The sequence below is a fragment of the Cupressus sempervirens genome, chromosome 4 (assembly GCF_028749045.1).
Source record: "Cupressus sempervirens isolate cs-2001-9-10 chromosome 4, ASM2874904v1, whole genome shotgun sequence".
Taxonomy (NCBI): domain Eukaryota; kingdom Viridiplantae; phylum Streptophyta; class Pinopsida; order Cupressales; family Cupressaceae; genus Cupressus; species Cupressus sempervirens.
In genome coordinates this window covers 564,238,810-564,310,898 of record NC_143121.1, presented here as the reverse complement: position 1 = coordinate 564,310,898, position 72,089 = coordinate 564,238,810, and positions in this window count along the sequence as shown.

The window sequence follows — 72,089 nt, the reverse complement described above, 5'->3', positions numbered from 1 at the left end:
TATCATCAACATAATCTTCCATTATTTTATGCATCATGTCATGAAAGATTGTAGTTACAATATGTTCATTCTCTAAAAATTTTCAATCCAAATGACATTATGTTCTAGTAGAAAGAACCCCATGTGAAGGTTATTTTCTCTTGATCTTCAAGGGTAATTTTGATCTAATTATACCCATAAAATCCATCCATTAGTGAGTAAATTTTATGTCTAGTTGTTATGTCCACTATCATGTTTTTTTTGTATAATAGAAATTTTTCCTTCAAACATGCTTTGTTCAAGTCTTTGAAATCACTCCATACTCTCTTAGACTTATCATGCTTGACAATTGGTATAGTGTTAAAAATCTATTCAACATAGTCAATGATAGATAAATCTAACTTTCACTAGTTTCTCAAATTCATCCTTTAGTGGGAGTACCACTTGTGTATGCATTTTCCAGAGCTTATATTTCACAGGTTTTACCCTTAGTACAATGGACATACAATGCATTGTGAGATCAGGTTCCAGCCCTGGCATATTAGAGTATGATCATGCAAAGTTTTTTTTCTTTTCCTAGAAGAAAGTAGTAAACTATTTTTATTTTCTTTAGATGATAGTGATTGTGTAAGATGAATATCCTATGTATATCCTATGTGTTGGCTCTATCAATGCTAATGATCTCTTCTAGAAATGAGTAAGTACATCAAATATCTCATCTTTTTTATAAATAGGGAATATATATTGAGAGGGGGGTGAACTAGTATTCTATAAAATTTTGTCACCAACTAGATATTATTTATTACTTTGAACCATGCATAAGAAAGTAAAAAGTAATGTTGAACAATAATAATAAACATTCATAAAGAGAACTAATAACACCATATTTTGTTAACTAAGGAAACCCTAGCAAAGAGAAAACCTCAGTGGGGATGATACCCACTAGATGATGTGCTAATATAAATGTTCCTTATTAGAGAATGGACCTATTAGGAGTGTATAAAAGAATTCAGTATATAGATGTATAGATATTATAACTTATTCTAGCTTGATCTCTAACCTCAACTTGATCTTTGATCACAAAATCTAGTTCTCAAAAACTTTTCATATATCACTTTACAAAAGTTTGCATATCACTTTTCACCTAAAAATGCACACTTAATCTTGCAAGATATCCTTTATATAAATGTCATGCATGTTAACAAATTTCTACTAGGTCAATTAAGACCACAATATACTTTTCCAACTTAGAGTAAACATCTATGATGTCAGCCCTAATTGGTTAAGTCCTAATTATTTTATTTTGTAAATAAAATAATTCCTTTACCTTTAACTCTGCTATTTTTTTAACTGGTAAATCATGAATATCTCTTTTTTGTAAGATCTATATTGATGTCCAAGGTTATACATATCATCATCAATATGTATATTGTTTCCATCTGACCTCTATCTCTCTTGATAACATCGTATAAACAAGTTATACATCAAAACAACACCCTATTATAAACTAGTTTCATACTTAATCAATTTTCTGAGCACCAAAAGCTAAGTATCTTTATTTCTGAGGTTTTCTACAGCATGTATATCATGTATTTCCATTAATGATAAAAATTACATCACTATATATATCCAATTTTCAACAATCTCCCCCTTTGGCATTGATGGAAAAAAAGTAAGAAAAATTGGCTAAGTGACAAAACTTTATCAAAACTTACAATACTTATCATCTATTACATTACATATACTTCATATTACAAATTCTCCCCCTTTCGATATGATTACTACATACATAACTTACTACACAATTTTCTTCCACAACTTCTCCCCCTTTGACATCAATGACAAATGTCAAAAAATAAAAAAACTATCAAAAAATAATTTCTATCTTGTCGCCTCAAGCTGCTATTATCTTCATACAATCATCAAAATTTTCCTTCAAACTATTCATAATTTTTTCCTATGTGTCATTTTCTACTTTGGCAGTAGAGAATATTGCACATAAGGCATATGATGTAATCTCAACTACATTAGGGTTGGAGTAGGTGAAATTGGCATAAGTGTCCTTTTCTTTGACACATTCTTCAAACTATTTCTCAATGGTTGATATCTTCAAAGTAATAGATTCTTTGAATTCTGACAGTCTTTTCAAAATTTTCTCTTTTTCAAGTTATAGTTTCCTGATGTCTTTGTGAATAGTAGCAACTTGTCCTTTAAACTCATCAACTTTTCAAGAGGCTTGTTGTACCTAACTAGTTAGAGCTTCCAGCTCACTTAGCTTCCTTTGAATCTTACTATCCAAATCTTTGGTCAACTTATGAGATGAAGTACATTTGATGTACAATATGTTACCAACTTGTTAACATCTTCAAAGTTCCTTGATACAAGTATCAAGACTCGGCAAATCATTCTAAATGTTTTGACAAATGGTGTTAAAAATATTAGCATCATGTGAAATTTGAGCCTTAGACTTAGAAATATTCAAGAAATTTGTAAACTCATCATCAAATGATTTCACAACTACTTGAGCTCTCTATTTGGGATCTACTTCTGTACATTTGGTTGTGAGGGTGTTGTGTAATCTTTTAGTCACCTTCATTAATGCTCTCTATAGACTTTTGACTTTTCTGTTCTTCTCAATCATTTTTTTTAAGGATGAGATCAAGTTAGATTGATCATCATCATCACCTGTGAGGTCAACAAGAGATATAGGAGTGGATGAGCTAGATTCTTCCACCTCATCTTCTTCTTGTTTCTTCTTTATTGCCTTCTTTGATTTTATCTCTTCTTCTTCCTTCTCTCTTTATTTTCTTTCTTTTTCTTTCTTTTATTTTTCTTTCTTCTTCTTTCCTCTTATCTTCCTCTTTTTGCTTATTTTCCTCTTCAAGTAATTTCAGCTTGGCTTCTTCAATCTTCTTCTTTTCTCTTCTTCAACTAGTCTCAATTGATCCTAAATATCTTTAGAATGGGATTCAAGTTCATCATAACTTATGAAAGGATTATCATCAATGTTGACTGTAACACTTGTTTGATCAATTTTCATAGTATCACCACTTATTGATACTTCCAAAGTTTTCTCTGTAGTGGTAGGAGCTGCCTCTATTCAATCATCATTTTATTGAATAGTTTCACTTCTTTTTATATTCTTATCACCACCCATAAATAGAATTGGCCTGATTTTGTTCCATAGAGAGGGTGCTAGTTTACCCATCAATTTCTTTACTTCTTCATCTTCAGTCTTCCACATAGTTCTTATCATTGATTTCTAAAGTTCCATATCTTCTTTTTGAACTAGTGGCTTCTTTGCTATAATTCTATTATAGACTTCTTGATTGCCAAAACCTTTACTGTCTTCAAGTTTCAAGTTATCAAGAATCATATATCTCACAATAGAGATAGCAATCTATTTTTTCTCATTATCATTAGACAAATCATAAAACTTATTCATCTTCACAAAGTTTCCTTCATTAATAATGGCTTTGTTAATCTTCTCTATCTTTGGTTTCCAGGGTTTCCTTGTTTTACCTGTTGGCTACTTGGAGAAAATAGCATTTTCTGGTTGTTTGTCTTCTTGCTCCTATTCTTCTTCTTCATCATTAGAACCTTTAATTTTCAACAATGTCTTCTTTATTTTCTCTAGTCTGGTAGCTTGTTTCTTAACTCTTTTTGACTACCTTTGAGATCCACTTGGTTACTCAGTTGATACAACAACATATGGGATGGTCTGTTCTATAGGATTTTTTGCAATCGATATGTTGGATGCTTGGCTAGCTGATAGAGGTGTTATATACATTACACCTTGTTCACCAATTTTTTTCAGTTTGAAGACTATTTGTCTAACTGCCTATGATTCTTCTCCTGACATACTGGCCTCAAATAGTTCTTTCTTCATTATAGTTGCAATCTTCTTATGAGGTTCTTTCTCTAATGGTGCCTGGTAAGTTGAATGGTTATCTCCTCATACATTCTAAATCTGTGTTATGTTTGATCTATTTTGGATTTCAACATTAAATCAATATAACCAATAGATATATCATCACTTGACTCATAACCTAAGGGCTCAAGAAATGTTTCTTAACATTCTACTGCTTCATTATAAGTTAGGTATGTATCCACCATAAAACATATATCATTCTTAAATCTATCAATAATTGCAAGGGCAATTTTGGATCTCTCTTTCATCTCATTTTGAAATGTCCTCATAATCAGATTTTTGTTGTCTAAGATTTTCTTTGTAGGATTCCTTTTGCACACATATGTTATCTTGTCCATAGTGCATCTTTTATTGCTCATAATATCATAAATTGATAAAGACGGAAATCTCTTAAGTATATGAGAGAAAATATGATTAATTAGAGACTGGAATCTTAGTACACCATTCTTAGTTCTCTTAATCTTCTCCAAATTCTCAAGGAGTTGTACTCTTAGAATCTCACTTAAATTTACTTTCTCCTTCTCAATGCAAATCTTATAGGCTACATAGATAAATCTTGCTAAAAACTCATCACTCTTAGAACTTGCACAAATAGAATATGCAATGATTTTTCTCAGGAACCTTGCATCATCTTTTCTAATGGTGTTGATCACCATTTTCTTACCATTATAAACTACATTAGTATAACTTTCAACCTTTTTTAACTAGTTTGTCACCAATAGGTACACTGCCTTGTTTGCTAAGACTAGTGACCTCATGAATAAGCTCGGTAGAGATGTCAACTACATCTTCTCCCATCCAAATCTTTTCATTATGAACTTTTCTTAATATAATCTAAGTCCACTCTTCAATATCAAGTTCATGATTGAAAAAAATATCCATATCTTTGTTCATAAAATCACTTCCAATAGTTTCAAAATTACTATACAAGTAGCTTCCTATGTCTTCCAAGAAAACTACATTGTTCAAAGTAATCCATAAATACTAATTAGGGTTTTCCTCTAGGTTTCTCATAGGAACAACCTTTCTTTTAGGTCTCTCAACATTCTCAATATTCTAAACTATAGACATTTCGATGATTACACCAAATAGAATATTGTCAAAGAATTTATGTGCAAAAAAAGATAAAATACCTTTTTTTGAATTGGGGCTTTTCTCAAAATTAATTTGTCAATTCGCTTCTAGGTGCTCTAAGATTCAGAGATAATTACAATTTGGAAATAATCAAGTGCATACTCTAATTATTTAGCTAGAACTTTCATTAATTACATACTTTGCAAAATAGAAAAAGATCTTAATTGTGCTATGAAATAAAATATCTTTTCAAGAGCTTCTGTCTAATCTTCAAATGCTATCTAAGGTTCACCATAGCTTCCTTTCATCATGGTAATTCTCCACAAAACTTCACTCCATGAAATTTTATGTAGAAACATAGATTTCATCTTCTATCAGGAATAAACTTTCTCTATTGTACTAGTAATTTTTATTTCCTTCGTAACCTATTTCAATAAACTCCAAAGTGAAAGTGAGCTTAGCTACAATACAAACTCATCAAGATACGTCTTCTCTCTAACTCACTACTCATAGCTCAATCTGTAAATGAAGTTTTCAATTTTGGTGTTGTGAGAAAGCTTAATTCAACTTGGTTTGCTAATTTATTTTTTCCTACATCATCATCATCATCTAAATTTTCCTCTAAAATATCTAATTGTTTAACAAATGCCTCATTAAGTTCTTCTCAAAGTTCACTAACAATATTTTTTTGATCTTCATTTTCTTTCTTAGTTCTGGAGTTACTTTCATGTTTCCTTCTATCATTTTTGAAGTTTCTTCCATTGTTGATTTTATTTCCAAAGTTTATTTCTTGAGTCCTTCTATCATTTCTAAAGTTTCTTCCATTTTTGCTTCTTTCCAATCTGCAATATTTTCTTGTATGGTCAAAGTTCTTACATAACTGACATACTGGGGTTGTGATCAATAGGTGCTTGAAAATTCTAGGTTGTGTCCAAAATTGTTACATTTATAACACACAATCTATTTTCTTTCTTCCTAAAGTCTTCTTTCTATTAGTTTCCATTAGATCTTCTTCTATCTCCAGGGTTAGTATTTGTGAACATTCAACCATTTCTTCTATCATTATCATATATAGGTTTCCTACAATTAATTCCATTATGACCAATACCATGACAATTATGATAGTAAAATTTTGTAACATGATTAAATGAATTATTTGTACAATCTCTTTTCATATGACCAATTTCATTACATGAAAAAACTTACATTGAAATTTACACTTGGTTTCCTTAGGAGATTCCACTTGCTTAGGTTCATCCAACTTCTCAATTTCCTTCTCTTGCCCAACTTCTTTGGATTTATTAGAAGAATGGCTGGATTCAATCTTATCATCAGATTTATCTTTCTCTTTCAGATCTAATCTACTTTTAGGTTTCTTTGTAGACATGTTAAATAGATAACCAAGACTAGTCTTATCATGGGTAGGTCTTTGTATTGGCATTGATTCATCAAGATTTTCTCTACTAGTATAAAGCCTTTCAAGTTGTAGCTTGTACTAAGTTAGTTCACCTTTCACAATAGTGTTGTGCTTATGAAGTTCTTCATGATCTTCTTTTATTGTTTCAAATTCAAATGTCTTCTTTGCTAGATTTTCTCTAAGATTTGAATATTCAGTCTTCAAATCATATTCAACTTTGCTAGGATCATTCCTCAAACTCAACTTTAGATTGGTAATCTTCAATTCATGCTTCAAGATGTTGTACTCTATTTTAAGTTTTGAGCATTCATGTAATGCCCTATCAAGGGATCCAAAAGAATTAACCTAAAGTTTTACTAATTTTTCCAAATTATTTTTTCTTAAAGAACAACAAAGAATAATATACACATTAAACATAAAGTAGCAGAAGCAATAACCTATAATCAATATAAGCATACATAATAGGTTACATTCCTTAAGGATCCCAAGATATTGAATCACATTTAAATTTTAATTAATATTAACTCTAATTAAATATCACATCCACATGAGAGAATAACTAAAAGTCCAAAGTCCATTTGAATAATATATATTTGTTTTGAATGCCACTTGGCAATAAAATTTGAAATGCTCAATCATCCACTGTACATGTTACAGGATATGAAAGGCTAAAAGAATATATAGAATTACATCATCCTCCTTGGAACCATGATACAAAGTACAATACAATAAATGCAAACATCCATCATGAAGCTATAACTATCCATCATAAAAGATATAATCATCCATAGAAAGATATAACCTTCCACCATAATGATACAAAGATAGAATGAAAGGAAATGTTGACAAGGAAACTCCAGCCACAGTAGCAACAGACAGATTTGAATGGTAAGAGTAAAATGCATTACCACCCAACTACATGGAATCTAAATGGCCCACTTCCACCACATTGAGGAGATAGTCTCAAGTCCCAAACAAGATATCAAACCAACAATAAAAAGTACTCTCTAAGCCTAGGAATTCCTAAAAGCAATCTAACTCAAAGGTTCCAAAATAGATTGACATCTAGACCCAAAGGCACACAAGACACATAGGAAATCTATACTGCTAGTGGGAAAGTTTCATCATACAAATCAACGCTAGGGTTACCTAGCTAGTCTTTTAATCCTTCAGCCCCCTAGTGACCCCATGTGGCACTAGTATCCTTTCATATTGACAAGGCATACTAATGAGTCAACTCTAAGGTTACCTAGCGAGTCTTTTAATCCTCTGGCCCCTTAGTGACTTTCTATAGTACCATTATCTTGTTAATTCATTTTAAACCCATTTAATTAAATGTTATCACTTATTAAACTACTTACAATGAGTTACCCTAGCAACCACTTTGGGCCCCGACTCCCATTGCAAGCCACTTCCCAACATAACATATAGATTATCTACCCTAGGCTCATAAAAGTACAAATCTAAGAATCATAATATGCATCACCTTTGTCCTATACAAGTGACTAGAAAGAATCCCAAAAATACTGACCAAGGACTCAAAATGGTTAAGTCAAATATCTCATAACATTCACCTTAGCTTCACACAAGAACACTAGAAAGCAATAACAATCAATAGAACAACATGTTATAAAGCATATCAAACACATTACCATGGTTGAGTTTTAAAAGATCGAGATCAAAACATCAACATGACATCATAAACACATAACCCTCGAGCCTCTGGTAACATCCTAAGACTGGTCAAAGCTAGGTCAAACCTAAAAACCCCAAAACATAAACAACACATAGAAACTGAGTAGTCTAATAGTTTGGTTTGATAGAAAATACATTGTTGAGTTAAAAGTAAGGTTTTAGTTTTCATTCAATATATATTCCAGGTAGATGCACTTTCGAGTTTACCCTACAAATTAATCCATTTTAATATTCGAAAAGAAAATAGAATTACCCTTATTAGTTGGAGTAAATTTTTTAAAAAAATCCAAGGGTAATTACTTATTAAAATTATTAAAGTAATAAGTTACTAATTCTAAATAAAATTCTTTTTAATTAAAAAACCAATCTTATTGATAATAATAATAATTTAAATTATTTTATTTTATTTTTATTTATTTTTATTATTTTTGAAATAAAAACTTCATTTTATAATATTCATAATTAATTACATATAGTTAAACTAAATTTAATTTAATTAATTATTAATTTTAAAATAAAAACTATATTAATATTATTTAAATTAATTAATTTCTAAATATTAATAAAATTTATTTATAAAAATTACTAATAAATTATAATTAAAATTTAACAACTTTCATATAATATAATTTAACTTATTAAATAACTAATGTTAAATAATAATATAAATTTATTATTATTATTATTATTATTATTATTATTATTATATATTTAAAAAAATGCCATGTGATTTACAATCGTAGGTGTAGGTCTGCGTACACAACCATCTTGTTGCCATGGACAACAAGCGTACCTACTGCCATAGCAGTAGGCTTGCCATGCAACCTATATAGGCTACGATAGCCTTACTGCCAATGCAGATATGATGGGGGGCGGGGGTGTCATGGCCCCACCTCCCTTTTTTATATTAAATTTTATTTAATTTTTTTAAATATATATTGTTTAATTATTATAAAACATTAATCCCCCCCCATCCTTAAAATTATTTTAAAATATATTTTATACAAAGTTCCAACTTTAATTTGATAGGGGTAACACAACCAATTAGTTGAAACCTCAAATGAAATCTTTGAATTTAATACAAAACCTTTCCCCGTTCAATTTCCATTTTTTTTAAAAATCTATTCAAAGAAGTATAATATTAATTATTTAAACCTTTCCATGTACAAAAGATTTAATAAACATACTAGAAATTCATAAGATGAAACATTCGTCACAAGAACTATTCAGACAAACATTCAACAAACATGATGAAAACAGGAAAGGAAGAGCATATTAAATTGAGCGAATAATCACAAGTGTCTACCTCAACTCTAATGTTATTCACTACACCCAAGATGTTTGTAGAAAAATTCCTCCTCCCAAACCTTCTCTCTTCTGAAATTCTTTCCTCTTCACAAAATTTGTGGTCCTTCGAAAATGAACCCTCAAATTGTGATATGGAGTTCCCTCCTAAAATTGGGGCACTAATTGTACATTCACCCAAGAAAACTCCTTGCTCACTGGACTTCAACTCTTTATTCACTTTCCTTTATCTTTTCTTTATCTTTTCCATGCATGATTATTGAATTATAAAATTTCTTTATTTAATTTTTACTTGACTTCGCTTTTCAATTAATTTATTAAATTTTAATCTCATGCATGTATTATGCAATTTCTATTAAATTCACTTGTTTTATCTTTTTAATTAATTTCTTACATTTTACTCTCATGCATATTTTATGCTATCTTGAAACTTTTAATAAATTAATATCTTTTTGCTTTTAAATTTGTTTTCGAACATTAATTGATAAAATATTTATTAACTTAAATAATATTATTTACCATTTATTTAAAAATGAACTCTAAATATATTATTAGATTAAATAAATATTATGATGCAGGAGCATCCAGAGGTATAAGGGCAATCCTGTGTCACCCAAAAAAAATGTACTTAGACTTAGTTTCTGTTTTATGTCTTTACATTTTTGGATACCCATTTGGCTCAAATAAAGGTTCCAACTCTCATAGTTCAACTATCAGTGCATTTGAAAATCCCGAAAAAATAGGAGCATGCAATTTGACCATCATTTTGGTAACCTAGAAGGTGGGACTTGGCCAGATGAATGTAATTGAGATTTAGAGCATTCCAGAAAAAGAATCAGGTCAAAAGGCCCCACGATTTGAAAGTTATTGCAATTTTTCGAGTTTTGGAGACCTCCTAAGAATGCTTCAAAGTCAGGTTTGGGGCATTAAATGACCTCGAAAGGGGTCAAAAAATGGGTGACGAGCAAAGCTTATCCATAGGGCTATAAAGTGCTTCGAGAGCTTTCCGAAAATGTAAACGGTTCGTCAATCGGAGCTACGGTTCAAAAGTTATGCCTCCCGGAAGTTCGGCTACCATTTCTGGATTCTTCTAGATTTGCACCGACTTCTAACGCGGCTTCTGGAACCTTCTATTTTGTCGGTGGATGCCTACTAGCACTTTCTAGAATGTACTCCTAGTCCTTAACCCTCCGGGGTCTATTTAAGGAGATTTTTGGCACTATAAAAGGCAATTCGGATTGGAGCTTGAGAGGAGGTGCTAAAAGGAGAAATATTCTCCAGATTTATGCGATTGTAAGCCCGCAGGGCATGTTTTGAGTTTATTTTCTCTGCACTATTTGTACCAGCTTATTTTCTCAGTTAATATAATTTCCCCTTTCTATTGTGGCTATTCTGGTTGTTGGGTTGTGTCCCCATCAAGTGGTATCAGAGCGGGTTTTCCTGAGTGTGTAGACAGAGCGCCGACTGTGAGGCAATTTGCACCAGGACTGTGTGGTTGTGGGTTCGAGTTAGAAGATGCCTCCATGAAGAGAGCGTGGTGGAAGGGCCAGAGCTATTGATCCTGAGGAGGTTAGAGCCCTCCAAAGACAGGTACAAGCATTGCAAGAGGAGCTTCGTAGAGGAGCAAATATTTCCGCAGATGACAATAGTGAGGATGACAATGAAGAGGAAGTAATGGAAGTTGATGGGGAAGTTCTAAATCCTGTAGAGGAAAGGCTTTTTAGGGCCATTTCTAGGTTTGGGAAAAGACCTACAATTGAAGTGGGTATATTTTCAGGAAATTTGAAACCAGATGAGTTGATCGATTGGATCAATGAACTGGACGAATACTTTGAGTATGAGGATATAAGGGACCCAGATAGGGTTAAGTTTGCGAAGGCCAAACTAAAAGGCCATGCCAAAATCTGGTGGCAAGAGGTTCAACTGGAAAGACTTAGAAGAGGAAAGGAGAAGATCACAAGATGGGATCGCATGGTGGACAAATTGAAGAAGCAGTTCATTCCTGTGGACTACGAGCTTGATCTATTTAAGAAGATGCATGGGTTAAAGCAAGCAGGAAGATCAGTCCAAGAATATACAGAGGAGTTTTACCGACTCCTGATTAGAGCGGGGCATGCAGAAGCAAATAAATAGAAGGTGGCTCATTATATCAGTGGGTTGCGACCTAGCATCCAGGAGGAATTAAGTCTGGTTAGAATGACCAGCGTTGAAGAAGCATACCAGTTTGCCCTACGAGTTGAAGAGAAGCTGAGTAAAAGGTTTGAAGGAAGACAAAGAGGGCGCAGTCAAGGAGGAAGGGGAAGCGGTAGATCATCTGGAGGCTGCAATGAAACTCAAAAGAAAAATGAAGATGAGGGTACTAGCAGGAACCAGAGGAATGAGGGTTTCAATCGCTCCCGTGATCAAGACTTTGGAAATCAAAGAGGAAGAGGTAGAGGACGTGGACAAGGAAGAGGAGGCTTTCGTGGTACCTATTTCCATTGTAATGAAGAAGGTCATTGTGCCTTTGAATGCCCTCAACGACAAGGAAGGACAGATAGGAGAGCTGAGGGCCAAGCTAGGATTGCTCATGTGGATGAGGATGCACAATCATCACATTCAGAGGATGCAGAAAGAGGAGAGACCTTGGTAAATGAAAGAGTCCTACTAAGTGGTGAAAATGAACTAGGACAACGGAGGAGTTTGTTCCGTACCAGATGCAAGTGTGAGGATAAATGTTGTGATGTGATCATTGATGGTGGTAGCACTGATAACTTGGTATCCGAAGAGATGGTCTCTAAGCTGAAGCTCAAGAGGGAGAAACATCCCCAGCCCTATCGGATTTCTTGGGTAAAAGATGATCATAAGGTCCTGGTAAGTGAACAATGTTTAGTAAAATTCAAAATTGGGAGTTACCATGATGAAGTTCTCTGTGATGTTATTTCGATGGATGTTTGCCATCTATTGTTGGGTAGGCCATGGCAGTTTGATAGACATGCAATACATGATGGACATGCAAACACATACTCTCTGACAAAGGATGGAGTTCGCCACAAATTGAAGCCCATGAAAAAGGAAGGTGAAAAGGTATGTAGCAGTTCTAGGATTTGTCTTGTTGATGGAAGGAAGTTTTTAGATGGCATGAAACATCAGCGTATGTGCTATGCTTTGATTCCTAGGAAAGATAAAGAAGGTAGTAGTGAAATACCATTTGAAGTTTCAGATTTACTAGGAGAATTTGGAGATATTATCTCTGATAATGTTCTAGATGGATTGCCACCGGTAAGGCAAATAAGTCATCAGATAGATCTAATTCCAGGAGCTAGTTTGTCTAACAAGGCTGCTCATAGGATGACTCCTACTGAAACAGAGGAGCTAAATAGACAGGTTCAGGAGCTATTGAGGAAGGGCTTGATTCGAGAGAGCCTGAGTCCATGTGCAGTACCTATAGTACTTGCACCAAAGAAGGATGGAGAGTGGAGGATGTGTACAGATTCTCGAGCTATAAATAGGATAACCATCAAGTACCGGTTTCCTTTACCAAGGATGGATGATCTTATGGACTGCTTGAGTGGAGCTGAGTACTTCACAAAGATAGATCTGAAGAGTGGCTATCATCAGATATGGATTCGAGAAGGAGATGAGTGGAAAACAGCCTTCAAGACCAAGGAGGGTCTTTATGAGTGGTTAGTCATGCCCTTTGGATTGACGAACGCCCCAAGCACCTTCATGCAGCTCATGAATGAGGTACTTAAGAAGTTCTTGGGAAAATTTGTTATTGTCTTTTTGGATGATATTTTAATTTTCAGTAAGACTTTGGAAGAACATTTACTGCATATTCATAGTGTCCTTGAAAGGCTAAGGGAAGAGAAACTGTTAATTAATCTAAAGAAGTGTGTCTTTGCAAAAAGGGAGTTAGTCTCTTTGGGATTTGTTATATCACCTGAAGGTCTCAAAATGGATCCAGAGAAGGTAAAAGCCATCTTGGAATGGCCTACTCCAAGGTCTGCTACTGAGGCAAGATCATTTCATGGTCTGGTTAGTTTTTATAGGAAGTTTATTAAGAATTTCAGTGGCATATGTGCACCTCTAACTGATACAATAAGAGGGGATAGAAAAGAGTTTAAATGGACTGCAGCAGCTGCGAGAAGTTTTGAATTGCTGAAGAAGAAGGTGACTGAACAGCCTGTGTTGGCACTTCCAGATTTTAAAAAAGTATTCCAGGTGGATTGTGATGCTAGTGGTAGTGCTATTGGGGCTGTATTAAGCCAAGAAGGTAAGCCTATTGCATATTTTAGTGAAAAATTGAATGATGCAAAGAAGAAGTATTCTGTTTATGATCAAGAGTTCTATGCAATAGTTCAAGCCTTAAAGAAATGGAGGCATTATTTATTGCCAAAGGAATTTGTTTTGTATACTGATCATCAGGCATTACAGTACCTAAATAGCCAAGGTAAATTGAATCAGAGGCATATGAAGTGGGTAGAATTCTTGCAGAGTTATACATTTGTGTTAAAGCATAGAAGTGGAAAATCTAACAGGGTTGCAGATGCATTAAGTAGGAGACAGTTGTTGCTTACAACAATGCAGGTTGAAGTAGTTGGGTTTGATGAACTCAAGAATTTGTACCCTGAGGATCCTGATTTTGCTGAAGCATGGAAAGCTTGTAAAGAACCTGTTGCTGTAGATAGAACCAAGTGGTTAGACTATTTGATTCAGGATGGCATGTTGTTCAAAGGTAGTCAATTGTGCATTCCAAGGAGTTCCATGAGGGAAAATCTGATTAAGGAGAAACACAGTGGAGGGATGGTAGGACATTTTGGTCGGGATAAGACCATTGCCATTCTTAGAGAACATTATTTTTGGCCTCAAATTACATAGGATGTGAAGAAGTTTGTACAGAGTTGCCAGGTTTGTCAAGTGGCCAAGTGGTTTAGTCAAAATACTGGCCTATATCAGCCATTGCCTGTTCCATCAAGGCCATGGGAGGACATAAGTATGGATTTTGTTCTTGGATTGCCAAGGACCCAAAGGGGTAATGACTTAGTATTCGTGGTGGTTGATAGGTTCTCCAAAATGGCACATTTCATTCCATGCCACAAAACTCATGATGCTGTCCATATTGCGGACTTGTTTTTCAAAGAGGTGGTAAGACTACATGGTCTTCCAAGGAGTATAGTTTCTGACCGAGATACTAAATTTGTGGGGTATTTCTGGAGGACATTGTGGAAGAAGTTGAGAATAGACTTGAAATTCAGTCCCATGCATCACCCACAGACTGATGGCCAAACAAAAGTGGTAAATAGAAGTCTGGGCAATTTGCTGAGATGTTTCGTTGGAGATAAGCCCAAGGGATGGGATTTGATTCTACCATAGGCAGAGTTTTCTTATAATAACTCTATAAATAGGAGTACTGGAAAATCACCATTTCAAATTGTATATGGAAATAGCCCAAGGACTGCACCAGAATTGAGGAAGATAGAACAAGGGGAGAGAACAAGTGCTGAAGCTGAGGAATTTGCTGAACACATCAAGCATCTACATGAGGAGGTTCAAGCACACATTATCAAGATGAATCAAGAGTATAAAGCTAGGGTTGATGCAAGGAGAAGACATAAGGAATTCCAAGTAGGGGATCTTTTCATGGTGCACTTACGAAAAGAAAGATTTCCAGTTGGTACCTACAACAAGCTGAAAATGAAAAAATTTGGCCCCTGCAAAATTTTGAAGAAACATAACTCAGAAAATGCATATGAGGTGGAGCTGCCAGATGGTATTCACATTTCTCCCATTTTCAACATTGCAGATTTGATAGAGTATCATGATGATGGTGCAGACGAGGAGCTGGTTTTCGAGCCGTGTCTAATTCCTACTTCTAAGAAGGAGGAGATAGAAGACATTCTAGATCATCGTGTGGGTAGGAGTACCAGAAACAGGCAGTATGAAGAGTATTTGGTCAAATGGAAAGGATGGCCAATTGAGGAATCGACTTGGATTTCAGCAGCTGAGGTTTCCCATTTGGAATTTCCTCTACCATCCATAAAGTGACAGGGTCACTTTTCAATCTACCCTGGGTGTCTGATGCAGGAGCATCCAGAGGTATAAGGGCAATCCTGTGTCACCCAAAAAAATGTACTTAGAATTAGTTTCTATTTTATGTCTTTACATTTTTGGATACCCATTTGGCTCAAATAAAGGTTCCAACTCTCATAGTTCAACTATCAGTGCATTTGAAAATCCCAAAAAAATAGGAGCATGCAATTTGACCATCATTTTGGTGACCTAGAAGGTGCGACTTGGCCAGATGAATGTAATTGAGATTTAGAGCATTCCAAAAAAAGAATCAGGTCAAAAGGCCCCACGGTTTGAAAGTTATTGCAGTTTTTCGAGTTTTGGAGACCTCCTAAGAATGCTTCAAAGTTAGGTTTGGGGCATTAAATGACCTCAAAAGGGGTCGAAAAATGGGCGACAAGCAAAGCTTCTCCATACAGCTATAGAGCGCTTCGAGAGCTTTCCGAAAATGTAAACGGTTCGTCAATTGGAGCTACGGTTCAAAAGTTATGCCTCCCGGAAGTTCGGCTACCGTTTCTGGATTCTTCTAGATTTGCACCGACTTCTAATGTGGCTTCTGGAACCTTCTATTTTGTCGGTGGATGCCTACTAGCACTTTCTAGAATGTACTCCTAGTCCTTAACCCTTCGGGGTCTATTTAAGGAGATTTTTGGCACTGTAAAAGGCAGTTCGGATTGGAGCTTGAGAGGAGGTGCTAAAAGGAGAAATATTCTCCAAATTTATGTGATTTTAAGCCCGCAGGGCATGTTTTGAGTTTATTTTCTTTGCATTGTTTGTACCAGCTTATTATCTCAGTTAATATAATTTCCCCTTTCTATTGTGGCTATTCTGGTTGTTGGGTTGTGTCCCCATCAAGTGGTATCAGAGCGGGTTTTCCTGAGTGTGTAGACAGAGCGCCGACTGTGAGGCAGTTTGCACCAGGACTGTGTGGTTGTGGGTTTGAGTTAGAAGATGCCTCCACGAAGAGAGTGTGGTGGAAGGGCCAGAGCTGTTGATCCTGAGGAGGTTAGAGCCCTCCCGAGATAGGTACAAGCATTGCAAGAGGAGCTTCGTAGAGGAGCAAATATTGCCGCAGATGACAATAGTAAGGATGACAATGAAGAGGAAGTAATGGAACTTGATGGGGAAGTTCTGAATCCTGTAGAGGAAAGGCTTTTTAGGGCCATTTCTAGGTTTGGGAAAAGACCTACAATTAAAGTGGGTATATTTTTAGGAAATTTGAAACCAGATGAGTTGATCGATTGGATCAATGAACTGGACGAATACTTTGAGTATGAGGATATAAGGGACCCAGATAGGGTTAAGTTTGCGAAGGCCAAACTAAAAGGCCATGCCAAAATCTGGTGGCAAGAGGTTCAACTGGAAAGACTTAGAAGAGGAAAGGAGAAGATCACAAGATGGGATCGCATGGTGGACAAATTGAAGAAGCAGTTCATTCCTGTGGACTACGAGCTTGATCTATTTAAGAAGATGCATGGGTTAAAGCAAGCAGGAAGATCAGTCCAAGAATATACAGAGGAGTTTTACCGACTCCTGATTAGAGCGGGGCATGCAAAAGCAAATAAGGAGAAGGTGGCTCATTATATCAGTGGGTTGTGACCTAGCATCCAGGAGGAATTAAGTCTGGTAAGAATGACCAGCGTTGAAGAAGCATACCAGTTTGCCCTACGAGTTGAAGAGAAGCTGAGTAAAAGGTTTGAAGGAAGACAAAGACGGCGCAGTCAAGGAGGAAGGGGAAGTGGTAGATCATCTGGAGGCTGCAATGAAACTCAAAAGAAAAATGAAGATGAGGGTACTAGCAGGAACCAGAGGAATGAGGGTTTCAACCGCTCCCATGATCAAGACTTTGGAAATCAAAGAGGAAGAGGTAGAGGACATGGACAAGGAAGAGGAGGCTTCCGTGGTACCTGTTTCCATTGCAATGAAGAAGGTCATCGTGCCTTTGAATGCCCTCAATGACAAGGAAGGACAAATAAGAGAGCTGAGGGCCAAGCTAGGATTGCTCATGTGGATGAGGATGCACAATCATCACATTCAGAGGATGCAGAAAGAGGAGAGACCTTGGTAAATGAAAGAGTCCTACTAAGTGGTGAAAATGAACCAGGACAACGGAGGAGTTTGTTCCGTACCAGATGCAAGTGTGAGGATAAATGTTGTGATGTGATCATTGATGGTGGTAGCACTGATAACTTGGTATCCGAAGAGATGGTCTCTAAGCTGAAGCTCAAGAGGGAGAAACATCCCCAGCCCTATCGGATTTCTTGGGTAAAAGATGATCATAAGGTCCTGGTAAGTGAACAATGTTTAGTAAAATTCAAAATTGGGAGTTACCATGATGAAGTTCTCTGTGATGTTATTTCGATGGATGTTTGCCATCTATTGTTGGGTAGGCCATGGCAGTTTGATAGACATGCAATACATGATGGACATGCAAACACATACTCTCTGACAAAGGATGGAGTTCGCCACAAATTGAAGCCCATGAAAAAGGAAGGTGAAAAGGTATGTAGCAGTGCTAGGATTTGTCTTGTTGATGGAAGGAAGTTTTTAGATGGCATGAAACATCAGCATATGTGCTATGCTTTGATTCCTAGGAAAGATAAAGAAGGTAGTAGTGAAATACCATTTGAAGTTTCAGATCTACTAGGAGAATTTGGAGATATTATCTCTGATAATGTTCCAGATGGATTGCCACCGGTAACGCAAATCAGTCATCAGATAGATCTGATTCCAGGAGCTAGTTTGTCTAACAAGGCTACTTACAGGATGACTCCTACTGAAACAGAGGAGCTAAATAGACAGGTTCAGGAGCTATTGAGGAAGGGCTTGATTTGAGAGAGCCTGAGTCCATGTGCAGTACCTGCAGTACTTGCACCAAAGAAGGATGGAGAGTGGAGAATGTGTACAAATTCTCGAGCTATAAATAGGATAACCATCAAGTACCGATTTCCTTTACCAAGGATGGATGATCTTATGGACTGCCTGAGTGGAGCTGAGTACTTCACAAAGATAGATCTGAAGAGTGGCTATCATCAGATATGGATTCGAGAAGGAGATGAGTGGAAAACAGCCTTCAAGACCAAGGAGGGTCTTTATGAGTGGTTAGTCATGCCCTTTGGATTGACGAACGCCCCAAGCTCCTTCATGCGGCTCATGAATGAGGTACTTAAGAAGTTCTTGGGAAAATTTGTTATTGTCTATTTGGATGATATTTTAATTTTTAGCAAGACTTTGGAAGAACATTTACTGCATATTCGTAGTGTCCTTGAAAGGCTAAGGGAAGAGAAACTGTTAATTAATCTAAAGAAGTGTGTCTTTTCAAAAAGGGAGTTAGTCTATTTGGGATTTGTTATATCACCTGAAGGTCTCAAAATGGATCCAGAGAAGGTAAAAGCCATCTTGGAATGGCCTACTCCAAGGTCTGCTACTGAGGCAAGATCATTTCATGGTCTGGTTAGTTTTTACAGGAAGTTTATTAAGAATTTCAGTGGCATATGTGCACCTCTAACTGATACAATAAGAGGGGATAGAAAAGAGTTCAAATGGACTGCAGCAGCTGCGAGAAGTTTTGAATTGCTGAAGAAGAAGGTAACTGAACAGCCTGTGTTGGCACTTCCAGATTTTAGAAAAGTATTCCAGGTGGATTGTGATGCTAGTGGTAGCGCTATTGGGGCTGTATTAAGCCAAGAAGGTAAGCCTAATGCATATTTTAGTGAAAAATTGAATGATGCAAAGAAGAAGTATTCTGTTTATGATCAAGAGTTCTATGCAATAGTTCAAGCCTTAAAGAAATGGAGGCATTATTTATTGCCAAAGGAATTTGTTTTGTATACTGATCATCAGGCATTACAGTACCTAAATAGCCAAGGTAAATTGAATCAGAGGCATATGAAGTGGGTAGAATTCTTGCAGAGTTATACATTTGTGTTAAAGCATAGAAGTGGAAAATCTAACAGGGTTGCAGATGCATTAAGTAGGAGACAGTTGTTGCTTACAACAATGCAGGTTGAAGTAGTTGGGTTTGATGAACTCAAGAATTTGTACCCTGAGGATCCTAATTTTGCTGAAGCATGGAAAGCTTGTAAAGAACCTGTTGCTGTAGATAGAACCAAGTGGTTAGACTATTTGATTCAGGATGGCATGTTGTTCAAAGGTAGTCAATTGTGCATTCCAAGGAGTTCCATGAGGGAAAATCTGATTAAGGAGAAACACAGTGGAGGGATGGCAGGACATTTTGGTCGGGATAAGACCATTGCCATTCTTAGAGAACATTATTTTTGGCCTCAAATTACACAGGATGTGAAGAAGTTTGTACAGAGTTGCCAGGTTTGTCAAGTGGCCAAGGGGTTTAGTCAAAATACTGGCCTATATCAGCCATTGCCTGTTCCATCAAGGCCATGGGAGGACATAAGTATGGATTTTGTTCTTGGATTGCCAAGGACCCAAAGGGGTAATGACTCAGTATTCGTTGTGGTTGATAGGTTCTCCAAAATGGCACATTTCATTCCATGCCACAAAACTCATGATGCTGTCCATATTGCAGACTTGTTTTTCAAAGAGGTGGTAAGACTACATGGTCTTCCAAGGAGTATAGTTTCTGACCGAGATACTAAATTTGTGGGGTATTTCTGGAGGACATTGTGGAAGAAGTTGAGAACAGACTTGAAATTCAGTTCCACGCATCACCCACAGACTGATGGCCAAACAGAAGTGGTAAATAGAAGTCTGGGCAATTTGCTGAGATGTTTAGTTGGAGATAAGCCCAAGGGATGGGATTTGATTCTACCACAGGCAGAGTTTGCTTATAATAACTCTGTAAATAGGAGTACTGGAAAATCACCATTTCAAATTGTATATGGAAATAGCCCAAGGACTGCACCAGAATTGAGGAAGATAGAACAAGGGGAGAGAACAAGTGCTGAAGCTGAGGAATTTGTTGAACACATCAAGCATCTACATGAGGAGGTTCAAGCACACATTATCAAGATGAATCAAGAGTATAAAGCTAGGGTTGATGCAAGGAGAAGACATAAGGAATTCCAAGTAGGGGATCTTGTCATGGTGCACTTACGAAAAGAAAGATTTTCAGTTGGTACCTACAACAAGCTGAAAATGAAGAAATTTGGCCCCTGCAAAATTTTGAAGAAACATAACTCAGAAAATGCATATGAGGTGGAGCTGCCAGATGGTATTCACATTTCTCCCATTTTCAACATTGCAGATTTGACAGAGTATCATGATGATGGTGTAGATGAGGAGCTAGTTTTAGAGCCGTGTCCAATTCCTACTTCTAAGAAGGAGGAGATAGAAGACATTCTAGATCATCGTGTGGGTAGGAGTACTAGAAACAGGCAGTATGAAGAGTATTTGGTCAAATGGAAAGGACGGCCAATTGAGGACTCGACTTGGATTTCAGCAGTTGAGGTTTCCCATTTGGGATTTCCTCTACCATCCATAAAGTGACAGGGTCACTTTTCAATCTACCTTGGGTGTCTGATGCAGGAGCATCCAGAGGTATAAGGGCAATCCTGTGTCACCCAAAAAAATGTACTTAGACTTAGTTTCTGTTTTATGTCTTTACATTTTTGGATACCCATTTGGCTCAAATAAAGGTTCCAACTCTCATAGTTCAACTATCAGTGCATTTGAAAATCTTGAAAAAATAGGAGCATGCAATTTGACCATCATTTTGGTGACCTAGAAGGTGCGACTTGGCCAGATGAATGTAATTGAGATTTAGAGCATTCCAGAAAAAGAATCAGGTCAAAAGGCCCCACGGTTTGAAAGTTATTGCAGTTTTTCGGATTTTGGAGACCTCCTAAGAATGCTTCAAAGTTAGGTTTGGGGCATTAAATGACCTCGAAAGGGGTCGAAAAATGGGGGACAAGCAAAGCTTATGCATAGGGCTATAGAGCGCTTCGAGAGCTTTTCGAAAATGTAAACGGTTTGTCAATCGGAGCTACGGTTCAAAAGTTATGCCTCCCGGAAGTTCGGCTACCGTTTCTGGATTCTTCTAGATTTGCACCGACTTCTAACGCGGCTTCTGGAACCTTCTATTTTTTCGGTGGATGCCTACTAGCACTTTCTAGAATGTACTCCTAGTCCTTAACCCTCCGGGGTCTATTTAAGGAGATTTTTGGCACTGTAAAAGGCAGTTCGGATTGGAGCTTGAGAGGAGGTGCTAAAAGGAGAAATATTCTCCAGATTTATGCGATTGTAAGCCCGCAGGGCATGTTTTGAGTTTATTTTCTCTGCACTATTTGTACCAGCTTATTTTCTCAGTTAATATAATTTCCCCTTTCTATTGTGGCTATTCTGGTTGTTGGGTTGTGTCCCCATCATATTATTACATTTTAAAATTAAACTTTAAATTTTTAATTATTTTTATTTAATTAATTAAATATAATTAAATACTAAAAATACCATAATAATTTTCCATTAAATTAAATAATTAATTCAATCATTTAATTTGACTTAATTAATAGAAAAAAATCACTAAAGACTAATAAAACAAAATGCGAAAACCCATCATAGAAAAACACATACAAAATCATGCTAAAGGGTTATAATCATGAATTAACGTCATTTGAAACATTTGGGAGGTACTCAACTCAGATACTTGTAATAATTTTTTGTAGGACAAATGGCTTAAAGGTTTAGGATTTGGACTCAAGAATTTATCTCCCCTCTCTTACCATTGAGATAATGTGATAGGGTAAACTCATCCTAGCAATTCAACGAAGTCGATACCCAATACTTGCAACCTGTGTAGAATACACACATGTACAAACACAATATATTCTAAGCTAAATAGGTAATGGTAGGAAGTGGTGCATCTTGTAGATCCCGACTAGCAAGAGAATATGACTCCCTTCCTTAACCACATTAGAAATGCCATACATAAAGAAAACATACATGCACACCATACACATGCAATATGGGGTAAGTATCCATAAGAAGACACATATGATAATCCATCTAACTAGTCATCATCAATAACTAAAAATACTATAATAATCATTATGCATACATGAAGTGTACAATACCAGGTAATCTCATCACAAATCAACTAAATCTAAAAGAATATCTGATAATCTCAAGATAATGCTATTGATAATCGAGCATAAAACTAGTCTTAAATAGTTTGGCAACAATAGCAAAAATGTAAACTAGGGGTAGGCACTACAATTCATCAACACTAGTTTTAGATTCATTAGATTCAAGATTGGATTTAACATGTTCAATATTGTCCTTCAATTGTCCAATGTATACTTTAGAGTCTTCATATCTGTCTTTTAGCTTATCTCTTTCTTTAGTAAGGAGAAAAATTTTTTCAAGTGCCTCTTCAAGGTTCTTCATCAACAATTATGTATCCATAGGGATCTTACTCAAGTTGTTAAGCCTCTTCTAAGTAACTATGTTCTAATACCAATTTTTATAAATGGGGAATACTGGGGGGGTGTTGAATCAGTATTCTACAAACCTTTGTTGCAAATTGGATGTTATTTATTACTTTGAACGATGCATAAGAAAGTAAATAAGTAATGTTGAACAATAATAATAGCCATGCAAATAACTCATAACACCATATTTTGTTAACTAGGGAAACCCTTGCCAAGGTGAAACCCTAGTGGGGATGATATCCACTAGATGATGTGCTAATATAAATGTTCCTTATTATAGGATGGACCTTGTTAGGAATCTATAAAAGCATTCAGTACATAGGAGTCCTTGTTAGGAGACTTTGAATCCCTATTAGGAGATTCCAACCCTGTTAGGAGTTGTAGTACAATGGAAGCAAGAAGAGCTCACTACCCAAACACACGCTTTCAATTATAGGAAGAGCTCACTCCCCAAAAAAGTAACTAAAATTTAAATTTCTCAAATATAAATGTATAGATATTATAACTTCTTCTTAGTTGATCTCTGACCTCATCTCAATCTTGGATCACAAAATTAGGTTCTCAAAAACTTTGCATAGATCACTTTACAAATAGTACGCATATCACTTTTTACATCAAAAATGCACACTTAATCTCACAAGATATCCTTTGTATAAATACCATACCTTTCACAAATTTTTGCTTGGTTGGCTTAAGACCACAATATACTTTTCTAACATAGAGTAACCATCTAGGATGTCGGCCCTAATTTGTCAAGTAACTACTTTGTAAACAAAATAATTATTTTACCTTAAATTCAATTGTTCTATTCACTAGTAAATCAAGAATATCTCCTTTTTGTATTGTCTATACTGATGTCTAAGGTTATACATGTCATCATCAATATGTATCATATAAACAAGTTATACATCAAAACAACACACTATTGTAAACCGGTTTCTTACCTAGACAATTTTTTGAGTACCAAAAGATAAGTATCTTTATTTATGAGGTTTCTACAACATGTATACCATGTGTTGCTATCAATGACAAAAATTGCATCACTATATATAGCCAACTATCAACAATCTTTGGGTGCCTCATGGAGGTTTTCACCCTTGGATATGTCTTTTGTTTTTACTATTTTAGGCTATAATACTACCCCAATGTGGTTTTCACCATTAGAAAACCTTTTTGTTTAATCTTATGAATGAGATATTTGATGTCATTTTTTTTCATGCTCACACTTTTTTCATTGTTGTAAGGCATTACAACCTTGAGAACATTTAGGTAATAGGCAAGAGCATAGTTATTTTGGAATGTGGGGACTTCACTAGATGTAGAATTAGAGTTCCAATCTATTAGCTTAGGATAGATGAGTGAAAAAGAATTAGCTAGATCTAATGAGTTCATGACATAGTCATCAAAAGAGTCAACTATAAGTCAAGACCTGGCATGATCTCATCTAGAGGTATGCTTGAGTCCCTCTAATTCCCAATGATACTAGAAGATGAAAAAGTGACATTAGTAGAATCAAACTCATCAGACCTAACCCTAGACTCCTTACCCATTTCAAATTGGTATTAATTTGTATGAACCATGTCCATGTTGTTGACATATCAGTCAAGTTTTTATTAGTGACACACACTTATTCAGATTGTATAGAGATATTGAGCTCATTGTATAGTTGACAGTGTTTACCAGGCATTTTAGTTACCATCGAGTTCTATAGTTGCTATCGAGTCCTTTGAAATTTTAGTGCATTTTGATTAGTTTTAGTTTGTGTGAAGATCAGTAGTATAAAATGTACATGTTAGTGTATGGCAAGTTTACAAGTGCAAATTGAGCAGTGTAGTGCTTACTCAATTCATAGTTTATTTGATGCAAGTCCAATTTTAACCAAGCTACTCTATGTTAACCAAATGATCTAGTTTATATTAAGCTTGTAAAGAAAGCTTTAACCAAGTCACTCAGTATGAATCAAGTGATTCAGTTTATCTACTAAGTTGCACAATATCTACTGAGTCACCGATGTAGATAAAGTTCAAGACTACTTGAATGTGATCACTATGGACCAAGCTTCTACATCTGTCGAGTGCATGACAATGTTGAGCATTGATAGTGGATGTTGAGTATCAAAACCTCACCGAGTTAGTTTTCAAAACCTAAGTGTCTTCATTTGGGCTAACTTTGTTATATTTTTGTAAACTTGTATTGTGGCCAACTTTGTAACTGTATAATTATATTGGTACATATATTTAATCTATTGTATCATATCCATGTATTTAAGTTGTGCAATTTAATTGAATGCAATCAAAGAAAAGAAAAAATAGAATTATAAAAGCCACAACAAGATAATGAGTAGTATAGAGATATCTATCACAGTAAGGTGATTAGTACTTAAAGGAAACTCATTTAGAAAACCAAGTTATAAATCAGAGATCAGCTATTATTTCATCCTAATGGGTGGATTAGTCAAATCCTTTCAAAAGGCATGGAGATATTCAGACTTGACAAAGCTATTGACAAGGAGAAGCTGGATTTAGAAATGTCTATTGCCCAACTTAAGAAAGAAAAAGAGAAACTCTCCCAATCTCTTAAAATAAGAAAGGATCTTGCAATTCTAATGAATGATCATCTCTACACGAAAGAAATAATTAAAGACTCTCATCCTTCAAGCAACTCAGATGAAGAAAATGATGTAGTCAAAGAACTCCTAGAGAAGAATGGTTCACTCCAAGAAGAAGTGGTAAAACTAAGACGAGAGCAATAAATTCAATCAATAAGACTATGTGAAGTAATGGAAGAGAAAACTAAAACAAAAGAAGAGTTGGAAGGAAAAGATAGTGATTCAACACCTTTCCCTCTAGCAAACTAACTTCATCAATTAGGTCACCAATGTAAATGAAGAAATCATGAACCTCAGATCTGAGAATGAAAGATTGTAGAATGATCTAAACTTTGAAAGGCAAATCAATGAAAGAATGATGGAATCCCAAGAAGACATGGATCAGCTGAATGAGTAGAAGCTCTATAGAAAAAGGGAAAAGAAGGAATTGGATACAAAGAAGAAGGAAAATCTTCCAAACAAGGTGCTCAAAAGAATGAAAGACCTACTTGCAATCATTGTGGTAAGATAGTTCATATATCAAACAAATGTTGGAGCAATGGGAAAGGAAAATTCAATGAAAAATAATACAATTGCAATAAACATGGTCATAAGGCTAATGAATGCAAAGAGAAACCAAAATTTGAAGGAAAATGTCACAAATGTAAGAAAAATGGACACAAGGCATTAAAATGCAAAACCAAGACATTAAATCCAACAAAGAAAATTGTGAAAGCAATATTTGGTTGAGACTACAACACCTAGTGCAGATGTCATTACTGTGGAGAATTTGGACAAATTGGTATGAATTGTGTTAAACATCATATCAGGAAAAGAGATACTACTAAAAGATGTTTCATTTGTATAGATTTTTGTCATCTTGCCAAGGACTACATGAATACTGGTAGAATTGAAGATGAGAAAAAGGCAAAAGATGATAACATATGAAAACAGCTGAGGTACCAATGGGTTCCTAAGTCTACTGAGGATACAAGTCTAAGAAATGATGATCAAGCCACTCAAGAATTTGGTGACTCTACCATTTCTAATTAAGTTCTCAAGGGAGAACTGGAACTAGGCTATCAAAAAAAACATCCAAATTAGTTCTAGTTAAAAGGACACAAAGATCCACATCTATATTCAAGATACATTGGAATCACTGAGTACGAATAGTATCAACTATTACCAAGTTACTTTCCTTACCAAGTGAGGTCAAGTCAATGACTCTACTGAGCAAGATGGGAAGTAATGAAGATACATATGGTTATCGAGTCATGAAGACTTTGCTGAGTGATCAATGTAAAGTAGTGGATGACAATCTACCAACATGATGTCAATCAAAATTCCTTTCATACTAAGAATTTATGTAAATTTTTTGACAAAACGCATGAAATCAAACTCATTTCTTACCATGAAATTTTGAGTGCTATTGTGAAGTGAGATCTTCAGTGTGACCAAAGTGATTTGAGAAAATTCACAGCAAAATTTTTTGAATTGTCTCAACCTACGAAGTAAAGATGGCATCTAGTAGCAATAAGGTCAAGTAAGGATCTGACATATTAGTTCATGGAATGGAATGGAAAGCACTAGATTTCAAGATCACTCCTACAATTTCCAAAAGCCTAGATCCAAGTGGAGCACAATCTCAAATCTCTCCAAAGGTACTTCTAATCAATGATATTTGCACTTATTTCAAATGTGTTATTCAAGAAATTGGTACATTGGAAATGGACAATGCCCTAGATAAGCTTTTTGTGAATGGAGTTTTGAAACCTAAGCACCAATACCTAGAAACCAAAGGGTTAACTCACATGCCTCATGAATTTCAAGTTAAATGGATTAGGTTTATCCTCAATAGGGTGCATAATGGATAGTTGTGGTTAGAACAACCAGTGTTGATCACAAAGAAGATGATTCATCAAATCACTAGTCTCCCAATGCTATCCAAAGCCAAATTGACAAATACCCTAGGTTAGGTAGAAATTGAAAAGAAAACCCTAGTAGAATGGGATGGTAGAGGAATGAAAATTAGCAATGTTTTAGATATGGAATTAAAGTTTGGTATTCACATCATTGCACACAAGATATACAGCTCTAGCAAGTTGAATAGTGTGTCATGCAAAGTGGTCAACCTTGCATACAAGGTGGTAAAGAACAATTTATCATTTGACCTTGTTGACCTATTGTTGACATAGTTCAACAAAAATATGGAAAGGATAATGACATCAAAGAATAACCTGTGTAACTTTGGTTCATTGTTAACTTGTCTATTCTTTTATGTTCAAAAATTCTTCCCTTCTAAAGGCACTATAGTTTGGAGAAAAGATGTTCCTGTGCTTTATCAAATCAATGAGTATATTGCCAAGATGGGTGAGAATTATAATAGTATTATGGACAACTACTTCGATGTATTTAAGGGGAAAATGAATAATAGGTTTAGGATTCTCAAGAAGTTAGTTGAAGATTATAAGGATGATATATGTTTCATGGTGGATAGTTACAAGGTGTATATTCAGGTAGTTAGGCCTACAATTGTGTGGATAAAACCTCTTGGTTATGAGGTTAAGATTGATGAAACAAACGATATTATTGAAGCTCTTTTCAATGAACTGGTTGATCCTAAGGCTACATATTTTGGGACATATGATGAAGAAAAGGTCAAGATTGAACTAGAAATAAAGCTCCCTTAGATGGTCAACAAAAGCAAGAGAAGGATTGCCAAAATAAAATCCAGTTCCACCCTCTTGTTGACGAAGGTAAAAGGTGAGGATGAGAAAGATGAGGAAGAAGTGGAGGATGAGGAAGAGTTAGAAAAAGAGGAACTACTAAAGAATAAGGGCTAGCTTATCATCACCAAGCCAGCAAAGCCATCCACTATAGTATTTACTACAAGGTCAAGGAAGAAATCTGACAAAGAAGGAGGAGATATTATATTCGACAAACCTCCACCCACCTTCCAAGATAGGTTGAAAGAAGTGAAATATGGAGCAAGTATAAAAAAATTTAATGCATTAAAATATGAAATCAAGACTAGTGAAGAGAAGAAGCAAATAGAAGATTTGGTCATAGACAAAATGGGCAAGTGGAAGTACTCCCCTAACCAACTTACTTCTCAGATTCTTAATGTCTTCATGGAGAAAATTAAGCCAAGATGGGAAAATGCTATACAAAGTGTCAAAGATATATATTGGAAAACCTTGAGGAAAATATTATCAAGCATATCAGATGTAGAGGTAAAAGAGTCACTGAAGAAAAATGAAGAAAATTTGACTCTAAAGTTGAATATCTGTTTGATTTTGATGAAGGATATTGAGCATGTTGTGAAGAATGAAACAAACAATTGGAAGAATGTTTATCATCTTCATAAGCCAAGTGATTTTCCTATTGATGTAAAAGATGATAATGATGATGATGATGATGATGAAGGGGATGGTAAAGAATCAACTTGTTGTGTTACTATTGATTATGAAGAGTACAAGGAGCAAGAGGTTGCCGAGGAAGAAACTCAAGATGATGAGGAGACTGACCCAATCAAGATAGTTGTTGTAGTCATTGTCTCACTTCCCCACTCCCCAAGAAAACTAGTATCAACATCAAGCATGGAGATAGCCTCAGCAAGTTTGATTATGGCCACTAATGACAACTCAAATGTCCAATCACTCTTTGCTACTATTCAGCTTAGGACATCATTAATTGAAGTAACTTCCACTTCATCTACTGAGCTGCAAACTCCTCCCTCTTCTACCAAGTTGGCAACACATACTTGGATACATCAATTTTGGATACATTTTTTATTTCTCCATCAATTTTAAATTCTTTATGTTGTTCTATAAATATTCCTTCAATAAGTTTTGTATCTATTTTTTTAGCTAGCCCTAGTATGTCTACAATTGTTTCTATTTTGGACACACAAGCAATAAGTGCAAGGATAGTTGAGACCAAGGCTCAACTGAGAAAAAAAAAATTGGGAAAAGTAAAAGAAATAAAGAAGGCATAGACTTAGATGAGGAAATAGTAATCCCTATTTGGGATATTTACAAGCTCATTCTAGACCAAATGCAGAAATTTGGTGAACTCCTCCATAAGAAGGCTAAATAGAAAAGACTAAGAGAGGAGAGAGATAAGGAATTCAAGATAATTGAAGATGTAAAGAACATTTTGAGAGGCCATAGATATTGAGGTTAATTATTCTTAACCAATCTTGTATCATCTAGCAGAGGCAATCCAAAAATTTAACAAAGATATTGATGGACAAGATAAGCTAATGCAAAAGGTAGAAAAGAAGTTTGATAATAAAGTGTTGGAGTACATTGCTCAATAGAGAGCTATATGTCAAGTAGAACTTTCTAAAATTTTGGGCAATTTAGAAGCATCTTGTTCAAATGTGTCATCACTTTTTGAAAAGCTATGTAATGTTTCTAAGTTTACTAAGGAAATAAAGGACAAATTATGCAAAATAGATGAAGATTTGAAGGCTAGTGCTCAATAGCTACAACTTGACCCTAATTAAAGCTCTACACACTTCAAGAGAATAAGATTTTTATTAGATATGCAAGAAGAATTGCTCAGAGAAGAAGCAATAATTAGATCTACATTGATAGATATACAAAATATGATTCTTCCCAACATGGATGCACTGTAGAAACATATTGCAAATTCAAAAACTCTCATCCATGACAATAACTTCTTCATTGTGGACCATGTGATAGAATTGTTAGTAGAAGTCCAAATTGCACTTCACACACATAAGGTCATGCAAGACAATTGGGATAAAATCTTGGCAATCATTCTCAAGGTACATTCAAAAATTTTATCTAATTTTGGTGTTACTATGTAAATAAATAAAGTAAAACTTTGGCATTGCTATCAAAAAGGGGGAGAAAGAAATATGGTGTGGGGGAGAACATGTAATAAGTTGTAAAAATAATGGGGGAGTGAGAAATGTATAGTAAGATATGTTGTATATAGCAATAAGATGTATAGTATATTGTATGAAAGAACCTTACCATGTACAAATATATGTTGTATATAGCAAGAAGATGTATAGTATAATTTATGAAAGAATCTTACCATGTATAGATATATACCTTACAAAATCAATTTTGAAAAATCTCAAAAATAGTATACTCTACCGAGATGATATCACAATATGATGGATGAAAGGTATGCATGAAACCTTTTAAATTCAATTTTGGCTGATAAGTATTTTTGTCACTAATTCCAAAGGGGGAGATTGTTGACATATCAGTAATGTTCATTATTAGTGACACGCACTTATTCAAATTATATAGAGCTATTAAGCTCATTGTATAGTTAATAGTGATTGCCAAGAATTTTAGTTACCATTGAGTTTTATAGTTGCTACCGAGTTCTTTAGACAAATTCCAATGCATGCCAAGCAGTTTTAGTTTGTGTAAAGATCAGTAGAGTAAACTATTCATCTTAGTGTATGCTAAGTTTACAAGTATAAACCAAGCAGTGCAATGCTTACTGAGTTTACATTTCATGTGATGTGAGTCCAGTGTTAACCGAGCTACATTGTGTTAACCAAATAATTTAGTTTATACTAAGCTCATAAAGAAAGCTTTGACTAATTCACTCAATATGAATCAAGTGATTCAGTTTATATGACAAGTTACACAATATTTATTGAGTCACTAGTGTAGACTGAGTTCACAAATACTTGAAAGTGACCAGTATGGACCAAGCTTCTATGTCTATCGAGTTCAAGATGATGTTGAGCATTGACAATGGATACCAACTATCAGAACCTCAACAAGTCAATCTTTAGAACCCGAGTGTCTTCATTTGGGCTAACTTTGTTATATTTTTATAAACTTTTATTGTGGCTAACTTTGTAATTATTTAATTGGATTGGTATATATATAATGTATTTCATCATGTCAATGTATGTAAGTTGTGCAATGTAATCAAATGCAATTAGAGAAACGAAGAAAAGTGAATCATAAAGGCCACAACAATATAAGGAGGAATAGAGAGATATCTATCATAGGAAGGTGATTTTTACTTAAAGGAATCTCACTCAGCAAACCAAGTTGTAGATCAAAAATTAGCTATTGTTTCATCCTAACAAGTGGATTAGTCAAATCCTTTAACAAGGTAGACCTAATAGTCTTTTTCAAATCTCTTTATTGAGTGTATACTTCATTGTATATTTGTAAAATCCTTTAACAAGGTGGACCTAGTAGTCCTTATTGCTCCTAATAGGGTAGATCATCAGAAGTGATCAATGTAAGCCTTAATGGGCCAACTTTATGTTGCAGTATCAAAGTTTGTGGGTATCATCCCCACTCAAGTTTTACTTTCTATTTGGAAGGTTTTAGAGTCACCAAATCTATGTGTCAAGTGTTATGAATGCTTGCATGTTTTTAGTTTCTTATGCATACTTCTAGATCAAATTAAGTAGAATGGATTAAAAGCTAATTGGATATCTCATGTCAAATTTTTATAAGGTTATTGATTTACCCCTCCCCTCTTGGTAACCTAGCCTTCTAAATATTTCCAATACATCCTCTATTAATACTAACACCAAATAGAGAATCAAACTCATACTCGTGAGAATCATTACTACATGGAGGTATATTGAAGTATTCCCCTGCAATCATGGGTATCTACTCTCCACTTTTAGTAGCTTCTTGATGTTGTTCAACTATTTTGACTAGTTGAGTATGACTTGGTTAACCCCATTCAAATTGTTCCTAGAAATCATGGTCAGACATACAATTCCCCATGAAATTTAGGATTATCATTTTCCATTTCTTATAGCCATAATATGTTAAAGGAGCAATATAAGCCATTTCATCAGGGTCTATCAGTTTTATTAGTATTGACACCTAGGTCAAAATCATCAAGTCTTGCAAGTAGCATTACAAGTTCGACAAGAATGAGAAAAGGTAAAATATCCCATTTTTAGGTTTAGATTGATCTTTAGGTTTAAGTGGACTATCTAGTTCTGGAACAATTTTTTCAATTGGTAGGTGAAATAGGATTTACTTAAAGCCTAGATGTATTATACCCTGAAGTCTTCTCAGTTTATCCTCAATGGGATCAACTAATTCTTCCTTTATTTGTCCAAGAGGACCATTTTCTTTATATCCTATTTGTTTCCTAAGTTTAAAACCTTAGCCATATCTCTCAAGAGTTATTTCATAGTTTTGTATTTTAGTACTAATAGTGTTTTCTCCTCTATATATCAAGGCATAACTAACTCTATCCTAATCCTCATCCTTGAGAGGTGGAGTTTCTTGAAAAAAATTTCCATTGTGAATAGTCTTTTGAGGTGTGGTAGAAGGTTTCATTTCTTTAGAGTATCTCCAATAGTGTTAAGGAGATGGGGGGTAGTGATTGTAGACACCTAAAAACTTTTAGGAAATAAAGTATTTTTATTTTTCTGAAAAATTCCTGATGACATCATCATTTATTAATTAATTATTTATTTAATTTATTTATTTATTTGTATGCCATTAAATCCCTTTATCTTAATTAAAAATATTTAATTAAGGAATCCCTCCCAAAAATGTTTAAATCTTATTTAAACATTAATTTCTTATTTATTAATTATTTAATTAAAAAATTGACCAAAAAACCCAAAATAAATAAAAAACTTATTTTTTGCCCAAAACTTGGCCAATTTCTTTAAGACCACTAACCTCTTCCAAAATCTTCTAATCCTTCTTTAATTTTGATTAAAGGCTAATCCCATCATTTCCTACCCCTAATCCCAACTCAAAATATTTAATTAAGATTAAATATTAATCCTCATGTTTATTAAAAAAGTTTTAATAAATATCTCCTCAACCCAAACCCTTGAAATAAATAAAACTTTATTTATTTCCTAAAAATCTAATTTATCCTCATCCTAAGAAGTTCTAGACTCTTCTAGAAAGTCTTCATCCTCATCCTAGGAAATTCTAGACTATTCTAGAAAGTCTTTATCCTCATCCAAAGTCTAGACTCTTCTAGAAGATGTCTTTAAACCTAATCCTAATCCCCTCCTAACCTTGTCACATTCTCTAAACATGGGTTAAGACTTACTAACCCAAGCCAAAGTTAAAAAATATCTCCTCCTTCACCCACCCTCATTAAATGCCATCCACTTGCCTATCCCTAAGCTAATCCTAAACCATCCTAATCCATCCTCTAATCATTTGCACAATCCTAAGCAAGCTTAAAACCTTCCTAATCAAGCCCAAGTCAAAATTCCTCTCATCTCCTTCAAAATATCCCAACCATAAAACTTTATGAAGCCCACTAGGCCATAAATGACTCTTCCAAGCCCTTTTATTGCTCTTACAAGCCATTATGAGGGTCTTTATGAAGATTTTATCCATTGAGCCTCCTTTGTTGACTCATCCTTCCCCTTTCCTCCATCCTCTCACCCTGTGACACGTGTGACTCCCTAATTGGTTGTAAGGAAGCACAATCCATGTGCTCTCCTCTCATGCAATCTGAGCCCTCCATGAGCTTTTTCCCATCCTTGCATCTTAGCCCTCAATCCCTCAAGCCTCTTGCCTATAAAGTGGATCCTTCCCCTTTTCAAAACAACATAATCCATGAAGTAAAGTCATAATGCCATTTTAAGTAGCCATTTTACATCAAAACCATACACTCACACCCAAATTCCAACTCCATTTGAAGCCATTTTTGAAGCATAAGCTTGAGCATACATCCTATCTATTTAGACAAAGCCACTCAACAAGAGAGCTTCTTATTGAGAGAGTCCATTAATGGCTCATATTCTCAATTGAGAGCTCATCCTAGTCTATCTTGAATTTTATGAATTTTGTTTAGTTTGTAGAAGCTTTATTTAAATTTGGTTTCTATTAGCATACTAACATTGCTCATATACATTTTGGAACACCTGGTGGGACCCTGCATGGGTCATCTTCATTAGTTTTTTTAGTCAAGTTTTGTATGTCATTTGCTAATTTTGGCTAATTTTGCTTATTTTTGTGATTGGTAGGATTGTATAAATTGGTTTTGTAGGTCCACATGAGCATGAAGAAGACAAAGGAACTCATAGTCTATCTCATAGTATTTGCAGATTTTTCAAGCTTATAGGTGGACAAAGCACTTGGAATTCTTCTTCCTCTTCTTGTCTATATTCTTCTTATTCCATCTACTTCTTCTTCTTCTTCTTGTGGGCGATCTTGGCCATTTTTTTTTAAGGAAGAAAAATCATACACACTTATTTTTAGTGCTTAAAATGAACCCCCAAATCATACTTAAATCTATTAAAAAATTAAAAATTTGCAAAAAAGAAAAAATCTTTTAACAAGTGAAACTAAACCAATCCAATCATTTGCATCCTTGCAACATCAAGGTTTTAGATGCATTCATGCAAAGTTAGGAACACTTCATTTTTGGGAATTTAAAAAGAACTTCAAGTTTCCATTTCAAAAGGTTCAAAATGAACACTAAGTGCACACTAAAATCTAAGTCAAACTTAAAGCATCAATCAAGGATAAAATGAACCTCATTTGCAAATATTTTAAAGTTCTTTTAAAAATTTCATGAAAACTAAGAGCCCTAAATGGTTGTCAAAAATTGTCTTAAAAGCTTTGTTATTTGTTCCAAACAAATGTCTTGTTGCAAAATCTTGAATGTTTCTTAGGTTTTTCATGCATCAAAACAATCTAGGAATATCATTTTTGGGCTTAAAATATGCAAACTAGAACACAAAATCTTGAATGAAAACCAAATTCGAAAGAGTCATTTTCACTTTTGAGTCCAAAACAATCTTGAATGATCTAAGGTTAAAACAAAGCACTTCAAAGTTCTTAAAACAACACACAAAATCTCAATCTTGAATACTCAAAGGAAAAAACTTGAATGTTTAATCACTTGTCTTTGAATGCATGTTGCTAAACACAATCTTGAATGCCATGGATTAATATCAAATTTTTCTTGAATTCATGATTAAAACAACAAATCCAATCTTGAATGCCAAGGATCAATTAACCATTGCAATATCAAACACTTCATTTGGAGCTTCTAAAATTGAAACAAAACAAATCTCTTTTCCACATGCAATTTAGGTAAAGTTTGATTTTTGGACATTTAAGAAACTTAGTTAAGTTAAATACAAATTTTCAAAAATCAATTTGAGTAGTTCCTTGGACTCACCTCTTTTCTAATCACCCATCAATTCAACCATTGGTTGCAATCTCATCGCCATTTATGGGGATGGGTCTACTTGAAAAAGGTGTTAAATTTCCACAGTCTAATTCACTCACTTGGTCTTTGAATGTTTGCTTTAACTTTATCAAAAAATTTAAATGACCAAAACTCTAGATTAAATCGATCACACTTCAAGTTTGGGCAATAAAATTGAACAACTATTGACGTGGAGAGCCTCCGAGCATGCGCTTGACAAATCAAGTCTCACACATCTTTGCTTTGGGCTTAAAACAAAATCACACCAACTCTTGAATGTTTTAAAGGAAATTAATCGATACTTGACATGGAGGGCCTTCGGGCGTGCGAGTTTTCTTTTGTTGACCCTAACTCTTCTTCTTGTTTGCATTCTTCGATCGATTTACTTTTGTTGGTGCTTCAAGTTGGAATTGAACATTGTCTCTTAAACATGAGTGCTTGCAAATTCTAGATTAGCACACATAAGAGTTAGTTGGTAAAAGAACAAGGATGTATTTTTTTTTAGCCCAAGGTCATCCAAGTCTTCTCTCCCCTTGTCATCTTTCGAGGCCATCTTGGGTGCATAAGATTAGGATCCAAAACCTTGTTTCTTTTTAGGAGGCCTGCTTGGGGATTTCATCACCCCTTGGACGACCTCAACTCCAGCATTTCAGTGGAGTATAAAAATCGGGCGGTGAATCCAAAGACACCTCTCTTGGAATCAAGATTTTTTTCACTCAGGCTAAGCCTCAAGGAACTTTATACCCTTGAGAAGTGAAAGAGGAGAAGTGGGTTACCGCTCCTCTCAACTGTGTGACATCTTTTTGGTTTCATCTACAGATTTGGGCCTCATGTACCTTGGGTATATCGAGGAATCCCTAACTAAACTAACTGTCAGCCTTGTAGACAACCATCTAGGATGTTAATGTGCTTGAAGTGACTAATCAAAACATTTGTAGAACATACACACTCCTCAACACAAGTATCACATTCTAAGAATCAAAAACTTCTATCTGGTTGTTCCTATCTATTGCTTACTTTTTTATTTGTTGAATGAATGTTTGCCAAACTTGGTCAATCCTAGCTTAGGGTATACTTAGCGTAGTCACTGCCTATTCCAAAAGTTGAACAAGTTGAAGCAAAATAACTGAGGTCTCTCAAAGCCAAGCAGATTCAAGAATTGATGTCAGAGCAATCCAAACCCAAAAAAAAGTTTCACAAAGTTAAACTCAAACCATCTCAGGCATACCAAGAACTTTCAGCCAAGAGAAAAGAACTAACACCAAGTCCTCAAATTTCCAAACTCCACAAAGCAGAGGATAAAGCTATCGACAAAGCACTTCAAGAGGACTAGTTAGAGCGCACCATCAAATTTAGCCAACATCCAGGAGTTAATCTTTCTTATGCCTTACCAACTAGGCATGATTTCTATGATTAGACACCCTTGTTTCTCTACACCTTCTTGGATAAGCTTCACCTTAGAGTCATCTTTGTAGAAAACTCAGCCATCTTAGGTTATCCCCTTAAGCATTATTAGCTCATCCATCTCATTTAGGACCAAACCATCTAGCCAACAATCCAAAATCTTCACATCTAAGCATTCAAAAATTGTTGTCACCTTGCTAAAAGTTTGCCATTCCTAAAATCTTTCAAAACCACCAATCTCACCAAGGTTATCCCTATGAAAAATCTTTTTCTAGGGTAATCTAGCTTTGCCACTTGTTATCCCTCATCACCTTGAGCTAAAGGTTGGGATCCACAAGTGGTCAATCTCATTTTCTTCCTAAAGGATCATCAGTCTATCCTTAAGTTGACACAATCACCACCAAGCTTGCACATAGGAAAGCAGACCTTTTGTACTTTGGCAACATATCTTTGAAGTTAGAATCCCCAACCCAATCTTCCTTAGGTTTTTTCATATAGCTTTGCCTCAACCTAGGAAATTATTTGCATAGAAAAGCCTTCCTCCCTTTTGCATCCACCAGCATTTGTTGCATCTCATCCCTAGGAGCATTTTTCATGCCACCCATCACTCACTTACCCAAGAAGAAAGAAACAATGGAGCCCTATCATTTGGATCGAACAACCTCAACCCCCTTGAGCACTCAGGCATCCTTTAGCCCAGAGAAAGCTATGAGATCATCTACTGACATTGAAGCTTTCATGAACCAACCATGAAATGTAGTATTCTTAAATGCCATTATAGACAAGAACAAAGAGACAATCATGGCTAATTTTCGAAGGGACAATGTAGGAACCTTTGACTTTGGAAGAACCCCCTCCATTATCAGATCCATCTCACCCATTGTTTGGGCAGCTGCCACCACCCATAGGCTCTTATGATCCAAATTATCCTCAATATATGCCAAAAGAAGAGCCTCCAGCCAATCCATATGATCCAACAGACCCAAACATACCATCATCCACCCAAGTTGAAATCTCCATGTTGCAAGCCAACCCAACCACCACCACTCCATCCTTGGTTCATACCTCTTCGCTCCAAACCCCCTTTACCCAAAACACCTCACCGTTCATGCCCTTCACTATTGTTGTTGCTACTCCCCAACCCAGCCTTCCAAATCCACCCATTTCCCAAATCAGTGCTAGCATCTTTGGCCAACCTCAGCAATATACAACAGGGATGCCACCCATGGGGCCAAGTAATCAACCTTTCATCACCCCCAGCTTTTTCACCATAGCTCAAAGCACAATCCCATCATTTCCATTAGGTCTTGGGAGCTCAGTGCCATCAGCCACAAATCCACAAGCTACTACCCTCACTCCACAAAGCTATCAAACCCCACAAGATACTACCAATGTTCTGCCTAGCTCTCAAGTGACCCAAGCTCCCGCCACCACTCTACCAAGCTTCCAAATCCAGCCACCAAGCTATCAAACCCCATCAATTCCATTTCCTAGCTTTCAATTCCCACCATCTCCACCACCAACTAATCCATTACCTCCTATTACCAACTACTTTTCAATGCCACTTCTAGGAGGTAACCCACCAATCCAGCCAACCACCAATTATTTGCAGGTACCATCCCAAATGGGGGCGCAGCCCACATACCTTGGTCAAACCCCACAAGCCCCCTGATCCTTTCCCCAAGCTTCACAACCATCTTATACCTTACCTCCACAAAGTAATTCATTTATCCCACATCCAGCTTATGTTCCTCAATCCCAACCTCAAATCCCATATCAACAGCAAGCCTCGCAACACATGCAACATTGTCCACCACCTCCCCCTTAGCAAACTGTTATCCACCATGTAGCTGCCCAAACAATGTACAATCTGTATCAGCAAATCCCTTACAGCCATCCATATTCAGTGGCCCCATCTAGTGCATACCTACCTCAAGGCACTCCTACATTGGGGGCACCCCAGCCATCACCCATTAATTTAGAATGGGAAGCCATGAAAATAGCTTTGAAGAACATCCAAGAGGGAAATGATCCAAAAACTTTCAAGTTTAAGAATGTGTTCCTTTACCCATTTGACAGAGCTATTACCATGACACCATTCTCCAAGCATTTTGAGACACCCAAATTTGACAAATTTAGAGGAAAAGGAGAACCTGTCGCACATATCAAAGAATTTTACATGCACTACCAAGAAGTGGCATACGATGACGTCTTCCTCTTGTGTCTCTTTCCCAAAAGCTTGGTCGAACCAGCTCTTGAATGGTTTTATAGAATCCCCTATGGCACAATTAAAAATTTTGCTGAATTATCTGAGGCATTTGTAGCCCAATATGCCCATCTTGTTGAAACAGAGCTATCAATAGTTGATCTTGTCCACACAAAGCAAAAAGGTGGAGAAAGCCTTCCCGAATATCTGCAAAGATGGTAAACCCTTACCACCCGCATATCTTGCACCTTGCCAGAGCGCCATTTAGTGAAAATGTTTATTGATAATGCCCATCCTAGCTTGGTTCACCACATGACCATGAACTGTTTGCAGACCTACAAAGATATCAAAGAGAAAAGAATGATCCTTGAGCAAGGACTCATTAAAGATGGTGTGGTCAAGATTTACAAGGAAGCCAACCAAAATCAATCACATTCCAATGACAAGTCTAGGTATTGGAACAAAAACAAGCATGTTGCAATAGATGGCGTCACTGACACCAGACATGTGAATATTGTTGGCCCTTCTCACAACCAGTCCAACCCACCCTATCAACCAAAAAATCAGCAAGCTATCAACTACCAACAACAGAATAACCACAGCTATCAAAACCACAATCCAAGACCAAACTTTCAAGGGTCTAGCAATCAAGCTAATGCCATCAATGTAGCTGCAGGACAAAAGCCCAGATTCCAACCTACACCTAGAAACTATACACCCCTTGGTGAGCCATTGGATGTCATTTTTGAGAAATTAGTCAAGGAAAACCTCATCAAATTTCCTCCTACCCAGAAAATTAACCCAAGCCAATCCAAAGTTGCATGGTACAAAGACAATGAGTACTGCAAATTTCATAGGGTAAAAGGTCACACTACCCTCAGATGCATGAAACTAAAAGACTATGTGCAGGACCTCATTGATCGGAAGGAAATCACTATTGGTTCCCAAACCTCTCCCAATGCAGGCTTACAGATCTATCAAAATGCTTTTCCTCCTCACAACAATCAAAATCTTGGAAAAGCACCTATCCAAACTAACAACAACAACACCAACAACCGTTAGCCAAACCAACAGCATGGGAAGAACAATGACCACACTTCATCCTATATAGACTATGGTAGACTTATAGGTTGTATATCTAAGAAAGAGCCTTCTGTCAATGTTATCAATATCCAAGGACCAAACAATGAGTGTGCAGTCACCACTCAAAGAGCTTGATTTAACATCACAGGCCCACTTGTTTCACCAGCACCATCAGCTCCATCAAAAAGCCAGTACAATATCTTGGAACACCTTGGGAACATGCCAGCCCAAATCTCCATTTTAGACCTTCTTCACACTAGTCCTGTGTACAAGAACATCCTTGACAGTGCTCTCATAGAATCCCGTGTCCCTTCTGATATCAATGCTACTAATTTTTGCAATCTTGTTGGACACCTTTCATCCTCATGTGCCCTATCATTCAAACCCACTGACATACCCATGGTTGAGCCAGATCACACCCTTTCGCTTCGCATAGCCATCATGGTATCTAATTTTGCCGTGAAAAGAGTAATGATAGATAATGGATCAGCCTTGAATATTTGCACCCTAAAATTCATAAAACAAGCTAGGTATACTTAGGCAGATATCATTAGTGAGGTTATCACCATCAAAGCTTATGACAACTTGGAAAGAACCATAGAAGGAACTATTTTGCTGCCAATCAAGGTTGGGCCACTCATCCAAGAAACACTCTGCCATGTTATTGATCTAAACCTACCATTCAACATCCTCCTCGGTCACCCATGGATTCATGCCATGAAAGTCGTTCCATCCACTTACCATTAGTGCGTCAAATTTTTGCATCAAGGCACTAAGGTAACCATCCATGCTGATCTAGAACCCTTTGCTTACTACAATGCAGTTGAAGCTTCATATATAAACCATTTCCTTGGAATTGATATCGGCACATCCATCGCCAGCTCATCCCACACTTGTAATGACCCAGAAACCATCCTCACCTCTACCCTGTCTACCGTGAAGATCAATAACAAGGCCTGTGGAGAGTATAGTCTGTCGGATGCATTTGTTGTCGGGGCACTCCCACTTGATCCACATGCCCATAGATGACTGACATATCACAAAGCTAAGGAGATTCCACCTCCTTGATACAAATAGTTTGGCCCAACAACCTTTGTATCCTCGAAAATCCTTCTTCATGAGGAGCTCACTCCAAATATCAACAATTGGTTACATAAGGATGTACCTCAAAGGAATCAGGCACGCCTTGATCACTTTAGCCAGAAGTATCCCCAAGAACATAAGCTCATCAATGACAAATGGAACTATCAAGGTGGTGGTCTAGGACCAGAAGAAAGAGGCATGCAGTGCCCCATCGATGTACACAAGTGGGAATCGAAGTCAGGTCTTGGCTTTGGCATACCCACAACTAAGGGCACTAATACGAATGGTCACACTTTTTTGAACATTCACCACGACCTTTTCAAAATCGAAGACATTCCTGAGGAAGTTGAAAAGAGAGCCTACGACGATATCCTAGACCAAATCTCCCTCGGAGACTCTGTTCTCCAAGAACTATCCATCCACCTCATTGACCTACCACTCGCCCATCCATAACTCATAGATTGGGACCAACCAAGTGTCATACACATTGATGAGTTCACATCAGAGGAAGTGCTTCTGAGATTCATGGGAGCTGAAACACCTCACAAGAAAACAAAGCCAGATTCTGCCTATATCTACAAGCTAGATCCCAAGGGGTATTTTGGAGAAAATCCCCAACCTAGTTTTGATACACCCAAAACTGGAACTACGGTGAATCTGAGACTAGCTAAGGCAGCGAAGAGAACCCCTCAGCAGGAACATCCAGAGCCACAAGCAGAACATGAGGATTTAGCATTACCTCCTCAAGATAATCGACCAAAGATATCTTCTATTCTAATTGAGGATACTAGGGAAGTCAACATCGATTCTTCAGAGATCCCTAGGCTTGTTCACATTGTTGCATCCCTATCACAAGAACAAGCTGATCTCCTCTTTGAGGTCTTAAGAGAGAACATTGGTTGATTTGCATGGTCATATCAGGACATGTCAGGGCTTGATCCAAAGCTTGTAGTTCATCATCTTGCAGTCAATCCATAGATCAAGTCTGTCAAACAAAAGCTTAGAAAAATGCACCCCAAGGTGGCATTACTGGTCAAAGCTGAGTTAGAAAGAATGTTAGCTGCTAAGGTTATCCGACCTATCGACTATTCAGAGTGGATCTCCAACATGGTCCCTGTCACTAAGCCTTCTAGTGACATCAGAATCTGCACTGATTTCAGAGATCTTAACAAAGCTTGTCCAAAAGATGATTTTCCCTTGCCCAACATAGATATGATTGTAGATCTTATAGCTAGACATGAAATTTTGTCCCTCATGGATAGATTTTTTAGGTATAATCAAATCAAGATTGCAGAAGAGGATCAGCATAAGACAGCATTCACTACCCCTTGGGGAACCTTTTGCTACAACATGATGCCTTTTGGCCTAAAGAATGCTGCGGCTACCTATCAAAGAGCTATGACAGCCATTTTTCATGATCTCACCCATAGCATTTTGGAGGATTATGTGGATGATATCTTGGTCAAGTCTCATACCTTCATGGATCATCTTGCTGACCTGGAGAAAGTCTTTGATAGGTTAGCCAAATATCATCTCATGTTGAATCCCAAGAAATGTGTCTTTGGGGTCACATCTGGCAAGCTTCTCGGCTTTATAGTTTCTAAACGAGGTATAGAGATTGACCCCAAGAAAGTCAAGGCTATCTTAGACATGCCTCCTCCCCAGACACTGCGACAACTTCATTCTCTTCAGGGAAAGCTTCAATCTATTCAGTGCTTCATCTCCCAGCTTGCAGATAAGTGTACACCATTTTCACATTTACTGAAGAAGGATGAAAATTTCAAGTGGGATCCTTTATGTCAGTGCAGCTTTGACCATCTCAAGCAGTATCTCATCAATCCCCCTATCTTGGTTCCACCAGTTCCTAGTTGTCCCCTGATTTTGTACATATCAGCAACACCTACTGCTCTAGGGTCACTTCTAGCACAGATCGATGACTACAGTAGAGAAAGAGCCATCTACTACATTAGTAGAACCATAGTTGGTTATGAACTCAATTACACTCCTATGGAAAAATCTTGTTTGGCAGTTATTTTCTCAACTCAAAAGCTTCGCCATTACATGCTAAGTCATACCATCCAGCTAGTGTCCAAGATTGACCCTCTCAAGTATATGCTCTCTAGAAGAGCACTTACAGGTCATTTGGCCAAATGGGTTATGCTCCTTAGCGAATTTGACATCCAGTATGTGGACAAAAAGGCAATCAAAGGGCAAGCTATAGCAGATCACCTAGCTGATGCACCTTTAATAGATGCTTATCTGTTGATCACAGAATTTTCAGATGAGCATATCTGTCTAATTGAAGAACAACCCCCATGGAAACTTTATTTTGATGGCTCATACACATCTCATGGATTAGGGCCAGGAATATTGTTGGTCACACCTCAAGGAGATTACATTCCAAAAGCCTTCAAGCTACAATTCCCTAGCACCAACAATATAGCTGAATATGAGGCTCTCATAGCAGGATTAAAGATAGCTGCAGAATGGAACATTGCTAAGCTACAAATCTTTGGCGATTCTAAGCTCATCATCAAGCAAGCCCTAAATGAATATCAAACCAAAGATGAAAAGCTATTACCCTAAAAAGAGCTAGTTGATCAGCTAACCCAGCATTTTACAAGGCTTCAGTTTACACAAGTTCCTCGAATACAGAACAAAGCAGCAGATGTTATGGCTACTATAGGCTTGCTCTTGGAAATTCCCCAAGTAGCTACACAGTATGAGTTTTTAGTGGAGTAGCTTCTCACACCTGCCTATGCGAATAAGGATTCAAACTGTGTTTGTATCTTGGTTGTTCCCCAATCCCCTTGGTACCATGAGATTCATGCTTACCTTAGCGATGGTATCATATCCCCTCACCTCACATGTACCCAACGCCAAAACCTCATCTAAAAATCATCCCGCTATGTTATCATAGCCAATACCCTATAAATTCAGGGTTATCATGATACTCTCTCTTGATGTTTAGACCAAAATGAGGCCGCGATGGTGTTAAAGGAAGTACACTCTGGACTTTGCGGTGCCCACACGAGTGGTATTTTCCTACTGTGACAAATCCTTAGAGCAGGCTACTATTGGCCTACCATTGAAGAAGACTCCTGTGACTTTGTCACAAAGTGTCTCCCATGTCAGCAGCATGCAAATCTTGTGCACGCTCTAGCACAAGATCTACAGCCTATTGCACCACCTTGGCCTTTCGCTTGTTGGGGCCTTGATCTAGTTGGAACTATCACACCCCTCTCATCTGATGGACATAAATGGATAATAATAGCTATAGACTATTTCACTAAATGGGTGGAAGCAGTCCCCCTAGTCTCAGCTACAGGAGTTCAAGTCTCTAAGTTCATCTTGTACCACATTGTTTGCCGCTTTGGCATCCCATCCACCATCTTCACTGACCACAGAGGTAAATTTGAAAATATGAACATGGAAGAATTATGCACTTCCCTCTATATCCATCACCTCTTTTCTAGCCCATATTTCCCACAAGGTAACGGCCAGGCAGAGGTAACTAACAAAACCCTCCTCAAAATCCTAAAGAAAGTTGTCAATGATTCCGGCCGTGATTGGCACCTACAAATAAATTTGGCCCTATGGGCCTATCGAACTTCCTTCCGTACATCCACAGGAACAACTCCATACTCCCTAGTCTATGGTGCCAAAGCGGTACTACCTATAGAGGTTTAACTTCCCTCCTTGCGCATATCTTTGCAAGGGAAAATATCAGATGAAGAATACAGAGTAGCTCGGCTCACCAAGCTAGATCTCTTAGATGAGAAGCGACAACAAGCTTATGATCAGCTCATAGTCTATCAAACTCATCTCAAAAGGAATTTAAACAAGAATGTGCTTCCACAACACTTTCAGCCAAGTGACATGGTCCTGAAAGAAAATATGAAAGTCTAAGTAGATCGAGAAAAGAAAGGCAAGTTTGAACCTACATGGCTTGGTCCTTATGTTGTCACTGCTTCCTTTGGCTCCAGAGCCTATCAGATATCTACACCGGAAGGAGAACTCTTGAATGATCCTACTAACATCATTCATCTCAAGAAGTTCTATGCTTGAAGATCCTTGGTATACCCAACTTTTGAAAAATACAAAAAAAAAATATAGTAAAGAGAAATAAGTGTCCAATGGTGGAAACTTGGCAATTCAAGCGCCTTGGATAGGTACCTTGGTGAAAACCTGGTAATTTAGGTACCTTGTGTACTAAGACTAATCCATTATCTATCACTATCCTATCCCTCATCCATTCACCCACCATCCCATAAACTACCTGCTTGTTTCCTTGGTGTTCCGACCAAATATCCAAAATCTAATGGAGCTTGTAAATACCTCCTGTATAGCTTGTAAAATCTTGTACCTCAGCTTGTAAAATCTTGTACCAAAGCTTGTATTATACCTTGTAAATCTTGTTCCATACCTTGTATATCTGAATCTTGTCCAAAGTTTGTACCATATTCCAACCTATAAATAATCTTGTATCCTAGCTTGTATACTATCACGTGCACACACAAAACCCCATTTTCACTTAAGCTTTCCGCAAACCATCTACCTATCCACCTATCACCTATTATAGACATCCCATCCTTCACAAAAATTTCCATCTCATAAAAACCAAAACAGGAACAAACTTGTACATTTGTAACATATCTTGGTCCATCAGCTTGTACATCCTCTTTAGCTTAGTACCATTGTATCTATCTAGCGTTCGTGTTAGTTCATCCTTGATCGGCATCTTGCACCCATCGCACATCTTGGTTAGCTATTCCAATGCATCCTTTAGCTATATTTCCTGTCACCAAAGTGTTATCTTTCTTAGTTCAACTTGCAAGACGCATCACTCATCCAAATCCACCAGCTTAGGTGCTCTCTGATAGGTCCTTGCAGGATATAGCTTTCCTCATGTCTGATCTTGGTCCGTTAGTACCTCGTCCTACCCATCTCGTTGGCAAATGGTTCTCTTTTGGATTTTTTGCTTTCTTTTGATTTGGACTCTTCCTTGTTGGGTCTTGAAATATCTTTTCCAAGCAATCTCCCTATTCCCTCTTCAAGGTTGCCATGATCTTCCATATCATGGTATACTGCGAATGGGGCAATCAGAGCGTAAGGTCTTGATCATGTCTTTTGCTTGTTTTCTTTTCTGCTTGTGGGTTACCCAGTGTCATTTCCACACTGCTTCCTCTGGGATTCATGTGTGATACTGGGGCAATCCTTGCGTGTTTTTTTTTGAGTCAGTTCGTCAGTCCTCTGGACAGTTGGTGAAAAGGCCTTGATGTTCTTGGTAACCTTGGCAATTAACCAACAGTCCTATAGCAAATCTAGTGCTCAACTACATGGTGGTACTTCTCTTTGAAGTATCCCTCTGCTCAAAAAGCTTCAATGGAATCTCTTCATCTCCATTATCCCCCATCCATATCCAACATCTGTCTCTCCTACCCCAGCTTGTGCAACCGTATCTCTCAGAATCAATCATCACTCTTAGCTTTAGGGATCCACAATCCTAGTCTTAGGGATCCACCAATCCAATCAATCCACCAAGCCTCATCTTTCGAGATCCACAATCCTAGTCCTAGGTATCTCCGAAACCCATCTTCCGCCAATCTGACTCTTTGAATCCTGTTGCATCAGCTTTATAATCCCCTCATCCTTCTCCCTATCCCGAATTCCTTTTTATAGCGCTCCGCTCCTTCATCCTCCAGCTTCCCTAAAGTCTTAAGCTTGCTTCGTCTTGTGCATCTAAGTCTCCTTTATCATTCTCACATAGTGAGAGTTTGAGCTAACTAAACCTCTTATCTTAAGCCAATCTGAGTCTTCTTGCTCATCTTGGATTCTTGTACTTTTCAAGAAGTCGTCGAGCCTCGCTTTCTCTCCCCGCCGCCTTCTTGAGGGGGCATCTTGCAGTCCATTCTCTCCTCTTCTGCTCTAGCCTTGGACATCTTATTTTCTTATCTTTGATGCCATGCCACTTGCGGCATCACATCAAAGAGGGGCAAAATGTAGACACCTAAAAACCTTTAGAAAATAAAGTATTTTTATTTTTCTGAAAAATTCCTAATGACATCATCATTTATTAATTAATTATTTATTTAATTTATTTATTTATTTTTATGCCATTAAATCCCTTTATCTTAATTAAAAATATTTAATTAAGGAATCCCTCCCAAAAATTTTTAAATCTTATTTAAACATTATTTTCTTATTTATTAATTATTTAATAAATAAATTGACCAAAAAACCCAAAATAAATAAAAAATTTATTTTTTGCCCAAAACTTGACCAATTTCCTTAAGACCACTAACCTCTTCCAAAATCTTCTAATCCTTCTTTAAGTTTGATTAAAGGCTAATCCCATCATTTCCTACCCCTAATCCCAACTCAAAATATTTAATTAAGATTAAATATTAATCCTCATGTTTATTAAAAAAGTTTTAATAAATATCTCCTTGACCCAAACCCTTGAAATAAATAAAACTTTATTTATTTCCTAAAAATCTAATTTATCCTCATCCTAAAAAGTTCTAAACTCTTCTAGAAAGTCTTCATCCTCATCCTAGGAAATTCTAGACTATTCTAGAAAGTCTTTATCCCCATTTTCACAATAATGCCAAAGATTTATTCAAAACTTATTGACATGGAAGACACCAAAATTTGAAAAAAAATCGTAATGTACATTAAGAATGAGTGATAATGTCTTATCCTAGTTCTCTTACAAAAATTTTCATGTATGTAGAGCAACTTGCACTTCTACAGATAGTTGTATCATCTGGTCTCAATGGAGAAGTTGTTGTCATGGATCAATGTTTTTGAATAAACAATATGCTTTTGCATTATATCCATGATGGAAAGGATCATATTCTAAATATCTATCAGTGTAGACCAGATCCTTACTTCCTCTCTCAACAACTCTACCTACATATCTGACAAGAATTTGATCTTCATATGATGTGCAGAGCTTGAACTAGAGTCAAGTTGCAACTGTTGTGCACTAGCCTTCAGATTTCATCAATCTTAGTCAATTTTCTCTTCATTTCCTTTGTGAACTTGGTGACATCACACAACTTTCCAAAAAGTGATGTTACATTGTGCAAGAGGTTTCAATATTGGTCAAAATTGAGGAAAGCTCCCCTTTTTGGATAGCAATTTGCTGAGTAATATGCTCAAGCATTTTATTATCAAATTTCTTTTTTGTTTTCTCAATCAATGTATCTTGACCACTGATGTCCTCATTGGACTTTTGGACTGCCTCTTCTAGTTGCAACAAAATGTGTTGCGAAGTATCAACTTCAACACCTATTTCCTTAGTCAAAATATTATTTTCATCATCTATTATTTTATACTCTATGTCTCTCTCCTCTCTAAGTTTATGTTGTTTTGTTTTCTTTTGGAGGAGTTCACTGACTATGTGCATTTGATCCACAGTGAGATTGTAAATGTCCCATTTGGGAATTTCAATTTGCTCATTTAGGTCTATATCCTCCTCTATCTACTTTCCTTTACTCAAAAATCATGTACTCAGTTGAGCCTTAGGTTCAACTATCCTTGTACTCAATGCCTTTGAATCTGGTATGGAAACAATAGTAGAGATAGTAGAACTAGTAGTGAAATTTTTTAAAGTGCCAACAGATGGGACACTAACTAGTATGCTTATTGAATCCAAAACTGAAGTATTTATAGAAGTATCCAAAATTGAAGTATTTACAGAAGTATCCAAAACTAAAGTAACCAAAATTATAGAATCCAAAATTGTAGTTACTACAAAAGAACACAAAATTGTAGAACATATTGTATCCATTACTAATGATGCTAACTTAGTGGATGAAGAAGAGGGATGTTGCAGCTCAATAGATGAAGTGGTAGAAACTTCTATTAGTGATGTACTGAGTTGTGAGGAAGCAAAGAGTGATTGGACATTTGATGTATTTGTTGTGGTCACAATCAAACTTGCTAAAGCTATCTTTGAGCTTGATGATGTTGCAAGTTTAGCTGGGGAGTGAGGAAGTGAGACAATGATAGCCATAGCTATTTTGACTAGGTTGGTCTCTTCATCATCTTCCTTGGCTTCCTCTACAACTTCTTCCTATTGCTCTTCTTCATCATCCTTCATCAGTTCTTGAAAGTCAACCATGACAAATTGAGTTGTATCTTCATCATAATCTTCATCCTTTTCACTATCATCATCATCTTCATCTTTGATCTCCACTAGATACTCACTCAGTTTGTGAAGATGAAACACATTTCTCCATGTGTTGCTGTCATTCCTCACAACATACTCTATGTCCTTCATTAGAACTAGAAAAGTATTGAACTTAAGTGTCATCTTGTTCTCATTGTCTTTCAATGCCTTCTTTACCTCTACATCTATCAAGGTGGGTACCAATTGTCTTAAGGTTTGTGCAAAAATATCTTTGGCAGATTTCTTGGTATTCTCCCATCTTACCTTGATTTTCTCTAACCAAACACTAGGATTCTATGATGTGAGTTGGTCTAGAGAGTATTTCCATTGGCCCATTTTGTCCATGACCAAATCTTCAACCTCTTTCTACTCTACTAGTGTCCTTGTCTCATACTTTAGAGCTTTAAAGTTATGCACACCTACTTCTTTTCTCAGTACCTTAAATCTTTCCTAAAAAGTAGGTGGTGGTCAGTTAAAGATAACATCACCACCTTCCTTATCTGCCTTCTTCCTGGATCTTCTAGTGAACACTATAGTGGATGGCTTAGGTGGTTTGGTGATGATCACCTAGCCATTTTTCTTCACTGGTTCTTCTTCCTTTTTTGTTTCCTCTTCATCCTCTCTTCTTCAACATCTTCTCCTTTTCCCTTGATTAACATAAGAGGTGTGCTTGTCTTGAGTTTAGCTATCCTCCTCTTACCTTTGTTAACCCCCTTTGGATGCTTAATTTCAAGCTCTATTCTTGCCTTGGCCTCATCATATGTTCCAATGTATGGTTCCTTTGGATCAACATGTTCATTCACCAGGGCTTCAATAATGTCTTTGGTTTCATCAATGTTTACCTCACAGGGAAGAGGTTTCACCCATACAACTCTGGGTCTTACTACCTAAATGTAGACTCTATCACTATCTACCATGAAAAAAACATCATTTTTGTAGTCTTCAACCAATTTGTTGGGTATCCTAAATCTGTTGTTCATTTTCTTGTTGAAGACATCAAAATATTTATCCATAATGTTAACAAAATTCTCTCCCATTTTAGAAATATATTCATTAATTTGGTATAATACTTGCACATCTTTTCTCCATACTACTATGCCTTTTGAAGGGAAAAAATTTGAACATAGAAAAATAAACATGTCAAAAAATAACTAAATTTGCAAGGGTTTTTTTTGGAGGTTCTAATACTTTCCATGATTTTTGTTGAATTGCTTCAACAACAAATCTGCAAGGTCATATGAAAGATTGATCTTCGCAACCTTGTAAGCTAGTTCAACATCTTCACATGACATACTATGTAGATGGCTAGAATTGTAAATCTTATGAGCTATCACATGTATGTTAAATTTTAGTTTTGTATTAGCCACACTACTAATTTCCATGCCTCTATCATATCACTCGGCTATGGTTTTCTTTTTCAACTCCATCTGACCTAGGGTTTTGGTTACTTTGGCCTTGGTGAGCATGGGAAGACCAGTAATGTAATGAATCATCTTCTTGGTGATCACAACCGGTTTCTCAAGCCATAACTGACTATTTTGAATTTTTCTAAGGATGTATCTAATCCATTTGATTTGAAATCTTTGAGGCGGGTGGGGAATGTGACTTAAACCCTTATCTTCCAAATGTTTATGTTCAGGCTTGAGAATCCCATTAACACAACATTCACCTAGGGCATCATCCATTTCTAGGGTTCTAATTTCCTAAATTGCACACTTAAAATGAATTTTGATGTTGTTAATGAGAAGTACCTTTAGAGGAATCTACGATTGTGCTTTGTTTGGGTCGAGGGTTTCAGTAATCGCTAGTACAAGTTTGAAATCAGCTGCTTTCTATTCTACTCCTCAGACCAACATCTCTAACCCTTTCCTTGCTTTTCTATTTCTTGATGCCATGGTAACTTGGTAAGCTATGAAAACTTTAAAAAAATTAGCTATAAATTCTGCTCAAAATTGCTTGATCACTCTGCAATTCACTTCTTTGCAATAATACTTAGAATTTTCTATGAAAATGAATTTAATTTCTTGATTTTTGTCAAAAATTCACCATTAATTCTCAATATGATGTTAGCTATGATGACATCATGCTTGATAGGCTATCATCCACTATCTATTTAGGTTGCTCAGTAAAAGCTTTGTAACTTGGTAACCAAACATGTCCATGTAACTCCTAACTTTGCTTAATAGTGTCCATGACCCAACCTTGCTCAGTAGAGAAATAAACTTAGTTATAACTAATAATGATCTCTCTTGATGATCCTTTTGTATCTTGAATATTGATTTGGATCTTTCTTTCTTTCAATTGGAACTATTAGGATGTGATCTTGACAACATAGCTCCAGTTCTTCCTTAAGAAATTAGTTGGAAATGGTGGAGTCACCCACTTCTTGAGTGACATGACCATCATTTTTTGAACTAGCATGCTCGATAGATTTAGGAATCCATTGCTATCTCATATTCTTTCTGATGTTATCTGGTTTTGTCTTCTTTTCATCTTCATTTATGCCTGTCTTCATGCAATTCTTAGCTATATGAGCAAGTTTGGTACAAGTAAAACATCTTATGGTGGTATATTTTCTTCTTGTGTGATGTTTAACACAGTTCATGCCAATGTTTCCAAATTCTCCATAATAATGACATCTACACCAAGTATTGTAGTCCCAACCAAATATTGCTTTCACAATTTGTTCTATTGGATTGAATGACTCGGATCTTCATTCAGATGCCTTGTGACGTTGTTTCTTACATTTGTGACACTTTCCCTCAAATTTTGGTTTCTCTTTGCATTAATTAGCCCTATGACCATGCTAACTACAATTTTAGCATTTTCCATTGAATTTAGCTTTTCCATTACTCCAACATTTGTTTGATGTATGACCTATCTTACCACAGTGATTGCAAGTAGGTTTTTTATTCTTTTGAGAACCTTGTTTGGAGGACTCGCCTTATTCTTTGTATCCAATTCCTACTTTACCCTTTTTCCTATAGAGATTCTATTCATTCAGCTAATTTAATCAATCGATGTCTACTTGGGATTGCATTATTCTTTCATTGAGTTTCTTTTCAAAATTTAGATCATTCCTCAATCTTTCATTGATTTTTCTTTCAAAGTTTAGATCATTTTTAGATCTCAAGCTCATGATTTCTTCATTTGCATTGGAAATTTTATCAATAATATCTTCTTGCTGAAGGGATTGATTTTGAATTTCATTATTCCTTCCATCCAATTCTTCTTTTGCCTTATTTCTCTATTTCAAGATTTCACATAATCTTATTGACTAAATTTCTTGCTCTTTTTTCAATTTTCTTACTTCTTCTTCCAGGGAACCATTCTTTTCTAAGAGTTCTTTGATTGCATCATTTGCTTCATCTGGACTACTTGAAGGGAAAAAATATTCAATTCTCTCTTTAATATATTGATGATCATTCATCTGATTTGCAAGCTTCTTCCTTCTTTTTAGAGATTGGGAAAGATGCTCCTTTTCTTTCCTGATTTGGGCAATGACCATCTCTAGATCTATCTTTTCATTGTCAATGGCTTTGTCAAGTCTGAATATCTCTATTTTCCTTGATCTTTGCTCAAGCTGTTAAACTTTATCCTAAAAACCACAAAGCTCTAATACCAATTATTAGAAATATTCAAGACTAAGCTAAGTTACTAAGAGGGGAGGGGTGAATCAATAACCTCAAAAAAATTATCAAATTTAGATCTTAATTTCAATAATCCAATTACCATTTAGTTCATCAAATCTGATCTAACTACATGCATGAGAAACTGAAAACATAAAACATTCATAACACTTGAACACAATAATTTGATGACCCAAAAACCTTCCAAATAGAGAGTAAAATTGGGGTGGGGTTGATACCCACAAAACTTCAATACTACAACATAAATTTGGCTGGTTAAGGCTTACATTGATCACGTCTAATGATCTACCATGTTAGGAGCAATTAGGACTACTAGGTCCACCTTGTTAGAGGTTTTATAAACACACAATGAAGAATGCACTTGGTAAAGAGATTTGAGAAAAGATTGTTAAGTCTATCTTGTTAAATGATTTGAACTAGTTCACCTGTTAGGATGAAATAGTAGATCTTTGACTCACAACTAAATTTTTGATAGAGATTCCTTGAAGTATTGATCACCTTTATGTGATAGATATGACTCTATTGTTCCTTTACTTATATGGCCTTACAATACACTTTGTCTGCTACTGATTCACATTCACATACGTCTTTTTCACATTATTGAGACACTTGGATATGATACAATACATTACATGTATATCAATCCAATTTACATAATTACAAATTTGTCCATCGTACAAGTTAACACCAATATTACAAAGTCAACCCATATGTAGACAGTCAAGTTCTAAAGACTGACTTAGTGAAGTTCTGATACTCGGTGTCCACTGTCATTACTCAGCATTGTCACACACTCAATAGAAGTAGAAGCTTGGTCCATACTAATCACTTCAATTTAATCTTGAACTCAGTCTACACTAGTGACTCGATAGATACTGGGTAACTTGGTATAAACTAAATTACTTGTTTACCATGACTACACTTGGTAAACACTAATCTCCATATAGCTCGGTTAACACTAGCTTCACTTTACATAAACTGCTAGCTTAGTAGAAACTAAAAATCTTGATAACCACTAAAATGCTTAGGTTGAACTGTCAGACTTTACACTAACTGAATTCACTTGGTAACCATTGGAATGCTCGGTAGGAACTGTAGTGCTTGGTGGCTACTAAAATACATGGAAAACACTATAGACTATTCAATAAGTTTGGTAGCCATACAAAATCTGAATAAGTGTTGTCACTAATAAAAAACTTTACTAAATGTCAACAACTTCTACCCCTTGGAACAATATTTTTTTTCACTAGTGGTATATAGAAGGAACTACTTGCATCTCATGAATTCAAGGCCTACCTAGTAGTATATTATATGCTAAGAGAATATAAAGAACCTAATAGATGAAATAGCTCTTTATAGGTCCACTCTAATAGGTATCACAACAAGAAATTTGGAATTTCTTTCTTCTTCATCATATTCTTTAATAGTAATCCTCCTATAAGGATCAATAGACTCCTCATCATAGCCTTGTTTAGTCAATAAACTTGTAGAAAAAATTTTGATACCAACACCTCCAACTATCTAAACTTAGAAGTTATACATCTTACAAATCATTACTTCAATATGTGATGATTGATCATGTGGATGACTAGGAGAGTGGTTGTCATCTTTAGAGAAGGACAGATAGTGTGTTGAAGTCAACTAACCCACCATGGATTGAAATCGATCAATATCTAAGTCTTTGGGTATGATAGACTCATAAAGTGGTTTATCAAGTATCTCCCTATGAGCATGTGAGAATTTTAGTAGTTCAAAGATCATGATTTGAGCATTGGTTCTTTGAAGTTGATCTAAGATAAAATAGCTTACATTGCTAGAGAATGGTGTTGATTTTGTGTTCTTGCTAATAGTGCTAGTAGGATGCTTGTCCTTAATCTATTCTAGATTAGATGCAGAAGGTGTAGGACCTTGGATCTCTATTGTTACATGGAAGTTGTGACATCATTGACACAAAATCAAGATTTTTATTGAGAAGTATTATGAAATACAAATCCATTGAGAACAAATGGTGTTTTTCATTTGATTCTATTGTCATCTTTCCCTATTATTGTGATGATGATGCAATGTTTGAATTCCAAAAGCTCAACCATATTGATTACATTGTCAACATTGGTGTATGTATAGTTGACCTTAGGATTATTTTTTGGTTTATAGGATTATCCTTTCTCATTTGGAGGAAAAGGTTCCTTAAATTCCTAGTGATTAAAACATTTTTTATGTCCACCAACAACCGAAATACCATCATCAATGAGGTCTTGAATCTTGTGTTGAGTTGTATGCAGTTGTTGGTTTTATCTCCTTTGTTACAATGGCATTTAAAATAGTCATATCTATTCCACCATTTAGGTCTAGGTTGAGTATCATATGGTCAAGATTTGTCTAGAGGAGTGATGATTTGATTTTGGAGGAGTGTCCTACACACCACTTCTAGTGGTTCACCAAGAGGTGTGTAACTTCCCTTGGGTTGAGGAATCCAAGGTTCATATCTAGTTTGTTTAGTTTTAGGGGTAGCTTTATTAGTAGCTTTAGCCACTTGTATATTTCTTGTGAGAACAAAGAGATCATCCAAAAGTTTTGGATTGACATTGTCTACTATGCCATCATTCACCACATTGTGATTTTTATTGGTGTATTTGGATTTTTCCTTTCTTGAGTTTGAACCTTCTTTGTTGTCCTTTTGTAAGGTCAAATCACCTTTCTTGATCATGAAATCCTCTATGTGGATGCCTTGTGTGATCATCTCATAAAATGTTGTGGGTCCTTGGAGCTATACTTTTTATTCAAAGTTAGGTAGAAAGTTGTCCATAAATATGTCAAGTTTCTCACTTTCATGTATTGTACAAGATTATTTGGTGTACCATTTTCTCTATCTATAAAGGAAAGTGAAGAATGGTTATCCACTTATTTGCTTAAGATTTAAAAGGTCTTTGATCTTAACTAGATGTTGAATATTGTGTGAGTATTATTAAATAAATAGATTTGTAATTTCATCAAAGGTTTTGATTCAAGGAGGTAACCTTGAAAATCACTTGATATCTTGTCCACAAAGACTATGTAGGAGCACATGCATAAGATAATTCTAATCATGTATAAATTGCATGGACAAAGCATTGAATTCCCTTAATTGATTTGGAGGCTTAGAAGCACCCATCTATTTATCATATATAGGTAGTTAAAATCCCTTAGGAAAATGAGGCATGTATATATCTTTTCAAAAGGAAATCGACAAATAGTGTCTAGAGTATCTTGTTTATAAGTTTATCCATTTCTTGCATTACTTGTCGCAATTGTTCTTACATAGCTTGGAAATTTTTTCCAATCCTAGATGTAGATTCTCTTCTTCCTTGACCACAATGGTTTCTACATTATTTTTTGGGGGGAGTTTTGCTCCTTCTTTAGATAACTCAAGGAATTATTAATCTTTCTCTTCCTTCATCTAGATTTCAATTATCTTCCCAAAGCCTTTAGTAGTTCAACATCTGTCTATTTCATCTTGAGGTATATCTTCATCATCATCATTTGGGATATTTTTATATGGCTCTTTATCCCAAATATTTTCTCTATAATTTTCATATTGATCATCAATTTAATCTTTGTGTTAATTTTTAGTATGTAAGGATTTACTATGCAATGGTGTTGTGTCTAAAGTATGGGGTAGTGTAGTCTTGTTCCAACTAGTAAATTTTTGTTCAGAAAATGACTTGTCTAAAGTGTGTTCTGTAGGATGCTCTTAAAATAACAAGTTTCAAATATAGTCAAGATTTATTGGTAATACATGCTTTACATAAGGTCTATGAATAGGTTGAGACTGTAATGACCTTCTGTTAGATGTAGGGGACTATATAGTAGGCATAGAAGATTCTGAAAAATCTTCACCAGAATCAAGGTGTCTCATGTACCTAGTACAACCCCTACCATGACCTTAGCCTATTCTAGTCTATGTAAAAAAAAAATATTCTACTTCTAGTTGTGACATACATAAAAAAAAATAAAGTGTGGTGGGTTTTGACTAAGATCACACATAACATTTGTTGCAAAAGGCAAGTGGAGATAAAAGAAAGAGTGATATGCACTAGTGTATATCAAAGAAGTCACTAGAATAGCTGAGATTGGTGACCATCATGATAGAAAATGTGACAATCGAATAGTACAAGAAGAACAAAGGATCAAGAGACTAACTTTCAAATGGACCAAGCACTTAACCTAAGGAGGTAGCTTAATATTTGGATTATTTGCAAATAAAAAAGTATACAAAGGATAACCAGATAGAGATCAAGATAGAATAGGATAGTCTAAGTGATCAAATAAAAAAAAGTAGGCTTCAAGAGAAAATTACTTATAGAGTCTTATGAGGGAATGCATTCCTATATGAGTGATTCACTAGTTCATACAAGGAAATGTGCAATAAGATGAGGGTTTGCAATGAAAATCAATTTGAACAAGATATGGACATGTTTTTAATAGTTTCTAGCAAAGTCTTGTATGATACAGAATTGGGAGCATACTAGTTTGAACAAGGTGTAGTACTAGTAAAGAGAGGTAGTAGATTTATATGCTCTAGCTTGTATGAGCTTTTTCAAAAAATAATATCAGTTTGTAGACTAGTTTATTAGTTCATGAAGTTTTTGAGGAAATATTTGACCATTTTTCAATTTCCAATTTTATTTTTTAGATAGTTGGTGAACAACAGATAGATTTGTAACACAAGTAGTAGTTACAAATAACACAACTAAGGACAAAGCAACTTGTGAAGACAGGGGAAGTTTTAACAATCTGGACAATTTTGGACAAGATAGACTAAAAAAGAACACCTGATCCCTAGAAATAAAATGATAGAGAAGGAAAAATCTTTGTCTCATATCTTATATGTATACATTCACCTCACATAACCATGCACCCCCTTAGTGGGCACCCATGTTTTTGGTAATTCCATGGACTCGATAATATATGGTCAAAGGTAGCGCTTGAAGTACAAGCCAGTATTATATACCAGTTTCAAGCATCCAGGTCTATACCTATGGTAAGGATCTACATGAGAGATTCTTCCCCCTGCTTCTACAAAGATTATGTCCCCCTTTAGAGGTGAACTAGGTAAGATGATACCTTATGAGTTATTTAATATTCTTTCATTCATGATAATTCCTAGTTGTCTTGCAAGCGAGATTAAGCATTATAGCCACACCAAAACCTATAGCTATACACCATTCACAAGAAAAGATAGGAGTGGCATCACTCAATATAATAGGAAGGGCTTCCTCATGCTATGTGACATCAAGAATCAAGAGGAAAAAATTAACATAGCTTTGGAGTCTTTCACTCTATAAAAATTATTTATTATAGTGATTTGGAATCACTGTGAAAGGCGTGTGCTCACTTGGGCCATTCCTAGAGGTTGGATCACTTTGGCAAGCCTGTTAAAGGTGACTTGAGCACTTGGCTTATATTCAAGGGTCTGAGTTGTTAATTTTGCCAGAAAGGAAAATAGAATACTTCTTTATCTCTTTGTCTTACCCAAATGCATCAGACATGTTCATCACTGAACTAGCTTATCATTAAAGGGTATGTCCAGGATCATGGTCAACCAAACTATAGCCTTAAGTGGCAGTAAAAAACCAACAAATCAGGGTTATGTCAACTTGACACATAATTTTAAAGTAGTTATGGAGTTTATATCAAAAAGTTGTAAGAAAATAATTTGTAGAAAATTGAATGTAGTTTCTAAACTACTGGGCCTTATTAGGAGAAAAAAATAATTGATTGGTCAAAAGTTTGAATTTTAATGTAGTACTACAAACATTTTAGGAAAAAAATAAAAAGTAGTATATGTCTGACCACCTTAATCAAAATCAAAAGATAATTTTTTTTTAATATACTTATAGATATAAAAAATAGACACATGCCCGAATGTGACGCATAATTTTTGGTATTTTTATTTCAAATAAATAATTAAATATGAATTTTCTACCAAAACTTTTTCAGAAAAAAAAAGCTTCGTGTCTGACCACCTTAACTAATAGAAAATTTTACCAAATTTATTTATTTTATTTTTTTCTTATACTAGGTGAAGCATATAATGTGGCACAACTTTTAGATTTAAAAAATATTATACCATTTGAAAATTATAACTATTTTTCAATCAGTATGTCAATCAGCACTTTACAATAATCTTTATTGATAATTAACTAATAAATATTTATCAATTTCAGAATTTGACAAAAATTATATTGATGGAATCTCAAAAGCAATATTAAAAAACTATTTTTCATTTTATTCAATTTCGATTAAAATAACATTGTCAGACGGCTACCCAAAGTCTGAGTATCACTAAAACACTCTTCAAACACATCTTTTGGGTTGACCGGGTAGGCTTGGTAAATACCAAGTCTAATTGGATATTTGATATGCTTCATAGGTTGACCTATGACCCCCTTTGGCCCATTAAATGATGACATATGTCCCTAGGGCTCCTAGGACCCCTAGGGACATATTAGAATGGTTAATATGTGTGAAAGAGGATCATAGGTTGACCTATGACCCCCCACAACCCATTAAATGACAAGATATGTCCTTAGGGGTCCTAGGACCACTAGGGACATATTATAATCATTCATATGGGTCAAAGGGGGTCATAGGGTGACCTATGACCCCCTTTGACCCATTAAATGATGACAATTGTACCTAAGAGTCCTAGGACTCCTAGGGACATATTAGAATGGTTAATATGTGTGAAAGGGGGTCATAGGTTGACCTATGACCCCCCACAACCCATTAAATGACAAGATATATCCCCTAGGAACATATTAGAATTGTTAATATGGGTCAAAGGGGGTCATAGGGTGACCTATGACACCCCATGACTTGTTAAATGATGAGATATGTCCTTAGGGGTCTGAGGACGCATAGAGACATATTAGAATGGTTAATATGAGTCCCCCTTTGACCCATTAAATAACAAAAATTGTCCATAGGGGTCCTAGGACCCTTAGGGACATATTAGAATGGTTAATATGTGTGAAAGGGGGTCATAGGTTGACCTATGAACCCCCACGACCCATTAAATGACGAGATATGTCCCTAGGGGTCTTAGGACCCCTAAGGACATATTAGAATTGTTCATATGGGTCAAAGCGGGTCATACGGTGACTTATGACCCCCTTTGACCCATTAAATGATGACATAAGTCCCTAGGGGTTAGAGGACCCCTAGGGACATATTAGAATGGTTAATAAGGCTCAAAGGGGGTCATAGGTTGACCTATGACCCCCTTTGACCCATGAAATGATGACATATGTCCCTATGGGTCCTAGGACCCCTAGGGACACATCAGAATGATTAATATGGTCGAAGCCGGTCATAGCTTGACCTATGATCCCCCATGACCCATAAATGACGACATATGTCTCTAACAGTCCTAGGACCCCTAGGAATATATTAGAATGGTTAATATGGGTCAAAGGGGGTCATAGGCTGACCTATGACCCCCTTTGACCCATTAAATGATGATAATAGTCCCTAGGGGTCTTAGGAGCTCTAAGGAAATATTAGAATGGTTAATATGTGTGAATGGGGGTCATAGATTGACCTATGACCCCCCACAACCCATTAAATGATGAGATATGTATATTAGAATGGTTAATATGGGTCAAAGGAGGTCATAAGGTGACCTATGAACCCCCATGACCCGTTAAATGATGAGATATCTCCCTAGGGATCCGAGGGGACACTTAGGGAGATATTAGAATTGTTTATATGGGTCAAAGGAGGTCATAAGGTGACCTATGGCCCCATTCGACCCATTAAATGGTGACATATATCCCTAGGGCTCCTAAGACCCCTAGGGACATATTAGAATGGTTAATATGGGTCAAAGGGTGTCATAGGCTGACCTATGACCCCCTTCGAGACATTAAATGATGACATTTGTCCCTAGGGGTCCTACAACCCCTAAGGACATATTAGAATTGTTAATATGGGACAAAGGGGGTCATAGGGTGACCTATGACCCCCTTTGACCCATTACATGATGGCATATGTCCCTAGGGGTCCTAGGACCCCTAGGGACATATGAGAATCATTCTTATGGGTCAAAGAGGGTCATGGGCTGACCTATGAAACCCTTTGACAAATTAAATGATGAGATATGTCCCTAAGGGTCCTAAGAGCCCTAGCGACATATTAGAATCATTTAGATGGTTCAAAGCGGGTAATAGGGTGACCTATGACACCGTTTGACCCATGAAATGATGAAATATGTCCCTAGGAGTCCTAGGACCCGTAGGGACACATTAGAATGGTTAATATGGGTCAAAGGGGGTCATAGGGTGACCTATGATCCCCCATGACACATTAAATGATGAGATATGTCCCTCGGGGTCCGAGGACCCCTAGGGAGATATTAAAATGGTTAATATCGGTCAAAGGGGGTCATAGGTTGACCTATGACCCCCTTTGACTTATCAAATGACAACAATTGTCCTTAGGGGTCCTAAGACCCCTAGGGAAATATTAGAATGGTTAATATGTGTGAAACGGGGTCATAGGTTGACCTATGACCCCCCATGACCCATTAAATGATGAGATATTTCTCTACAGGTCCGAGGACCCCTAGCGAGATATTAGAATGGTATATATGGTTCAAAGGGGGTAAGAGCATGACCTATGACCTCCTTTGACCAATTAAATCATGAGATATGTCCCTAGGGGTCCTAGGACCCCTAAGGACATGTCAGAATGGTTAATATGGGTCAAAAGATGTCATAGGGTGACCTATGACCCCTTTCAACCCATTAAATGATGAGATATGTCCCTAGGGGTCCTAGGACACCTAGGGACATATTAGAATCGTTCATATGAGTTAAAGGGGGTCATAGGGTGACCTATGACCCCCTTTGACCTATTAAATGATGACATATGTCCCTAGGGGTTCTAGAACCCCTAAGGACATATTAGAATGGTTAGTATGTGTCAAAACCTATGACCCCATTTGACCCATTAAATAATGAAATATGTCCCTAGTGATCCTAGGACCCATAAGGACATATTAGAATTGTTCATATAGGTCAAAGCGGGTCATATGGTGATTTATGACCCCCTTTGACCCATTAAATGATGACATATGTCCCTAGATATTAGAATGGTTAATATCAGTCAAAGGGTCTTATAGGCTGACCTATGACTCCCTTCGACCCATTAAATGATGACATATGTCCCTCGGAGTCCTACGACCCCCAAGGACATATTAGAATTGTTAATATGGGTCAAAGGGGGTCCTAGGGTGACCTATGACCCCCTTTGTTCCATTATATGATGACATATGTCCCTAGGTGTCCTAGGACCCCTAGGGACATATCAGAATTGTTCATATGGGTCAAAGAGGGTCATAGGGTGATGTATGACACCCTTCGACAAATTAAATGGCAATATATGTCCTTAAGGATCCTAGAAGCCCTAGGGACATATTAGAATCATTTTTATGGTTCAAATGGGGTAACAGGTTGACCTATGACCTCCCTTGACCCATGAAATGAAAACATATGTCCCTAGGGGTCTTAGGACCCTTAGAGACATATTAGAATAGTTAATATGGGTCAAAAGGGGTCATAGGGTGACCTATGACCCCCCATGACCCGTTAAATGACAAGATATCTCCCTAGGGGTCAGAGGACCCCTAGAAAGATATTAAAATGGGTCAAAGGGGGTCATAGGTTGACCTATGACCCCCTTTGACCCATCAAATGACGACAATTATCACTAGGTGTCCTAGGACCCCTCGGGACATATTAGAATGGTTAATATGTGTGAAAGGGGGTCATTAAATGACAAGATATGTCCCTAAGGGTCTTAAGACCACTAGGGACATATTAGAATCATTCATATGCATCAAAGGGGGTCATAGGGTGACCTATGACCCCCTTTGGCCCATTAAATGATGACATATGTCCCTAGGGGTCCGAAGATCCCTAGGGACATATTATAATGGTTAATATGGGTCAAAGGGGCTCGTAGGCTTACCTATGACCCCCTTTGACCAATGAAATGACGACCTATGTCTCCAAGGTCCTACGACCCCTGAGGACACATTAGAAGGGTTAATATGGTCAAATGGTGTTATAGCTTGACCTATCACCCCCCAAGAACCATAAATGATGACATATGTTCCTAGGGATCCTAGTACCTCTAAGGACATATTAGAATGGTTAATATGGGTAAAAGAGGTTCATAGCTTGACCTATTACCCCCTTTGATCCATTAAATGATGACAATTGTCCGTAGTGGTCCTAGAACTCCAAGGGACATGTTAGAATGATTAACATGTCTAAAAGGGGGTCATAGGTTGACCTATGACCTCCCACGATCCATTAAAGGAAGAGATATGTCCCTAGGGGTCCTAGGACCCTTAAGGACATATTAGAATAGTTAATATGGGTCAAAGGGGGTCATAGGGTGACCTATGACCCGCCATGACCTGTTAAATGACGAGATAGTTCCCTAGGGGTCTGAGGAACCCTAGGGTCATATTAGAATGGTTAATTTGGGTCAAAGGGTGTCATAGGCTGACCTATGAGCCCCTTCGACCCTCTAAATAATAACATATGTCTCTAAGGGTCCTAAGACCCCTAAGGACATATTAGAATTGTTAATATGAGTCAAAAGGGGTCATAGGGTGACCTATGACCCCCTTTGACCCATCAAATGATGACATATGTCCCTAGGGGTCTTAGGACCTCTAGCGATATATTAGAATCGTTCATATGTATCAAATAGGGTCATAGGGTGACCTATGACCCCCATTGACCCATAAAATGATGACATATGTCCTTAGGGGTCCTAGGACCCATAGGGACATATTAGAATGATTAATATGGGTGAAAGGGGGTCATAAGGTGACCTACGATCGTTTTTGACTCATTAAATGACGAGATATGTCCCCAGAGGTCCTAAGACCCCTGGCGACATATTCGAATCATTCATGTGGGTCAAAAGGGGTCATAGGGTGACCTATGACCCCTTCGACCCATTAAATGATGACATATGTCCTTAGGAGTCCTATGACCCCTATTGACATATTACAATGGTATATATGGGTCACAAGGGGTCATAGGGTGACCTATGACCCCCTTCGACCCATTAATTGATGACATATGTCCCTACGGGTCCAAGGACCCCTACGAACATATTAGAATGGTTAATATGTGTGAAAGGTGGTCATAGGTTGACCTATGACTACCTTTGACCCATGAAATGATGACATATACCCTTAGGGGTCCTAGCACCCTTAGCAACATATTAAAATGGTTAATATGGGTCAAAGGCATTCATAGGTTGACCGACGACCCTCCACAACCTATTAAATGATGACATATGTCCCTAAGAGTCCTATGGACATATTAGAATGATTAATATGGGTCAAAGGGGGTCATAGGTTGATCTATGACCCTCCACGATCCATTAAATGATGACATATGTCCTTAGGGGTCCTAGGACCCTTAAGAATATATTAGAATTGTTAACATGGGTCAAAGGGGGTCACAGGGTGACCCATTGAATGATGACATATGTCCCTAGGGTTCCTAGGACCCCTAAGGACATATTTGAATCGTTCGTATGGGTCAAAGGGGGTCATAGGGTGACCTATGACACCCTTCGACAAATTAAGTAATAAGATATGTCTCTACAGGTCCTAGGACCCCTAGGGACATATTAGAATGGTTAATATGTGTGAAAGTAGGTCATAGGTTTACCTATGATCCGCTTTGACCCATGAAATGATGACATATGTCCTTAGGGATCCTAGGACCCCTACGGACATATTAGAATGGTTAATATGTGTGAAATGGAGTCATAGGTTGACCTATGACACCCCATGACCCATTAAATGATGAGATGTGTCGCTAGGGATCCTACGACCCCTAGAGACATATTAGAATGGTTAATATGGGTCAAAAGGGGTCATAGGGTGACCTATGACCCCCCACGACCCATTAAAGGATGAGATATTTCTCTAAAGATCTTAGAACCCCTAAGAACATATTAGAATCGTTCATATGAGTCACCCTATGACCCCCTTTGATCCATTAAATGATGGCATATGTCCCTAGGGGTCCTAGGACTAGGACTAGGACCCCTCGGGACACATTAGAATGGTTAATATAGTCCAAAGGGGTCATAGGTTGACCTATGATCCCTTTTGACTCATGAAATGATGATATATGTCCCTCATGGTGCTAGGACCCCTAAGGACATATTAGAATCGTTAATATATGTGAAAGGGGGTCATAGGTTAACCTATGACCCCCCATGACCCATTAAATGACAAGATATGTCCCTAGGGGTCATAAGACCCGTAGGGACATATTAGAATGGTTAATATGGTCCAAAGGGGTTCATAAGGTGACCTATGACCTCCCATGACCTGTTAAATGATGAGACATAATTTCCTTAGTGGTTCGAGCACCCCTAGAGACATATTAGAATAGTCAATATGGGTCAAAGGGTTTCATAGGCTTACCTATGACCCCCTTCGATCTACTGAATGATAACATATGTCCCTAGGAGTCCTAGGACCCCTAAGGACATCTTAGAATTGTTAATATGGGTCAAAGAGGGTCATAAGGTGACCTATGACCACCTTTGACCCATTAAAGGATGACACATGTCCCTAGGAGTTCTAAGACCCTTACGGACATATTAGAAATCGTTCATATGGGTCAAAGAGGGTCATAGGGTGACTTATAACACCTTTCAAAAAATTAAATGACGAGATATGTCCTTAAGGGTCCTAAGAGCCCTAAGCACATATTAGAATCATTTATATGGTTCAAAGGAGAGTCATAGGGTGACCTATGACCGCCTTCAACCCATTAAATGATGAGATATGTCTTCAGAGATCCTAGGACCCCTAGCGACATATTAGAATCGTTCAAATCAGTCAAAGGGGGTAATAGGGTGACCTATAACCCCCTTTGACCAATTAAATGATGACATATGTTTCTAGGGGTCCTAAGAACCCTAGGGACATATTAGAATGGTATATATGGGTCAAAGTGGGTCATAGGATGACTTATGACTCCCTTTGACTCATTAATTGATGACATATGTCCCTAGAGGTCCTAGGTCCCTTAGGGATATATTAGAATGGTTAATATTTGTGAAAGGGGGTCATAGGTTTACCTATGACCACCTTTGACTCATGAAATGATGACATATGTCTCTATGGGTTCTAAGACCCCTAGGGACATATTAGAATGGTTAATATGAGTCAAAAGGTGTCATAAGTCTACCTATGACCCCCATGACCCTTTAAATGACAACATATATCCCTAGGGGTCCTACAGGTAGGACCTCTAGAGACATATTAGAATTGTTAATACAGGTCAAAGGGGGTCATAGGGTGACCTATGACCCCCTCTGACTCATTAAATGATGGCATATGTCCCTAAGACCTCTAGAAACATATTAGAATTATTCATATGGGTCAAAGGGGGTCATAGGGTGACATATGACACCCTTCGATAAATTAAATGACCAGATATGTTTTTAAGGGTCCTAGGAGCCCTAGGGACATACTACAATAGTTTATATAGTTCAATGGAGGTTATAGGGTGACCTATGACCCCCTTTGACCCATGAAGTGATGACATATGTCCCTAGGGGTCCTAGGACCCCTAGAAAAATATTAGAATGATTAATATGGGTTAAAGGGGGTCATAGGGTGATTTATGACCGCCTTTGACCCATTAAATGACGAGATATGTTCTTGATGGTTCGATGACCCCTAGCATGATATTAGAATCGTTCATATGGGTCAAAGGCCCTATGACCCCCTTATAACCATTAAATGATGACATATGTCCTTAGGGGTCCTAGAACCCTTAGGGACATATTAGAATGGTATATATGGGTCAAAGGGGGTCATAGGGTAACCTATGACCCCCTTCGACCCATTAATTGATGACATATGTCCTTAGGGTTCTTAGGACCTCTATGGACATATTAGAATGGTTAATATGTGTGAAAGAGCGTCATAGGTTGACCTATGACCCCCTTTGACCCATGAAATGATGACATATGTCCTTAGGTGTCCTAAGACCCTTAGGGACATATTAGAATGGTTAATATCAATCAAAGGAGGTCATAGGTTGACATATGACACCCCACGACCCATTAAATGATGACATATGTCTCTAGTGGTCCTAAGACCCATCGAGACATATTAGAATGGTTAATATGGGTCAAAGGGGGTCATAGGTTGGCCTATGACCAACTTTGACCCACTAAATGATGACATATGTCTTTAGGGTTCTTAGGACACATAAGGACATATTAGAATGGTTAATATGGGTCAAAAGTTGTCATAGGGTGACCTATAATCGCCTCTGACCCATTAAATGACATGTCCCTAGGGGTCCTAAGACCCCAAGCGACATATTAGAATCGTTCATATAGGTCAAAGGGGGTCATAGGTCACCTTCGACCCATTAATTGATGACATATGCCCCTAGGGGTCTTAGGACCCCTAAGGACATATTAGAAGGGTTAATATGTGTGAAAGGGGTCTAATAGATTGACCTATGACCCCTTTTGACTTATGAAATGATGACATATGTTGCTTGGGGTCATAGGACCCTTAGGGACATATTAGAATGATTAATATGGGTCAAAGGGGGTCATATGTTGACCTATGACACCCCACGACTCATTAAATGATGACATATGTCTCTATGGGTACCAAGACCCCTAGGGACATATTAGAATGATTAATATAAGTCAAAGGGGGTCATAGGTTGACCTATGAACCCCTTTGGCTCATTAAATGATGACATATGTCCCTACGAGTTCTAGAAACTCAGGGATGTATTAGAATGGTTAATATGTGTGAAAGGAGGTCATAAGACAATGACCCATTAAATGACGAGATATGTCCCTAGGGGTCCTAGGATCCCTAGGGACATATTAGAATCATTCATATGGATGAAAGGGGGTCATAGGTGAACTTATGGCCCTCTTTGAACCATTAAATGATGACAATTGTCCCTAGGGGTCTGCGGAGTCCTAGGGAATTATTACAATGGTTAATATGTGTGAAAGGGGGTAATAGGTTGACCTATGACCCCCTACTATCCATTAAATGATGAGATATGTCCACAAGGGTCCTTGGACCCTTTGGGACATATTAGAATAGTTAATATGGGTCAAACGGGGTCATTGGTTGACCTATGAACCCCTTTGATCCATTAAATAATGACATATGTCCCTAGGTGTCCTAGGACCCCTAGGGACATATTAGAATAGTTAATATGTGTGAAAGGTGGTCATAGGTTGACCTATAACCCCTCACGATCCATTAAATGACGAGATATTTCCCTTAGGGTTTGACATATTAGAATCATTCATATGCATCAAAGGGGATCATAGGTTGACCTATTACCCCTTTTGACCAATTAAATGACAACATATGTCCCTAAGGTTCTTAGAACCCCTAGTGACATATTAGAATTGATAATATGTCAACCTATGACCCCCCATGACCCATTAAATGACGAGATATGTCCCTAGGGGTCCTATGGCCCCTAAGGACATATTAGAATAGTATATATGGGTCAAAGGAGGTCATAGGGTCACAAATGACCCCCTTTGATCTATTAAATCATGAGATATATCCCTAGTGTTCTTAAGACCCTTAGGGATATATTAGAATTGCTAATATGGGTCAAAGGGGATCATACGGTGACCTATGACCCCCTTTCGGCCTATTAAATGATAAGATATTTCACTAGGGGTCCTAGGACCCTTAGAGAAATATTAAAATCATTCGTATGGGTCAAATGGGGTCATAAGGTGACCTATGACCCCCTTTTACCCATTAAATGATGGCATATGTCCCTAGGGTTCTTAAGACCTCTAGGGATATATTAGAATAGTTAATATGTGTCAGAGGGAATCATAGGTTGACCTATGACTCACTTTGTTCCATTAAATAATGAGATATGTCCTTAGGAAACCTAAGACCCCTAGGGACATATTAGAATCATTCATATGGATCAAAGAGGGTCATAAGGTGATGTATGACCCCTTTTGACCCATTAAATAATGACATATGCCCCTAAGGGTTGTAGGACTCTTAGGGACATATTAAAATGGTTAATATGGGTCCAAGGGGGTCATAGGTTGACCTATGACCCTCTTTAACCTATTAAATGATGATAATTGTCCCTAGGGGTCCTAAGACCCCTACGGACATATTATAATGGTTAATATGTCTGAAATGGTGGCACAAGTTGACCTATGACCTCCCACGACCCATTAAATGAAGAGATATGTCCCTAGGGGTCTTAGGACCCCTAGAGACATTATAATGGTTAATATGGGTCAAAGGGGTTCATAGGGTGACCTATAACACCCCATGATCTGTTAAATGACGAGATATGTCCCAAGGGATCCGAAGACCCCTAGATAAATATTAGAATCGTTAATATGGGTCAAAGGGGGTCATAGGTTGACCTACGACCCCTTTGACCCATTAAATGATGACATATGTCCTTAGGGTTGTTAACACCCTTAGGGACATATTAGAATGATTAATATGTGTGAAAGAAGATCATAGGTTGACTTATGACCCCCCATGACCCATTAAATGATGAGATATTTTCCTAAGAGACCTAGGAGCCCTAGTGAGCTATTAGAATGGTATATATGGGTCAAAGGGGGTTAGAGGGTGACCTATGACCCCCTTTGACCAATTACATCATGACATATGTTCCTAGGGGTCCTAGGACCTCTACGAACATGTTAGAATCGTTAATATGGGTCCAAGGGGGTCATAGGGTGACCTATGACCCCCTTCCACCCATTAAATGATAAGATATGTCTCTACGGGTCCTAAGACACCTAAGGACATATTAAAATTGTTCATATGGGTTAAAGGGTGTCATAGGGTGACCTATGACCCCCTTTGACCCATTAAATGACAATATATGTCCCTAGAGGTCCTATGACCCCTAGGGACATATTAGAATGGTTAATTTATTTCAAAGGGGGTCATAGGCTTACCTATGACTCCATTTGACCCATTAAATTATGAGATATGTCCCTAGGGACCCTAGGACCCATAGGGAAATATTAGAATAGTTCATATGGGTCAAAGTGGGTCATAAGGTGACCTATGACCCCCTTCAACCCATTAAATGATGACATATGTTCTTAGATATTAGAACGGTTAATATGGGTCAAAGGGTGTTATAGGCTAACCTATGACCTCTTTCAACCCATTAAATAATGACATATGTCCCTCAGCGTCCTATGACCCCCAAGGACATATTATAATTTTTAATATGGGTCAAATGGAGTCCTAGATATTAGAATGGTTAATATGGGTCAAAAAGGATCATAGGTTGACCTATTACCCCCTTTGACCCATTAAATGATGGCAATTGTCCCTAGGGGTCCTAGGACTCTAAGGGACATGTTATAATGGTTAATATGTCTAAAAGGGGGTCATAGGTTGACCTATGAACCTCCACGACCTATTAAAGGAAGAGATATGTCTCTAGGGGTGCTAGGACCCCTAGGGACATATTAGAATGGTTAATAAGGGTCAAAGGGGGTCATAGGGTGACCTATGACCTGCCATGACCCATTAAATGACGGGATATGTCCCAAGGGGTCCAAGGACCTCTAGGGTCATATTAGAATGGTTAATTTGAGTCAAAGGGTATCATAGACTAACCTATGACCCCCTTCGACCTTATAAATGATGACATATGTCCCTAGAGGTCCTAGAACCCCTAAGGACATATTAGAATTGTTAAAATGGTTCAAAAGGGGTTATAGGGTGGCTTATGACCCCCTTTGATCCATCAAATGATGACATATGTCCTTAGGTGTCTTGGGATGCCTAGCGACATATTAGAATCGTTCATATGGGTCAAAGAGGGTCATAGGTCACCCTATGACCCCTTTTTACCCATAAAATGATCACATATGTCCTTAGGGGTCCTAGGACCCTTAGAGATATATTAGAATGATTAATATGGGTCAAAGGGGGTCATAGGGTGACCTATGATCGCCTTTTACTCATTAAATGATGAGATAAGTCCCTAAAGGTCCTAAGACCCCTAGCGGCATATTAGAATCATTCATATGGATCAAAATGGATCATAGGGTGACCTATGACCCCCTTCAACCTACTAAATGATGACATATGTCCCTAGGAGTCCTCGGACCCCTAAGGACATATTAGAATGGTATATATGGGTCAAAGGTGGTCATAGGGTGCCTATGACCCCCTTCAACCCATTAATTGATGACATATGCCTCTAGGGGTCCTAGGACCCCTACGGACATATTAGAATGGTTAATATGTGTGAAAGGGGGTCATAGGTTGACCTATGACCACCTTTGACCCATGAAATGATGACATATGCCCCTAAAGGTCCTAGGACCCGTATGGCCATATTAGAATGGTTAGTATGGTTCAAAGGGGGTCATAGGTTGACCTATGACCCTCCACGACCTATTAAATGATGACATATGTCACTAAGAGTCCTATGGACATATTAGAATGGTTAATATGTGTCAAAGGGGGTCATATGTTGACCTATGACCCCCAACGACCCATTAAATGATGAGATATGTCTCTAGTGGTCCTAGGACCCTTAAGAATATATTAGAATTGTTAATATGGGTCAAAGGGGGTCATAGGGTGACCTATGACACCTTTCAACAAACTAAATGACGAGATATGTCCCTACAGGTCCTAGGACACCTAGGGACATATTAGAATGGTTAATATGTGTGAAGGCAAGTCATAGGTTGACCTATGATTCGCTTTGAGCCACGAAATGATGACATATATCCCTAGGGGTCCT